This window comes from Brassica napus, chromosome C4 (assembly GCF_020379485.1).
Source record: "Brassica napus cultivar Da-Ae chromosome C4, Da-Ae, whole genome shotgun sequence".
Lineage (NCBI taxonomy): Eukaryota > Viridiplantae > Streptophyta > Magnoliopsida > Brassicales > Brassicaceae > Brassica > Brassica napus.
The window spans coordinates 2,356,493-2,427,156 of record NC_063447.1 but is presented as its reverse complement, the minus strand read 5'-3'; the positions used below and the strand labels follow the sequence as shown (position 1 = coordinate 2,427,156).

Sequence of the window (70,664 nt, the reverse complement as noted above, 5' to 3'; positions counted from 1 at the left end):
GTGAAGGATGCAAATATGCAATAAAATAGTATTTTCATATTTTTGAATTTTTCTCAAAATCTATGGGTTAACCCTAACCCCCCTACGAAAATATTGAATTTTCGGTAAATGCTCTATATACTAAAGCCTATGATCTTTAGTGCTGTTTTAAAATTTCTAAACACATTCTACATTTGTATTAATGTATATCAAACTCTCATTCATGGTAAATGGGCATTGTTTTAATTTTTGTCAATTAATTTACTAAAACTTCATAACAGTCCCTAAATTGGTGGACTAACCACTATGAAATCGTTATTTGCTAGAGAAACAGACACAACAAAATTTCCAAACCTCTTTGAACTTCATCATATGTTGGTGAAGGATGCAACTATGCATTAAAAGAATATTTTTGAATTTTTGAATTTTTCTCAAAATCTATGGGTTAACCAACTCCTACAAAAATATTAAATTTTAGGTAAATGCTCTATATACTGAAGCCTATGATCTTTAGTGTTGTTTTAAAATTTCTAAACACATTCTAAATTTGTATTAGTATATATCAAACTATAATTCATGGTACTTGGGCATCGTTTTATTTTTTTCAATTAATTTAGTAAAACTTCATAACAGTCCCTAAATTGGTAGACAAACCACTATAAAATCGTTATTTGCTAAAGAAAGGGAGACAACAAAAGTTCCAAACCTCTTTGAACTTCATCATATGTTGGTGAATGATGCAACTATGCATTAAAACAATATTTTTATATTTTTGAATTTTTCTCAAAATCTATGGGTTAACCCCTACGAAAATATTGAATTTTCGGTAAATGCACTATATACTGAAGCCTATGATCTTTAGTATTCTTTTAAAATTTCTAAACAAATTCTACATTTGTATTAATATATATTAAACTCTCATTCATGGTACATGGGCATCGTTTTAATTTTTTGTCAATTAATTTAGTAAATATTTCCCTAAATTGGTAGACCAACCACTATAAAATCGTTATTTCCTAGAGAAACGGAGACACCAAAAGTTTCAAACCTCTTTGAACTTCATCATATGTTGGTAAAGGATGCAACTATGGGTTAACCCTACGAAAATATTGAATTTTGGGTAAATGCTCTATATACTGAATCCTATGATCTTTGGTGTTGTTTTAAAATTTCTGAACATATTCTACATTTGTATTAATACATATTAAACATCATTCATGGTACATGGACATCATTTTTATTTTTTTGTCAATTAATTTAGTAAAACTTCATAACAGTCCCTAAATTGGTGGACTAACCACTATAAAATCATTATTTGCTAGAGAAGGGGAGACAAAAAAAGTTCAAAACCTCTTTGAATTTTGAACTTCATCGTATGTTGGTGAATGATGCAACTATGCATTAAAACATTATTTTCATATTTTTGAATTTTTCTCAAAATCTATGGGTTAACAACCCCTACGAAAATATAGAATTTTCGGTAAATGCTCTATATACTGAAGCCTATGATCTTTAGTGTTGTTTTAAAATTTCCAAACACATTCTACATTTGTATTAATATATATCAAACTCTCATTCACGGTACATGGGTATCGTTTTATTTTTTTGTCAATTAATTTAGTAAAACTTCATAACAGTCCCTAAATTGGTGGACTAACCACTATAAAATCGTTATTTGCTAGAGAAAGGAAGACAACAAGAGTTTCAAACCTCTTTGAACTTCTTCATATGTTAGTGAAGGATGCAATTATGCATTAAAACAGTATTTTCATATTTTTGAATTTTTTTCAATATGTATGGGTTAACCCCTACGAAAATATTGAGTTTTCGGTAAATGCTCTATATACTGAAGCCTAAGATCTTTAGTGTTGTTTTAAAATTTCTAAACACATTCTACATTTGTATTAATGTATATCAAACTTTCATTCATGGTACATGGGCATGGTTTTCTTTTTTTTGTCAATTTATTTAGTAAAACTTTCCCTAAATTGGTAGACCAACCACTATAAAATCTTAATTTGCTAGAGAAAGGGAGACAACAAAAGTTTCAAACCCCTTTGAACTTCATCATATGTTGGTGAAGGATACAACTATGCATTAAAAGAGTATTTTCATAATTTTGAATTTTTCTCAAAATCTACTAAAGCCTATGATCTTTAGTGTTGTTTTAAAATTTCTAAACACATTCTATATTTGTATTAATGTATATGAAACTTTCATTCATGGTACATGGGCATCGTTTTATTTTTTTGTCAATTAATTTAGTAAAACTTCATAACAGTCCCTAAATTGGTGGACTAACCACTATAAAATCGTTATTTGCAAGAGAAAGGGAGACAACAAAAGTTCAAAACATCTTTGAACTTCATCATATGCTGGTGAAGGATGCACATATGCATTAAAACAGTACTTTCATATTTTTGAATTTTTCTCAAAATCTATGGGTTTAACCCCTACGAAAATATTGAATTTTCGATAAATGCACTATATATTGAAGACTATGATCTTTAGTGTTGTTTTAAAATTTCTAAACATATTCAAACCTCTTTGAACTTCATCATACGTTGGTGAAGGATGCAAATATGCATTAAAACAGTATTTTCATATTTTTGATTTTTTCTCTAAATCTATGGGTTAACCCCTACGAAAATATTGAATTTTCGGTAAATGCTCTATATACTGTAGCCTATGATCTTTAGTGTTGTTTTAAAATTTCTAAACACATTCAATTTAGTAAAACTTCATAACAGTCCATAAATTGATGAACTAACCACTATAAAATCGTTATTTGCTAGAGAAGGGAAGACAACAAAAGTTCCAAACCTCATTGAACTTCATCATTTGTTGGTGAATTATGCAACTATGCATTAAAACAGTATTTTCATATTTTTGAATTTTTCTCAATATCAATGGGTTAACAACCCCTACAAAAATATTGAGTTTTCGGTAAAAAAAAGGCTCTATATACTGAAGCCTATGATCTTTAGTGTTGTTTTAAAATTTATAAACACATTCTACATTTGTATTAATGTAAATCAAACTCTCATTCATGGTAAATGGACATCGTTTTATTTTTTTGTCAATTAATTTACTAAAACTTCATAACAGTCCCTAAATTGGTGGACTAACCACTATAAAATCGTTATTTGCTAGAGAAACGGACACAACAAAATTTCCTAACCTCTTTGAACTTCATCATATGTTGGGAAAGGATGCAAATATGTATTAAAACAGTATTTTCATATTTTTGATTTTTTCTCTAAATCTATGGGTACCCCTACGAAAATATTAAATTTTCGGTAAATGCTCTATATACTGGATCATATGATCTTTAGTGTTGTTTTAAAATTTCTAAACACATTCTATTTAGTAAAACCTCATAACAGTCGCTAAATTGATGGAATAACCACTACAAAATCGTTATTTGCTAGAGAAGGGGAGACAACAAAAGTTCCAAACCTCATTGAACTTCATCATTTGTTGGTGCATGATGCAACTATGCATTAAAACAGTATTTTCATATTTTTGAATTTTTCTCAATATCTATGGGTTAACAACCCCTACGAAAATATTGAGTTTTCGGTAAAAAATGCTCTATATACTGAAGCCTATGATCTTTAGTGTTGTTTTAAAATTTCTAAACACATTCTACATTTGTATTAATATATATCAAACTCTCATTCATGGTAAATGGGCATCGTTTTATTTTTTTGTCAATTAATTTAGTAAAACTTCATAACAGACCCTAAATTGGTGGACTAACCACTATAAAATCGTTATTTGCTAGAGAAAGGGAGACAACAAAAGTTCCCAACCTCTTTGAACTTTATCATATGTTGTTGAAGGATGCAAATATGCATTAAAACAGTATTTTCATATTTTTGAATTTTTCTCAAACTCTATGGGTTAACCCCTACGAAAATATTGAATTTTCGGTAAATTCTCTATATACTGAAGCCTATGATCTTTAGTGTTGTTTTAAAATTTGTAAACACATTCTACATTTGTATTAATGTATATTAAACTCTCATTCATGGTACATGGGCATCGTTTTAATTTTTTGTCAATTAATTTATTAAAACTTCATAACAGTCCCAAAATTGGTGGACCAAACACTATAAAATCGCTATTTGCTAGAGAAACGGAGACACCAAAAGTTCCAAACCTCTTTGAATATCATATGTTGGTGAAGGATACAACTATGCATTAAAAGAGTATTTTCATATTTTTGAATTTTTCTCAAAATCTATGGCTTAACCCCTACGAAAATTAGGTGATCCCAGTTTTCCTGTTTGGGAATATGACAACTTCTTTGTCATTCTAATCAAACCAAGAAGAATCGCGATGTAAGAAGCTTGATTTTGATACATAAAGTAGTGGAGAATCATTAGGAAGTGGAATAAATCTCATAGGAGTTAGGATGAAGAAGCTATCCCACTTTCAAATCAGGTGATTCCAGCTTTCCTGTTTGGGAATAAGACAACTTCTTTGTCATTCTAATCAAACAATCGCGATGTAAGAAGCTTGATTTCGATACATAAAGTAGTGGAGAATCATTAGGAAGTGGAATAAATGCAAATATGTATTAAAACAGTATTTTCATATTTTTGATTTTTTCTCTAAATCTATGGGTACCCCTACGAAAATATTAAATTTTCGGTAAATGCTCTATATACTGAAGCATATGATCTTTAGTGTTGTTTTAAAATTTCTAAACACATTCTATGTAGTAAAACCTCATAACAGTCGCTAAATTGATGGACTAACCACTATAAAATCGTTATTTGCTAGAGAAGGGGAGACAACAAAAGTTCCAAACCTCATTGAAATTCATCATTTGTTGGTGAACGATGCAACTATGCATTAAAACAGTATTTTTGAATTTTTGAATTTTTCTCAATATCTATGGGTTAACAACCCCTACGAAAATATTGAGTTTTCGCTAAAAAATGCTCTATATACTGAAGCCTATGATCTTTAGTGTTGTTTTAAAATTTCTAAACACATTCTACATTTGTATTAATATATATCAAACTCCCAGTCATGGTAAATGGGCATCGTTTTATTTTTTTGTCAATTAATTTAGTAAAACTTCATAACAGTCCCTAAATTGGTGGACTAACCACTATAAAATCGTTATTTGCTAGAGAAAGGGAGACAACAAAACTTCCCAACCTCTTTGAACTTCATCATATGTTGTTGAAGGATGAAAATATGCATTAAAACAATATTTTCATATTTTTGAATTTTTCTCAAACTCTATGGGTTAACCCCTACGAAAATATTGAATTTTCGGTAAATGCCCTATATACTGAAGCCTATGATCTTTAGTGTTGTTTTAAAATTTGTAAACACATTCTACATTTGTATTAATATATATTAAACTATCATTCATGGTACATGGGAATCGTTTTAATTTTTTGTCAATTAATTTATTAAAACTTCATAACAGTCCCAAAATTGGTGGACCAAACACTATAAAATCGTTATTTGCTAGAGAAACGGAGACACCAAAAGTTCCAAACCTCTTTGAACTTCATCATATGTTGGTGAAGGATACAACTATGCATTAAAAGAGTATTTTCATATTTTTAAATTTTTCTCAAAATCTATGGCTTAACCCCTACGAAAATATTGAATTTTCAGTAAATGCTCTATATACTGAAGCCTATGATCTTTAGTGTTGTTTTACAATTTGTAAACACATTCTACATTTGTATTAATGTATATGAAACTTTCATTCATGGTACATGGGCATCGTTCTAATTTTTTTGTCAATTAATTTACTAAACTTCATAACAATCCCTAAATTGGTGGACTAACCACTATAAAATCGTTATTTGCTAGAGAAAGGGAGACAACAAAAGTTCCAAACCTCTTTGAACTTCATCATATGTTGGTGAAGGATGCAACAATGCATTAAAACAGTATTTTCATATTTTTGATTTTTTCTCAAAATCTATGGGTTGAGGTCACGTGTTCGAAGATAGTCTCCGGCATAATTTTGGGCTTTATCCTTAGAGGAGAGAGTGATTATTGGAAGGTTCTTAGAGTGGGGGTTCTTAGCGGAATATAAGAACTCATCTCTTAACTTTTAACTAAAAAAACTAAGAACCGTCTCTTAAAACTCCCTACGAAAATATTGAAACTTTCATTCATGGTACATGGGCATCGTTCTAATTTTTTTGTCAATTAATTTACTAAAACTTCATAACAATCCCTAAATTGGTGGACTAACCACTATAAAATCGTTATTTGCTAGAGAAAGGGAGACAACAAAATTTCCAAACCTCTTTGAACTTCATCATATGTTGGTGAAAGATGCAACTATGCATTAAAACAGTATTTTCATATTTTTGAATTTTTCTCAAAATCTATGGGTTGAGGTCACGTGTTCGAAGATAGCCTCCGGCATAATTTTGGGCTTTATCCTTAGAGCAGAGAGTGATTATTGGAAGGTTCTTAGAGTGGGGGTTCTTAGCGGAATATAAGAACTCATCTCTTAACTTTTAACTAAAAAAACTAAGAACCGTCTCTTAAAACTCCATACGAAAATATTGAATTTTCGGTAAATGCTCTATATACTGAAGCCTATGATCTTTAGTGTTGTTTTAAAATTTCTAAACACATTCTAAATTTGTATTAATGTATATCAAACTCTCATTCATGGTACATGGGCATCGTTTTATTTTTTTGTCAATTAATTTACCAAAACTTCATAACAGTCCCTAAATTGGTGGACTAACCACTATAAAATCGTTGTTTGCTAGAGAAACGGACATAACAAAATTTCTAAACCTCTTTTAACTTCATCATATGTTGGTGAAGGATCAACTATGCATTAAAAGATTATTTTCATAATTTTGAATTTTTCTCAAAATCTATGGGTTAACAACCCCTACGAAAATATTGAATTTTCGGTAAATGCTCTATATTCTGAAGCCTATGATCTTTAGTGTTGTTTTAAAATTTCTAAACACATTCTACATTTGTATTAATGTATATTAAACTCTCATTCATGGTACATGGGCATCGTTTTAATTTTTTGTCAATTAATTTAGTAAAACTTCATAACATTCCCTAAATTGTTGGACCAAACACTATAAAATCGTTATTTGCTAGAGAAACGGAGACACCAAAAGTTCCAAACCTCTTTGAACTTCGTCATATGTTGGTGAAGGATGCAACTATGCATTAAAAGAGTATTTTCATATTTTTGAATTTTTCTCAAAATCTATGGGTGAACCCCCTAGGAAAATATTGAATTTTCGGTAAATGCTCTATATACTGAAGCCTACGATCTTTAGTGTTGTTTTAAAATTTCTAAACACATTCTATATTTGTATTAATGTATATGAAACTTTCATTCATGGTACATGGGCATCGTTTTAATTTTATTGTCAATTAATTTACTAAAACTTCATAACAGTCCCTAAATTGGTGGACTAACCACTATAAAATCATTATTTGCTAGAGAAAGGGAGACAACAAAAGTTCAAAACCTCTTTGAACTTCATCATATGTTGGTGAAGGATGAAAATATACGTTAAAACAATATTTTCATATTTTTGAATTTTTCTCAAAATATATGGGTTAACAACCCCTACGAAAATATTGAATTTTCGATAAAAGCTCTATATACTGAAGCCTATGATCTTTAGTGTTGTTTTAAAATTTCTAAACACATTCTACATTTGTATTAATGTATATCAAACTCTCATCCATGATACATGGGCATCGTTTTATTTTTTTGTCAATTAATTTACTAAAACTTCATAATAGTCCCTAAATTGGTGGACTAACCACTATAAAATCGAATGACATAGTGAGATTGGCGATTTCTCTCTCAGGCACTACAATCTAGACAAGTCATTAACCGCAGGTCTATAACCCGCTCCCCTCTGTAGTAAGTTGACTTTACACCAACTTTAGCAAAAAGCAGAGGAACTTTCCAAAAACTTTCAAATTGTTTCCCACTTTTGGCTTAAACCGTTGAGTATTTCACCACACCTGAGCTTTACACTCCGGGTTCTTCCCCCGACATGGGTCAGAGGGACCGCCAACACCGCCTCTACCGTCTCTTCCCCACCGACATAGCTCCACCGGAGAGAGTGTAGAAGATGGCGAATGGTGCTCAAGATATCTGCACCCAATACGCCAATAGTCACCACTGAAAGTCCGCATCTGAAACCCTCTCAAGTCCAAGCTTGACAGAAGATGCAGAGGTGCAAGAGTTCGATCCAGTAACTAAAAAACAATTATGTTGGAAGCTAGAATACTGGGGATTCCTGGTATCAGCTTAGGCAACTCAAACAGCCAAACAAATCTGAGAAGTTAGTGGCAATATTCCACTCTCCTTAGTGTCTCGGAAGTAACAGGGAGGTGATATCGATTTAAGGGGTCTCCCTTAAGAGATAGGCCAAATCAATCTACGTATTGAAGGCTACTTCGCCACACAAAGAAAAAACAGAGAAAGTGAAGTATGTCACATAGAAGAATCTCGTCGGCCGAGAAAGGAAAAGGCCTGGAACTCGGTACACAGCAACCAACCCGCTCAGCTAGGGTTAAAGTGCCTCTACCTGATAACTCAGAGCTCATCCGCAAACACTCTATGACTTTGATTGGAAGAGTGACGAACAAATCAACTCAAAAAGTCTGGTCTTTGATTCCATTCTTCACGGAGCATTGGAAAACGGAATTCAAACCGGTGGGCTCGGACCTAGGAAACGGGATGTTCCAGTTTCAGTTTGAGCTTGAATCAGACCTTCTCTCGGTATTGGAACAAAGACCTTACCACTATGCAAGATGGATGATTATCCTACAGAGATGGGAGCCTACAATATCTCCATCTTTTCCCTCCTTGATTCCGTTTTGGATTAAGGTCCAGGGACTACCGGTGCACCTGTGGACGAAGGCTACCATCAAGTGCATTGGAGAAGACATAGGCTTATTTGAAAAAGCTGAAATAACCTCGCTGACTGCTAGAATGAGAGTTCACATCAATGGACTGCTTCCATTGATCAAGGAGTCAGTTGTTGAATACCCAAATGGGGATGAAGTCTCTACTACCTTGGTATATGAGAGACTTGATAAACACTGTACTAAATGCTTACGCCTAGATCACGATGTGAAGGAATGTCTGGTGGCTAGAGCAGAAGAAAAAGAGGTAAAAGCAGCACGCGACGAACCAAAGGGAAGGACTAACGTAAGCTCAGTCCAGGGTTCAGGGGTCAACAGGGTACTCTCTCACGATGCAGGCCTGGAATCCCGTAACACAAGAAATAAATTGCTTGGAGAACAAGTAGCGTTTCAGTTCTCTGCTGCACATCCTGAAGGAGGAAGAAACATAAGAAGTAATTATGAGAACAGGGGAAATCAACACCATTGAGATTATAAAAACCAGACCCAATCTTGGCGGGAGAAAAGTGACTATAGACGCTCATCTCAGTCTAGAGGAAGAGCTAGATATTCAAAGGACCGAACTTATTGGCCATCTCGAGAATCCTCATACCAGAGAAACCTAACAGTACCCCCGGAAGGAAGTTATTATCGGGAAGTTCAAAAGAAAAATCCAGAGGCAAAGGATACAGGGTCTAGTAACTCAAAAAGTCACCATGGGTGTGCCACTAGGGGGAATCGCCAAAGAGAAATTGCCCCGGAGCTGATACCACAAGAGACTCTCAATGAAGCCAGGGGAGAAGTGAGAGATGCAATGCTTCAATATACTAAAAGTGCTGATCCTTCTGAGAGAGAGGCTCGAAAAGAGAGATTGAGACAAGCAGAGGAGAGTGGGCAATTAGAATAAGCAGCAATCCAAGTAGCTCGATCCTCTCTAGCTAGGACGAACGAAGTGCAAGCTACAATCCCTACTTCGAACACTCCAGAGCGAATACCAGCTCCTCAAAGACTGGGAGATAATGAACAAAGTCAGCATGACATCTCTGAAAGAGTAACAGCAGAACTAAGTGCTAAATCTCGAGAAAGAATCCTAGTATCTCTCCGTCTGGGAGAGCACTCGAAATCACCTGAAAGCCAGAGCTGAAGACTAGGACCACCATTACTTGAAGAACTAGCGGAACCAAAGGTGAAAGGGGAAACGTCAAAGAGAAAGCCGGGCCGGCCTCCAGGAAAGAGAAAGATCCAAGCAAGCCCAACCTTAAAGAAGAGAAGGATAACGCTGACATCAAGAATCCCAAAATGTCGTAACACTACAAGAAAACATAATCTTAACGAGGGCGATTTTCCTCGTTATTTCGTCGTAAAAGAGGCTTTACGACGAATTAGCGAGGAAACGCGTTTGCTCGTTACACGTCCGTCGTAACACATATTTCCTCGCTAATTCGTCGTAACTTAGCGAGGAATATATTTCGTCGTAAAGACGAAGTAGAACGATTCGTCGTAAAGATGTCGCTACAATTCCTCGTAAGGGCGTCGCTACAATTCCTCGTAAATAACTCGAAAACAGTTCCTCGTAATCTACACGTAAATACCTTGAAAGATTTTCCTCGCAAAATACACGTAACAACCACGAAATGATTTCCTCGTAAAATGGTCGTAAACATTTCCTCGTTATTTCCTCGTAAATACTTCCTCGTAAAATACTCGTAAACTGTTTCTCGTCATTTCCTCGTAAGATTTCCACGTAAAGAGGTCGTACATTAGCTACGAATTTACTTCGTTTTTATTATTTTACAGAATTTTAAAATATAATAAAAAAATAATTAAAATTATTTAATTTAATAATAAATTAAAATTCAAAATAAAAATAAATTCATATGAAAATATTTTATAAATAAATAAGTTTTGAATTTATATAATACAACAACAAAAAAAAACTAAGGGTCGTTCATCGCCCGGTAGAATTCATCACTCCTCCTCGTAACATCCGCCTCGTTATGTACGTCGCCGGATGACTCGCCATGAATGGGATGTTGTTGTCGCATGTTCCTCAACATGGACTCCCATTCCGGATTTGTGGCCGCAATAACGTCTAAGAAGCCCTCGACTCCACCCATACGAGATTTTGTCGCGGTCAACTCGTTACGCAGCTGAGCGGACTCTCTACGCAGCTCCGTGACTTCATCATCCCGTCGCTGACCATAAGACGATGTCGCTCTCGGAACATCGTTGACGGAACCAATACCCAATGTCCGTCCCTTTTTTTTAGGGACAACCTTAAAAACAAAAAAATAAATATTGTAAGTAAATATTTAAAGTTAAATTAAATGAATAATTAAAAATTAATTTTTTTGAAAATTTACCTCCTCGTAAATCTTATCCACTTCAAGTGTGGATAAGGTGACGGGTAATCCGTCGGTAGACTGCTGGGTCAGCTGAGTCTGGCGGTCTTCAACCCGAGCAACTACGTCGTTGTAGATTTGCTCGGACTTGCCATCTACAAATACGCCCGCCTTGTTCTTGTGGGTCCTCTCGTAAAGTTCCATAAGAGACGGGAGATGTCCCGTCTCTTTGGCCTAAAAAACAGTTAAGAAAGTTAGAATAAATTAATATAATTATTAAAAAAATTATTTAATAAAATATTTAATTACCATTTCCAAACGGACACCGGCGTGGGGTTTTTGGCCCGTAGTGTGAAGCATCGGCCCGTTCCCGTGCTCATCGACCGTGTTACGGGAGTTAGAGCAAGCCTGGGCGATTCTAATCGAATCAGGAAGGCGCCAATAACGGATGAGGCCATCCCACACGTCCGTGGTGAGCTCAGCGGGTTTGCCACGCTCATACCCCTTCACGATCCAGTCACCCTTCCAGTTGGAGACCGTGTCCAACAAGCGAACTTTCGCTTTCGCGTTAAACTTCTTCCTCACCCTCTCAGTGATCCCCAAAGCCCAATTATATTTTTGCTGTTGGAAAAAATAAATTAACAATTAGTTTTTTAGAAAGTATATATATAAATCATGAAAAAATTAAAAAATATATAATTAATTAATAGAAACTTACAGCGTAAATTTTGAACCACGTCTTTCTGACGTAGTGAGGCGTCTTACTCCAGTTTGGATGTGCCATGGAGAAGTAACCCTTGATCGTGTCGGTTACGTCCGATGCAAGACATCCGTCAACCCCCCACCTGGAAAATACAAATTTAAAATATAAATTATTTTTTAATGTTATAAAAGATATTTAAACGAATTAAAAAAATTAATGCAACATACCACAACGTTCCGTCCGGTCGGTCTGGGTCGATGACTGGTAAACCTTCTCTGCCTGGCAGACTGAGAATGTCCTCTACCGTGTACTGCGAGTAAGGAGCACTCGGAGGCACCATCAGATCAGGATGAATATCAGCGACCATCGGAGGTGCCATCGGAGGAGGCACAGGAGGAGGCATCGGAGGAGGCACATGAGGAGCCGATGGTGCACTAGAAGAAGTAGACCCAGAGACTCTCTGAGTGTACTGAGTCTCGGGGACAGTCTCCTGGCCCGAAGAACTGGGAGCGGAAGAAGAGGCCGGGTCTAAACGACTACCCGGCTCACCGAAGATCTCTCTGTAATGGGCAGTAAGTCTTCCTTTTCGAACCTGGAAAAAAAAATGAAATTTTTAAAATTAACATCAACAATATATTTTCCAACATTATCCACCTAATCAACACTAAATAACATAAAATCCGCAAACCTATCTAAATTCCCTATACTAACCACCTAATATATCCTAAACTAACCAAATTAGAGAGGAATCAGAGAGGCTTACCATTGCTACGAAATGGAGAGGAAGTAGAGAGGAAGTAGAGAGGAAAGAAAGAGTGAGCGGTCGGGTGTATATATAAGATTACATATCGTCGCAAATTCGTCGTAAATTTACGACGAAATAGCGAGCAGTTACAAAGGCCCGTGTTTTTTTTTACGAGGAAATGGCGAGGAATCACAAAGGCCCGTGTTTTTCTTTTCGTGTACTTTACGACGATTTTGCTTACGTGGAATTAACGTGATATATGTTTAAATCTTTTTACGTGGTCTTTACGACGATTTCATCCTACGTGGAATTAACGAGGGTTATGTTTAAATCCCTATAACCCCAAACCCGAAACCCGAAACCCCAAACCCCAAACCCGAAACCCCAAACCCGAAACCCGAAACCCCAAACCCCGAAACCCGAAACCCCAAACCCGAAACCCGAAACCCCAAACCCGAAACCCCAAACCCCAAACCCGAAACCCGAAACCTGAAACACCAAACCCCATATTCCTTATTTTCTACTTCATATATTCCAAACCCCCATCTTAAATTTTCTACTTCATATATTCCAAACCCCAAACCCGAAACCCGAAACCCCAACCCCCCCGAAACCCGAAACCCAAACCCGAAACCCGAAACCCGAAACCCGAAACCCGAAACTCGAAACCCCAAACCCGAAACTCCAACCCCGAAACCCGAAACCCGAAACCCCTAACCCGAAACCCGAAACCCCAAACCCGAAACCCCAAACCCGAAACCCGAAACCCGAAACACCAAACCCCATATTCCTTATTTTCTACTTCATATATTCCAAACCCCCATCTTAAAATTTTCTACTTCATATATTCCAAACCCCAAACCCCAAACCCGAAACCCCAAACCCGAAACCCGAAACCCAAATCCCCATCTTTAATTTTCTACTTCATATATTCCAAACCCCCATCTTTAATTTTCTACTTCATATATCCCTAGAACCCCAAACCCGAAACCCGAAACCTGAAACCCGAAACCCGAAACCCCATATTCCTTATTTTCTACGTCATATATTCCAAACCCCCATCTTTAATTTTCTACTTCATATATTTCAAACCCCATATTTAATTTTAGGTTTCGTCGTTATTTCCTCGCTGTCTTACGTGGACTTTACGACGATTTCATCCTGCGTGGACTTTACGACGATTTCATCTGCGTGGACTTTACGACGTTTTCATCCTACGTGGACTTTACGACGATTTCATCCTGCGTGGACTTTACGACGATTTCATCCTGCGTGGACTTTACGACGATTTGTGCTTACGTGGAATTAACGAGTGTTATGTTTAAATCCCTAGAATCAGAAACCCGAAACCCGAAACCCCAACCCCCAAACCCCATACCCTAAACCCGAAACCCCAAACCCGAAACCCGAAACCCCAACCCCGAAACCAGAAACCCGAAACCCCAAACCCCAAACCCGAAACCCCAAACCCCATATTCCTTATTTTCTACTTCATATATTCCAAACCCCCATCTTTAATTTTCTACTTCATATATTCCAAACCCCAAACCCGAAACCCGAAACCCCAACCCCGAAACCCGAAACCCCAACCCCGAAACCCGAAACCCAAAACCCGAAACCCCAAACCCGAAACCCGAAACTCGAACCCCAAACCCGAAACCCCAACCCCGAAACCCGAAACCCGAAACCCGAAACCCAAAACCCCAACCCCGAAACCCCAACCCCATATTCCTTATTTTCTACTTCATATATTCCAAACCCCCATCTTTAATTTTCTACTTCATATATTCCAAACCCCATATTTAATTTTAGGTTTCGTCGTTATTTCCTCGTTGTCTTACGTGGACTTTACGACGATTTTATCCTGCGTGGACTTTACGACGATTTCATCCTACGTGGACTTTACGACGATTTCATCCTGCGTGGACTTTACGACGATTTCATCCTGCGTGGACTTTACGACGATTTGTGCTTACGTGGAATTAACGAGTGTTATGTTTAAATCCCTAGAATCAGAAACCCGAAACCCGAAACCCGAAATCCCAACCCCCAAACCCCATACCCTAAACCCGAAACCCCAAACCCGAAACCCGAAACCCCAAACCCGAAACCCCAAACCCGAAACCCGAAACCCAAACCCGAAACCAAAACCAAAAACCGAAACCCCATATTCCTTATTTTCTACTTCATATATTCCAAACTCCATCTTTATTTCCATTCCAAACCACAATATCCCACATTTGCTTATTCATAAAACAAACTCCCAGCATTACCTTATTCATAAAACAAACCCCACATTATCTTATTCATAAAACAAACTCCCTCATCTTATTCATAAAACAAATACATCAATCGGATACATCGACATTCTCGTCATCACTAGAAACATCATCATTTTCATTAAACTCGTCTTCAACAGCTTCGTCTGTGGCATCATCGGTAAGATCTTCGTACTCGTGATTATGCGGATCAATGAGAAGGATGTCATCAATTTCTTGTTCAGGTTCCTCGACTTCATTTATCTGTTCTTCTTGCAATGGTGGTTCTTCTCCACTGATGATTCGTCCTCGAGGTGTAACTTTGATCACTGCTAACCAATTTATACCTGAATCTCTCATCCGAGGGTATGGAAGGAAGCTAACTTGGTCTGCTTGTGAAGCTAAGATGAAAGGCTCGAATTTGTTGTACCTTCGTCCACCGTTGACATCAACTACACCGAATTTGTTAGACCGAACACCTCTGTTGACGACGGGGTCGAACCATTCACATTTGAAGAGGACGCATTTCAGCTTCAGTATCCCTGGAAATTCGACTTCAATAATCTCCGTCAAGATCCCGTAGAAATCTGTTTCCCCTTTCACACATATTCCATAGTTACTGGTCGCCCGCTGTCTACCATAGTCATATGTATGAAAAGTATAGCCTCGTGTGAAATACATCTGTGATGTGGTGACCTTTACAAGTGGAGATTGAATTACTTCGTGTAACCACTTAGGATAATCTGCATCGTCGTCGTCATAATCAACCTGCAAAAATAAAGAGAATGTTAATGAAATACAGATAATGTATGAAAAAAAAGTTTTAGTTAGTACCTGATTCCGCAACCACTTAATGAAGTGTTGATCTTTCCTTTTGTCTACGTCACTTGTGGATATACCAGGAAATGTTTCTTCGACTTGAGAAACAAATAGGCTGTAAAATCACATTTTATAGGAATGAATCTCTCGCAATTATACAATTAATTATACTTATATGTGTTTCGAAGTGTCAATATATGTTACCTTTCAAAATAACGCATCAATGGATCTTCGCAATTGAGTAGAATATAGGTGTGTGCACTATGAGCGTCTTCTTCACTCGACCACCAAACCTCTTTACACTTCCCACCGAGTCGCCCAATCTGGCTAAAGATGTCTGGAACACCAGCAACTGCATATGTTGGCGCAACACCACCATCATCATATCTTCTTGGAGCTCTTCTCCGTGTACGTACTTTTGACGCAAAGTAGTACGATGTGAAGTGAGAAACTTCTTCCGTCAAACTTCCAGCAATTATAGAACCTTCAACTTTGGCGAGGTTCTTTGCTTTTCCCTTCAAATATTTCATGGCTCGCTCATACTGATACATCCATCCGTAATGTACAGGTCCACGAAGCAATGCCTCATATGGGAGGTGGACAGCTAGATGCTCCATGACGTCAAAAAATCCGGGAGGAAATATCTTCTCCAAGTTGCACAATAAGATGGGAATGTTCTCCTGAAGCTGTTCCACAACTTCTTCTTTAAGAGTGCGTGTGCTCAGATCCCTGAAAAATGCTCCAATGCCTTTTATATTCAAAAAAAAATTAAACACATTGTTAGTCATATATTATTTTGTAAATTATTGTGATATAATACACTACGTACCTGCAAGTGCTTCATGTACGTTTGTTGGAAGTAGCTCCGCAAATGCAAAGGGCAGTAGTCGTTGCATAAATACATGACAATCATGACTCTTCATCCCGGAGAACTTTTGACCCTTTTCAACACATCTAGAGAGATTCGAAACATACCCATCGGGGAACTTCACTTCTGATGCCACCCAGTTGAACAACACCGACTTTTTTTCTGAAGATAATCTGAATATCGGAACGGGAACTTGTCCATTGCTTTTAATATGTAACTCGCTTCTTGAGCAAATATCCGGCAAGTCCAACCTCGATTTTATGTTGTCTTTTGTCTTCCCTGGGACATTCAATATTGTATTCATGATGTTCTCAAAGAAATTCTTCTCTATATGCATCACATCGAGGTTGTGGCGCAGAAGAAGATCCTTCCAATATGGCAACTCCCAAAATATACTCTTCTTGTGCCAGTTGTGATGAACACCGTAAGAATCTGGCATATTACGAGGGACATGCCAATTACCACCCCAACGAACTGTTTCGTTAGCTCCGTAGTAGTCGATTTGCGCTTCAATTTGTTCTCCAGTTAGATATGGAGGAGGAGTGTCTCTCACAACCCTTTTGTGCCTAAACAAATTCTTGTTTCTTCGGTAAGGATGGCCAATGGGAAGAAATCGACGGTGACAATCAAACCAACTTGTCTTCCTACCATTCTTCAGTTGAAACGCATCTGTCGTTCCATTACAATATGGACAAGCTAATCTCCCATGTGTAGTCCATCCAGACAACATCCCATAGGCAGGGAAATCACTTATGGTCCACAAAAGCATCGCTCGCATCGTAAAATTCGTCTTCGTTGAACAGTCATACGTCCTCACCCCTGTTGACCACAAATCCTTCAACTCTTTTATCAGTGGTTGTAGGAAAACATCCAGGGACCTTTTTGGATGGTTCGGACCAGGTATTAATATGGTCAAGAATAGTAACTCCCGTTGCATGCACATCTCCGGTGGCAGGTTGTATGGAGTAAGAAAGACTGGCCACAATGAATATTGTCTCCCTGACATTCCGAACGGACTAAATCCATCTGTGCATAATCCGAGATACACATTCCGGATATTGCTAGCGAAATCTGGATGTACTTTGTTGAAATGTTTCCAGGCTCTTGCATCTGATGGATGAGTCATCTCACCATCCGTCTGAGTATGCTCGGCATGCCATCTCATCTTTCCAGCAGTCTGCTCTGATTGATACAATCTTTTCAATCTGTCTGTAATTGGTAGGTACCACATCCTTTGGTACGGTACCCTATTACGTCCCCGTCCTTGCGGCTTGAATCGTGGCTTCTTGCAGAATCGACATTCTTCTAGCTTCTCATCATCTCCCCAATAGATCATGCAGTTGTCGATGCAAACATCTATCATCTCCGAAGGCAACCCAAGACTATAAACCAGTTTCTGAATCTCATAATAAGAATCAGCAGACACATTGTCTTCCGGCAAATACTCTTTAAACAAGTCCGCCCATTCGTTCATGCAACTTTCAGGTAGATTGTGATCAGTTTTAATATTCATCATTCTAGCAGCTAACGACAATTTAGAGAGACCTTCTCTACAACCACTGTAAAGTGGTTGATTCGCCGCGTTTAACATTTCGTAAAACTTTTTTGCATCTATATTAGGTTCTTCATCTCCATCATGAGCTACGAATGCATCAGCTACCATATCATGAACCCTATCATAATCTACCATCTCCTCTTGCTGGTAACTATGTTCATTATGCAAATGATGATCAACCGGTTCTTTTTCCTGAAAATTGCTATTACTACTACTAGCTTCATTCTGATCATAATTAAAACCTTCTCCATGTTGAAACCAGATATAGTAATTTGCCGTGAAACCTCTATTTATTAAATGCTTCCAAACATTTTCACGGTTTGCCAGTTTCGAATTGTTGCATTTCCGACAAGGACAGAACATCTTACCACTTTCTTGGGCGAGCGGTGTTGAATCTGCTTGATGCATAAATGTCTCCAGACCCGCAAGGTATTCTTTCGTCACTCTCCCGTTAGCATCTCTATGCATATACATCCACTTCCGCAACTCGTAAATATTCCCGGAGCCAGCCATTTTTTTTTCTTTCACGTTTTTTGTTGTTGGTGTGTTTAAAATGATGTTTAAACATCCATATTTATAGGAAAATTCGAATCAGGTAGTTGTAATTTTGCTATGAATTTACGACGAAAATTAATTAGGTGGGCAAAAAAAACGTGTAACACCTATAAAGTTGGTGGATTCAAACATTTCCTCGCTAAATACACGTAAACTATTCCCTCGTAAATACCACGCAAAGTTTACGTCGTATTTACGAGGAAATAGTTTTTCCTCGTAAAATACTCGTAAAGTTACATCCACTTTACGACGAAACAGTTTTGTCGTTACGTTACGAGGAAATAACGATGACTTTAGTTTTTCACGTAAATTCGTCGTAAGCTCGACGCAAATGTACGAGGATTGTTTTTCCTCGTTAATTTTCGTCGTTAAGCATGTGTTTTCTTGTAGTGTAAACAGCTAAACTCTGATGAGGTACGCATTGGAACAAAACAAATAAGAGAGAAGAAAAGAGGAGAAACTTCACGTCCTGTGGCCTCGGGAGGAAACTCCCAATCCTCAGATAACGTACCGCTGAGCAGAATGATCCCTAAAGTAACTCGGAGGAAGCCGGATTTTCAAGTTCCGGCCGCTCCCGCTCCTTAGCGATAGGAAGCTGGAACTGTCAGGGGTTGGGGAATCCCCGGACAGTTCAACGTCTCAAGGAAATTTCAAGAAAGTTCAGACCAGATATCATGTTCCTAATAGAGACAAAAAATCCCAATGACTTCGTACTAAGCAAATGTGAACAGCTAGGATACGAAGAGCATCACTTAGTCCCTCCTACTGGACATGGGGCTGGAGGACTTGCCTTGCTATGGAAACAAGAAGTGAAACTGACAGTGTTGTATTCTAATGCGCATGTAATTGAGACAAAAATTGAATATGAAGGAAAAATCTTCTACTCGAGTTTTGTGTATGGCAGCACGGATAGACAACAAAGAAACCTTCTTTGGGAGCAATTACTTGAATCTGCAGAGGCAAGAGGCGCCCCATGGTTTCTAACCGGGGACCTCAATGATCTACTCTGCAGTGAGGAAAAAGTCGGAGGACCGGAGAGAACGGAAGGATCTTTCTCTGATCTCCGAATCTTCTTCTCGGAAGGGGACCTGTATGATCTTCACCACTCTGGAGATCCATTATCATGGAGAGGAAAAAGAGGAACACATCTAGTGCGATGTCGGCTTGACAGAGCGGTTGCTAATAGTTCATGGGCAGAAAATTACCCAACAGCACGCTGTCAATACCTGGAGTACGAAGGATCTGACCATAAGCCCCTACTGTCGTTCTTGGATCCAATGATCATGAAACGGAGGAGCCTGTTTAGATACGATCGACACTTAAACGAAAATGAGGAGGCAAAGCAGGTTATCCGAGAAACTTGGGCTGCGGCAGAGGATTCTCTTGTAATGGAGAAATTAACAGTGACAAGAAGGGCAATTTCGGAGTGGAATAGACTCCAGCAGCACAACAGCAGAATCCTTATAGACCAACTGAAGCAGATCTAGAGAAAGCACTTACTAGCCCACTAAATGATACGGTATTGATCCAGGGAATCAACACCAAACTTAACGATGTGTATCTAGCGGAAGAAGCATTCTGGAAGCAGCGGAGTCGTCTGCTCTGGCTCAAGTTAGGAGATCGCAATTCAGGCTTCTTTCATGCTACAACAAACAACAGGAAAAGAGCAAATGCGTTTACTGTTCTAGAGGACACAGAAGGAAAAATGGTGTATAAGGAAGAGGATATAGCGATGATAGTGGTGGAGTATTTCAAAAACTTATACACCTCGGTGCAGGGAAACAGAGGAAATACAGTCCAGTATGCGTTGCAGCCAATAATTACCGAGGAAGAGAATGAAGCCCTGATCGCAATTCCGTCGGCAAAGGAAATAAATGAGGCTATGATGGCGGTAAAAGGAGAAAAAGCACCGGGGCCTGACGGTTTTTCGGCTATTCTATCACACCCATTGGAGCGATATAGGTTCGGATTTGGTGGAAGAAATTCAGAATGCATTCAGGACGGGCAAACTTCCACAGGGAGTTAACGCCACACACGTCTGTCTGATCCCAAAGATCAAAAGTCCCCAGCGCGTATCGGAATATCGGCCAATTGCTTTGTGCAATGTGTACTACAAAGTTTACGCCAAGATACTACAATTGCGACTTCAGCCACTCCTTGAGAAGATCATCTCCGAAAATCAGTCGGCTTTTGTCCCGGGAAGAGCGATTAGCGACAATGTGCTTATCACACATGAAGTACTACACACGTTGAAGACGTCGAAAGCAGAGAAAAGAGTGGCAATGGCGGTCAAGACAGACATGAGTAAAGCGTATGACAGACTTGAATGGGATTTTATAGCTTCTGTGCTTGAGAGACTCCGATTTCACCATCTTTGGATTGGTATGATCATGCAGTGTATCTCGACAGTTACATATTCCTTCCTCATCAACGGTTCACCTAGAGGAAAGGTTATACCGAGTAGAGGGATTCGCCAAGGCGACCCCCTCTCACCCTACATATTTATCCTATGTAGCGAAGTGCTCTCGGCTCTTTGTAACAAAGCACAGCAAGAGGGTTTCATCCAGGGAATTAGAGTGGCACGGGGGAGTCCCCGGATAAATCATCTCCTATTCGCGGATGACACGATGTTCTTCATACAAGCGAGTAAGGAATCAGCAGCGGCTCTCAAAGAGATACTGACCAGATATGAGGATGCATCGGGGCAAGCTATTAATAAGGAGAAATCTTCCATTACTTTCTCATGTAAAGCACCTGCAGAGTTGAAACAATGTATCCGTAATGAACTCCAAATTCAAAAGGAAGGGGTGTTGGTAAGTATCTTGGACTACCGGAACAGTTCGGGCGAAAAAAGAAAGACCTATTCGCAGCGGTGGTAGATAGAATCAAGCAAAAAGCACTGGGATGGTCGAATAGATACCTTTCCACAGCTGGGAAATTGGTAATGTTACAGAGTGTCCTTTCACCGATCCCATCATACTCTATGAGTTGCTTCAAGCTCCCGGTATCGTTATGTCAGCGGATACAGTCGGCACTCACTCGCTTTTGGTGGGATGACAGTAAAGGTACGCGGAAAATGGCCTGGATTGCTTGGACAAAAATGACGGTTTCCAAGAGGGATGGAGGATTAGGGATAAGGGATGTCCAAGCCTTCAATGATGCTTTCTTGGCTAAGATCAGCTGGCGCATCCTGGAAAATCCGGAAAGGTTGTTGGGCAGAATACTTTTGAGTAAATATTGCTCAGAAGGAAATTTCCTAAAATGCACGGCCACGAGCTTTGACTCTCACGGATGGCACAGCATACTAGTGGGAAGAGACCTATTGTTAAAAAACCTTGGTTGGGTGGTGGGGGACGGAGCGTCTATTAAGATCTGGGACGATCTCTGGCTGAGCTTAAAAAACCCGATTAGACCGATGGGACCAGCCACAAGAGACACAGCACCGCTAGTGGTGAGAGACCTCTTACAAGAAGACATGGGAGAATGGAACAGGAACCTAATCCAGCTGATATTGCCCAAGGAAGAGGAGTGCATATTATGCCTGAAACCGGGCAGTACAGGAGCGCCTGATAAGCTGAGATAGTTAGGAACAAAATCCGGGGAGTACTCAGTGAAAACGGGTTATCATGTAGCGATGGCGGGGGTGACGGACGAAATACTCGAAGATGAACCCACCATTGAATTTGATTGGAGGAAAACAGTTTGGAACATCGAGACAACACCTAAAGTGAAGATGTTTACATGGAAAAGCTTGAAAGGGATTCTACCGGTGGGAGAAAGACTCTTGGAACGACACATAAACGTGAATCCAAACTGTAAGCGTTGTGGGAACTCGGAATCTATCAATCATCTTTTGTTTCACTGTCCTTTTGCTCGAGAAGTGTGGAAGCTCTCCCCTCTCGATGGAAGCTTTGAAGTAAGAGGATTGACAGATTTAAGAGCGGATTGGAATGACATTCACAATCAAAAATGTCTACCTCCAACAGGAATCACCTCTACGCCACTGGTTCCGTGGATCATGTGGTCGCTGTGGAAAGCAAGGAACAAGTTTGTTTTTGAAAATTATGCTGGGAATCCAGCGGAGACACTGTCACAGGCCATAGTTGCAGCCAAGGAATGGGCTGAGGCACAGGAGAGAAAGGAAAAGAGACCCCAAGGAAGGCATTACGTGCCACCAATGCAGGTAAACACAGTGATAAGATCGGATGCATCTTGGTCTGAATTGAGCAAAGTTGCAGGGCTGAGCTGGGTGGTGACAACCCAAGAGAGAAAGACAGTGGGCCAGAGAGGAACAAACTATACCTCGTCGGCTTTAGTGGCTGAGGGCATGGCGTTAAGGGAGGCAGTGACTGCTTGCCGGAGCCTTGGGATAAAAGAAGTGAGATTTGAATCTGATTCAGCTCAGTTGATCCAAGCAGTTAACAGCAAACAGCCAACACTGGAGATTTACGGGATCGTGGAAGACATCCTTCGATTGTCGGGAGACTTTGAGGTTGTTGATTTTATTTGGATTCCTCGTTTGAGGAATGCAGAAGCAGATATGTATGCAAAACAGGCTCTGTCCTTGTTTGTAAGAGAGGTGGGTGAGGCTGTGTTTATGCCACCACCAAACTGAATCAAATGAATGAATCTTAGTTTGTGACAAAAAAAAAACCACTATAAAATCGTTATTTGCTAGAGAAAGGGAGACAACAAAAGTTTCAAACCTTTTTGAACTTCATCATATGTTGGTGAAGGATGCAACTATGCATTAAAACAGTATTTTCATATTTTTGAATTTTTCTCAAAATATATGGGTTAACCCTACAAAATATTCAACTTTTCGGTAAATGGTTAATATATTGAAGCCTATAATTTTTAATGTTGTTTTAAAATTTCTAACCACATTTTACATTTGTATTAATGTATTCTAAAATCTCTTACATGGTAAATGGGCATCGTTCTATTTTTTTATCAATTAATTTAGTAAAACTTCATATGCTCCATAAATCAGTGGACAGACCACAATAAAATCCATATTCTAGAGAAACGGAGACAATAAATGTTCTAAACTTCTCTGACTATCATCATATGTTATTTCATGATACAACTATGTATTAAAACAATATTATCATATATTTTAATATGTCTCAAAATCTATGTGTTAACGATCCCTACAAAATATTCTGTTTTTCGGTAAATGGTTAATATACTGAAGCCTATAATTTTTATTGTTATTTTATAATTTATAACCACATTATACATTTGTATTAATGTATTCTAAACTCTCTTACATGTTAAATGGGTGTCGTTCTATTTTTTATCAATTAATTTAGTAAAATTGTATATGCTCCCTAAATCAGTGGACAAACCACAATAAAATCCATATTCTAGAGAAACGGAGACAACAAAGGTTCCTAACCTCTCCGACCATCATCATATGTTAGTTCATGATACAACTATTCATTAAAACAATATTATCATATTTTTTGAATTTTTCTCAAAATCTATGTGTTTAACTTAACCCCTACAAAATATTCAGTTTTTCGGTAAATGGTTAATATCCATGTTCGAAATTTCGCTAGGCGCAACACGTGCGGTTGACCTGGGCCTTGCGCCGAATCAATTAAGCGGGGATTAATCGGCGCCTAGTTTTAACACTATTATACATTTAATGTTACCGATTGCCAATATATAGCGTGTGGTGTGGTGGTTGGGAACGTTTTATTACACCGAGAAGTCGCCGGTTCGAAGAACATGTATAGCATTTTTCATTTTTTTTAACACTTTGCTTTATTAAATAATAATTACATTATTGCCACTGTCTCTTTCCCCAATCTTTCTGCAACCCTAGCTGTGTTTCTTCTCCAAATACAGATTGTCCTTCATTTTTTTTTTAGTTTTCTTGATGTTTACAGCATAAATTAGTCAATTAATTTCGATTTTGGAGATCTGGGGTCAATATTATTAGATTCAAACAGTTTGGAATAGAGATTTTGTGCGCTGATTTCTTCAGTTCTACGTTGAACTCGGAGAAACGTCGGGTCACCGCCTGGTCACCCCGATCAGACCCTTTTCGCTACGGTGGCCACACCAGCAGCGCCTGTCCAGCCGAGAACTCAGTTAATGCGACGCGTTTTCGAACACGGGTTAATATACTGAAGTTTATAGGGTTGTTTTAAAATTTATAACCACATTCTACGTTTGTATTAATATATTCTAAACTCTTTTACATGGTAAATGGGCGTCGTTCTATTTTTTTTATCAATTAATTTAGGAAAATTTCATATGATTTTTATATTAGTGTATACAAGTTAACATGAGTTTTACTAAATTAATTGAGCTTATAATGCCCATTCGGCAAAACTCAACCGTTGCTGTTGCTGGGGGATTTATTCCTTCTCTTCAATCTTTGTCTTGAGAGTGTGGATAGTGTTGGATGATATAAGCTCGAGGCTTATTTTCTTTCCTCCTCTAAGCGGTTTCACAAACATCTGAACTGATGATTTGATAAAATAAAGTCGAGTAAACATTGATGACTCTAAATGTTACTTTTCTCTATGTTCTCTTATATTTAAACTGAAAATTTTAAATTGATAGTTTTTGAGACCAAAGTGTTTAAGTGCTTGAAAATAAAAATGTGAAAATTTGGTAGTGGGCGTATTGGTAAATTCTATAATATTTTACTATCATTTGGTTAGTCTTGTACATCTTATTTGGGTTTTATGTATGGAGTGGATTTGTTTAAATAATATTTTGAATGCAGATCTAATTTTGAGATCGGTTAATAATGTTTCAGATTTAAATATTTTTAAAATATGATATGATTTTTTTTTGTCAGCATATTATATGAAATTAATTAGTTGAATTATATATTTAGGTTTCAAGTATTATTTTGGTAATAATTCAGGTTTTTTTTTTGAAAAGATAATTCAGATATTTGAGTTTGATTATTTGGATATTAGATTGAATTTAATCGGATTTAGATAATATTATAACCTGAAATACTGTTATACAAAATTCATTCAGATATATTGTTATAAATTGGATTCAGTCACAAATGAGTAAAATGACTATGCTTGGCAAGTAGGCCACACTACTAAACCATTTGCGTATAATACATTTTTAGTAGTTTAGCGTTTGCTTCATGTGGTGGCTTGCCTGGTCTTACCGATTACAGCAAGAACTACTGTTCATTTGTCTCTTCGGCGATAACTAATAAGAAAGCCCCTCGACCTTCCAGCTCACGGACCATACTTCGCTTTCCAAGCTCTTTTGCATTCAAGCTTAAGCAACATCAAATCCCAACCACCGCCATTACATTCATACGCTTTCCGACAAGACACCAACCGTAGTATCTTTCTTTGTTCTGTCTGAAAAAAAAAAAATCACAAAATCTCAAAATTTGAACTCCTCCTGATTCAGACAAGGCTTAAAGTTCCTAAAGTTTCGACCTTTCTGATCCGATGTTGGTTCAAGATCGTGCGGCGAAGTCTCAGATGAGAGAGATCCGACGATTCAGCGAACCCAAAAGCCTAGACTTTTCCACTTGGGTCTCCGAGAATCTCTCCAGAATCGTCGTCATCTCTCTCTCCATCGTCACAATCTTAGCTTTCTTCTTCCTCTACAACACCACCGACACCGCTTCCCTCCTCTGTTTCCAGACCCAGTCAACTCAGTCTCTCCAGCCCCTCACTCGCCCCCAGATCAAATGGAACTCGATCCGAGTCCTCCCCGACAAGGCCTCCCCTTACTCCACCTTCGTCACCGAGAAGTGGATCGTGGTGTCGGTGACTAACTACCCCACCGAGGAGCTCAAGGGGTTGGTGAAGATCAAAGGATGGCAGGTTCTCGCGGTCGGAAACTCGATGACACCCAAGGATTGGAGTCTTAAAGGTGCGATCTTTCTATCTCTAGACGCTCAAGCTGAGCTTGGTTACCGTGTGTTGGATCACTTGCCTTATGACTCTTTCGTGAGGAAGAGCGTTGGTTACTTGTTCGCGATCCAGCACGGTGCTAACAAGATCTACGACGCGGATGATCGTGGGGAAGTGATTGGTGGTGATCTAGGCAAGTGTTTTGACGTTGAGTTAGTTAGTGAACCGATGTTACAGTATAGTCATGAGGATCCTAACAGGACTGTGGTGAATCCTTATATTCATTTTGGACAACGTTCTGTTTGGCCTAGAGGTTTGCCGTTAGAGAATGTAGGCGAGATCAATCACGAGGAGTTTTACACTGAGGTGTTCGGTGGTAAGCAGTTTATACAGCAAGGGATCTCCAACGGTTTACCTGATGTTGATTCGGTTTTTTACTTCACTAGGAAGACTACTTTAGAAGGGTTTGATGTTAAGTTCGACGAGCATGCTCCTAAAGTGGCTTTGCCTCAAGGTGTGATGTTGCCGGTTAACTCTTTCAACACTCTTTACCATTCGTCCGCGTTTTGGGGGTTGATGCTTCCCGTTTCGGTTAGTTCCATGGCTTCTGATGTGCTGAGAGGGTACTGGGGACAGAGGTTACTGTGGGAGCTTGGTGGTTACGTTGCTGTTTATCCACCTACGGCTCACCGGTTCGATAGAATCGAGGCGTATCCTTTTGCTGAGGAGAAGGATCTTCATGTCAACGTCGGTCGTTTGATCAAGTTCTTACTCGTTTGGAGATCGGAGAAGCATAGTTTGTTTGAGAAGATACTTGATCTGAGCTTTGCTATGGCTGAAGAAGGGTTTTGGACGGAACAGGATTTGAAATTCACGTCTGCTTGGCTTCAGGATTTGATCACCGTCGGGTACCAGCAGCCGAGGCTGATGTCGTTAGAGCTGGACCGTCCGCGAGCGAATATAGGTCATGGGGATAGGAAAGAGTTTGTTCCTAGGAAGCTGCCTTCGGTTCATCTCGGTGTTGAGGAGACGGGCACGGTGAGTACTGAGATAGGGAACTTGATAAGGTGGAGGAAGAACTTTGGGAACGTTGTCCTTGTTATGTTTTGTAATGGTCCTGTTGAACGCACTGCTCTTGAGTGGAGGTTGCTTTACGGTAGAGTGTTCAAGACCGTTGTGATATTGTCTTCTAGGAAGAACTCGGATCTTTATGTTGAAGAAGCCAAACTTGATCACATTTACAAGTAAGAATGTTCTTAAGATTAGTATATGTTGGTTCAAGTTCTAGCTTCTAATTAGGCTTGCGGGTTCGGTTTCCTCGGTTAGTTCGGAATTCGGTTAGTTCAGGTCGGTCGAAATCTCACCGAAGTGAACCGAAAAGAAATTTAGTTCGGTTTTCGGTTAGTTCGGCTTCAAAAATTTTACCGAAATTTTGTGGTTTCGCAGTTAGTTTGGTTAAATTTTTAGTTGAAATTGAATAAAATTTAAAAAAAATTCAGTTAGTTCGGTTCTGAATTTTTACCGAAGTTTTTTGGTTTTGCAGTTAGTTTGGTTAAATTTTTGGTTTAAATTGAATAAAAATAAAAAAAATCGGTTAATTTGGTTCACAATTTTGGTTAACCAATTACCGAACCGAAAACCGAAGTTTTTTTTAGTTGCCAAATTGAGCCGAACCTTCTAACTGAAATAACCGAAAATCTAACTTTTTGGTTCGGTTCGGTCAATAGTCGCAGGCCTACATCTAATGGTATGTTTATATGTATGTTTCAGGCATCTACCAAAGATATTCAATCGATACAGCAGCGCAGAAGGGTTCTTGTTTGTTGAAGACGACACAGTCCTCAACTACTGGAATCTACTTCAAGCTGACAAGACTAAGATTTGGACTACAGACAAGGTACGATAACATTCTCATCATATTGGAATCTACTTCTATATGGTTATCTTACAGTGACACACCTTGTTTAGGTATCCAAGTCATGGACATCAGTGAAACCGACCGGGAAGTCTGATTGGTTCTCTGTACAAGCAGAGCTAGTGAAGAGAACTGTAAGCACAATGCCGGCTCATTTCCAAGTTAACTACAAGGAAGCAGCCAAGAACAATCTCGACGCCTTAACGGTATGCAGCTCAGAGGTATTCTACGTGCCTAAACGACTTGTAACCGATTTTGTCGACCTTGTTGATCTCGTGGGAGATATGGATTTGCATTACAAAGTGGCTGTGCCGATGTTCTTCATGTCGATGGATTCGCCTCTTAACTTTGACCCGGTTCTTGGTTCAATGGTGTATAAGAAGAAGTCCTCTTCGTTTAATTCTTCTTTGAGTTTGTATTCTGCTCAAGCGCCTGCTGTTCATCCGTGGAGCATATCGAGCGAACAAGATTTTATTAAACTGGTTGGACAAATGGCTGAAGGCGACCCGTTGTTGATGGAGTTGGTATGATGGTGTAGAGGTTGCAGTAGAAACAGAGTTATACACAGATTGTGTCTTATTCTTTTTTCTTTTTGGTTCCCTTAAATTTTTTCTTCTTCTGGGGGTTGTGGAGAAAGTCTTGTAATGTTTTACTGTAAGCATACATTTTGTGAGTGTATAATGTTTCCCCCATATAAAAAACCAATCTCTTCTTCATCAACAAAGGCAAGAAAGTGGTAGTGGGAGAGAAACAAACAAAAGTCGTCGCTCTAACGACGTCGTATCATAAAAATAAGCGAAATAACGTCGTCGTATCGTGAATAATCCGAAATGACGTCGTATCATAAATAAGCGAAATAACGTCGTCGTATCGTGAATAATCCGAAATGACGTCGTATCGTAAATAGTAAGTTGAAATGACGTCGTTTCAAAGTTTATTCTTCATTTAAAACTCGAAACGCTCGCTCGCGTGGCAGAGTCAGTGACGATGGAGGAGGAGAAACGCCGTCAGATCTGCAGCAACTGCGACCGTCCAAAACCGATCTGCATCTGCCACGTCATACCATCGGAACCAATCGCGACGAGTACAGAGATACTCATCCTCCACCATCCGCACGAGTCACGCCACAAGCTCAACACCACGCCTCTCCTCGTCAAATCCCTAACCAACATCACCACAGTCCCCGGCCGCCGCCTCCGCCACTGCCACATCTCCGCCGCAGAATCCTCCCTCCCTAAACCGTCCCGCACGATCTACCTCTTCCCGTCTTCTCCTTCCTCCCCCGCCGTCACCATCTCCGACTTCAAATCCCAAAACCGGACCACCTCGGATCCTCCACCGCCGGTGAGGCTGATCGTGTTCGACGCGACGTGGAAGCACGCGAAGGAGATGGTGAAGGCTAGCGAGGAGGTTTTGAGAGAAGCGGGGGCCGTGAGGGTGTGTTTGGACGCGGGGATAGACGAGTCCGTGAGCGGGGGAAGCATCTACGATTCGGAGCTGTTTTTGAGGATGGAGCCGGTGGGTGGATGCGTGAGCACGGCGGAGGCGGTTGCACGGTGCCTGGGAGCTTTGGAGGCGGACGGCGAGGAGATAGAGAGGAGGCTGATTAGTGTGTTGAAAGAGATGGTGAGATTGCAATCTGAGTTCTTGAAGCCCATGAGACCAAGGCCCAAGTTGCTGAAGAAGAGATTACAGTATCAGCAACAAGAAGAAGAAGAATGAGTTTGGTCCTTTAGAGTAATTTTTACACTGGATTGTTGATTACATTAATCCATTGTTGTTGCATTAACTAAAAGACAACTTACATGAAAGGTTTTTTTTTTGTTCAACAAAACTCGTTACAAACTAAGTGAAGCTTAATTGTTATTACAAGTGTTTGGAAGAGTTACGATTTATATGGAATAACATGTTCTTTTTAGCAAAGATATCATTACATACATTTAGGAGACGAATGACATATATAAGTTGGAATAGAACAACATTTATAAACTGTGTGTAATCCTGTAATTCTGTTTTGAAGTTCGGTTGATCAAATAATCATTTTGATTTAGTTCGCAGAGCCCGTTTTCAAAAATGGCTGAATAAATATTTCTCTCATTTGAGCATGCCATGCGGAGAAGCTTCTGCGACATTCCTTTCAACCAGATTTATTCCTAATGTTGTTTTTTAGACACCATCCAAATCCACTCATTAGTCCATGATCAATCCAAGAAACATTGATTTGGCAAGTCGGAATTGGATGGATAGCTGGGGAAAGAGAGGTCTATGGTCTTCTTCCTGATCAGGAGACTTCACGTCTTCCTCCGCCTCTTTGACCTCAACACGTGTCCGGTTCCCGCTGGTTTTGACCCTAGTTGTGTCCGTCGGTATATATAAGAATTATCTTCTTTTTCAAAAAAAAATTATACTCCCGGAATGTTTCAGTGGCTTTAAACAGAAGCTTCTAGCCTTTATTGGTGAAAAGATGAGTAAGCCACTTAAAGGTTGGTTTGCTAAAAACACTATCTTTTGGTGGAAAAGAAATTCTTCTCTAGTCCATAGCTATGGCGTTACCTGTATATTGTCCGAGATCACTAAGGCAATGTTCTTTCATCATGCTAAAGATGCCATCACTTTTTCACCTAATAGGTTTAGGGCTGAACTTTGATGTTTGGTATGGGCTCTACGTAGCATGAAAGACCTAGGGTATCACGAAGTTGTGATTGGGTTTGACTTTAGAGAAGTTACTGAGGCAGTTAGGAGACCAAAAGACTGGCCTCGCTTTCGTATTATACTTCGAGAGATAGATGAGTTATGTAGTCTGTTTCGGTCGGTGGCTTTTGAAACAGAGTCTGTCTTCTCTAATCAGAAAGCGAGAGAGATTGCTCTGAGTGTCCTTCGTGATGGCCGGGGCGTTAGGAGGTCCATCCTGGCTGCATCAGAGAATTTAAGAGAATCTACTTTGAATTGCTCATAGATCTTTTTACGGTTGAGCCTTTTCTTTGTGTTTCTCTTTGGAGTTTTGTTTCATCTTGTTTGTGGATGATTGTTTCAGTTCATTTTCAATGAAGTCGTTACAAAAAAAATTCGTTATTATTTATATATAAAATTTTATTAATAACCCTAATTTTTAACGTTTGTTGTGAAAAACCACTTTGTAAATAATATTATAAATTATAATTTTTTTAAAAAAAGTTGAATAATTCTTTAAATAAATTATACTAGGTGGTAGCCCGCGATTTCGCGGGTATAAACATTATATAAAAATTATACATTATGTTTATAAATTTTTAATGTGAATAATAATCACAACTATTAAAAATAATTGATCAATTTTAAATAATTTGAAAATCAAAAGTTCTGGTATTATATAATTTAAGAAGAGTTTTGAGATATAGTGATATTCTATAAATTTTGAACTAACTTTCTAGAAGTCGTTTTATTACATAATTTGTGATTGGTAAAAAACAGAAGATTGATGAGAAATAAAATGTTTGTAACACTGCCTATTTTTCGCCTTATTTTGTCTATCACTTTATTTTACTTAAATGCAAAATAGTTATAAAGTTTCCATAATTTTGTCAAATCATTCTTTCTCATACATTTTTGATTTGGTGTTTAACATAAAACTCATAATTGGTTAACCAAAAACAAATTATCCTTAAATTCTCTAAAATCGACATTATCTTATCAAACTGATTCATTTGACCAAGATTTTCATTAAAATTAATTATAATTTAGATATCTTTTAAAGGTATTATTTTAATTTCTTACATTACTTTAATGCATACCTATTTTAATTAAATCTGATTAGCTAATTATATATCAAAAATAATATCTAAATCATGTGTCATTATTTTAGACATATATACTTAACATTAATGTGATATTCAATAATTTTATTACATCAAAATAATATGTTTCTATTCGAATAAATTTGTTAGAACTTTGTTATCATAAATTGTGAAAGTTTATTATACTCAAAAATACATATCATTATTTTGTAAATAATTTTTTTTCCATTCAATTTACGTTATATTTTCTAATTTTGATGCTATCTAAATTTAACTATATCTTAGAATATCTTCTGGTTTCCAATTTATCAGATCTAATTTTTTGTTCAATTATCAATTTCAGAGGAGAAGTTATATCAATCTTCTCTAGGGCCTTCGTGATATGCCATACAGCAACCTCAGTAGACTCCATTTTATACGGGATTGCACAGTTCTCGTACTCCCATATAACAGGATGTTCTTCTTGTTGATACCCAATAATGGGACTCAGGTTTCTATCACCACCACCACCACGGAGACGGAGAAGCAACTGAATAGTTAATTCATTCTGAATGTCGTAATCAGATACTAGGCGACTGTCTTGGAGTTTCTTTCCGAAAAAATTCAGCCGTTGATGTTGCTGGGGGATTCATTCATTCTCTTCCATCATTGTCTTGACACTCTTGATAGTGTTGGATGATACAAGCTTCATGCTTATTGTCTTTCCTGTGAGCCCAATATGAGATCGTATCAATCTTCCCCCATGAAAAACAAGCTTGTCCTCAAGGTTGAAGAAACCATAACAAGCTCTTAATCGGAACCAACAACAACAGACCCCTTCTCGATACAGCTGAGGTGGCCTTTGTGAATGGTATATTTCTTGAGTGAACAAGTTATGTCTCACATGGACTCATGATTTATCAAAAGCACATGAACACCGACTATTCTTTTTCTCTATGTAGAGTACACTGAGCTGATCAGCTGATAGAAATTTTTTGGTTAGGTTACAAGAAAAAAACTAGTACTAGTACTTCTACTTCTACATCAATAGCTGACTAGATAGATTATGTAATAATAACTTGAAAAGAAAACATGGGACATGGGACCTTCCACGTGAGGTGATAAACTGAGGCAAGTTCGTCGTGGACCATTTTGCGATGATATAACTTTGGGACACTTCTTTAATTGCACAATCACATGACATGTTTTCGGCTTTTTGATCCTCGATGTTATAATATATGCCTAACTCCTAAAGCACGTAATATTCTATTATCAAAAACAAAACCGTATTCTATAGATTGGTAGTCCATTTTTTGTGGTCCATCCATATTCAATTTGGAAGGAGATCAAACTTAGTCAATGTCATTTTTGTATGATGAGTCATTTCGTTGGTATATGGGTTCAACACAAACGACCTAATCCCATTACAGAACGAATAATAAAACGAGTCTGCATGGGGTAAATTTTCAACTGCTGACTTGATGACTACATGCAATCCATATATCTAAATCGAAACTCTCTTATATTCTCTTTGTACTGGTTTCTTGACATGTATTTATATTTTTGTACAAATCGTATAACACATGCATTCGTTATACTCGTTTTTTTTAAATAAAAATTCGTTACACTCTTTTTCTCAAAAAAAAAAATCGTTATACTCGTTGTCGACATCTTAAGTTGGTTGGTTGGTTGAAATTGTCAAATTTTGTTTTCCTCATACTTTTCTTTTGATGGAGTGACCTTTAATCCTAATTTTTATACAGTCTTGATGGTGATGAAACGTTTACTTTACTTAGTTTACATATCTTTGGTTTTGTGAAATTGACCCGGCAACACACAAAGATAATTTTAATCTTAAGTATCGTAACTTTTATTTACATATCTCTGGCTTTTGCTTCTAATAGATTATATATAAGTTTGTAGATAATCAAATGGATTTGAACAAGTAGATGTTGGAAAGGAACCAACGAGTGGATAATACTATTGTCAAATTCTAGAGTTTACGGGATTTTGTTTTCTCTAATTTTCCACCATCATATACCACATTTTACTATGGATATTTGCATGATGAGAACATCAGCTCTTCAATAATTACGTTTTGTAAGAACAAGCATAGTTTTAAAAAAGATGGGGATTTCTTAAAGAAAAAAAAGAAACAAAAATGTATTTGTATGTATTGTAATTTAAAGTATTCTCTAAAGTATAAACTTCAAAAAAATCAGATTACTTAATTAATATTTTTTAGTTGAGTAGTTTATGTATTTAACTTGATTAAAATAGATGAGCAACAAAACATAAAATACAAAAAACATTGATAATAGCTGATTCTAAAAATCTCTTTTTCAAAAGATCACAATTATTATGATTATATATTCCAAAGTACATTTCGCATATACCAAAAACATGAGAAAAAGAAGTAAGAGAGAACAAAAGGAGTACGATCCATGTTCATGGTCCATACCTCTGCTAAAAGTAGAAAATAAGGCTGTTCTATATTTATATCAGGATTATTGTATTATTAATTATGATCGTATTCTTTTATTATATCAATCGTGCAAATTCACATGCTACAACAAGACACCCTGTCATGCTGCAATGGTGAAATGATGAGACCAATCTCTCCATCAACAACATATACATGATATATCTTATTTATTCTCATAAGATTTTTTCTTTTTCCAACATTCTATGATATACTGATGTTCTAAAACTCCTTCTTGATGGTGTCTAGACGTCATATATGTGGCAAATTGACTATTAACGAAACAATTTTTTTAAAAAGATATATTTTTAAAAAAAAAATCAGTATAAACGCCATCTAGACAGTAATCCTTTTTGAATCATATAATTACCATTTGACGATTTTTTGAACAATATAATACTTAGGCCTAATAATACTCATTTAAATAGTGTTTAATTAAAAAATCTATCCAATCTTAACCTACATAGCCATGTATTAAAGGCCAATCCCAAGATATACACCTTCCGTTTCATTATAAGTGTCACTTACACATTTTTCACACATATTAAGAAAATGATTAAAATGTATTTATATTTTTATTAATTACGTCTAATTGACCAATAATATTTGAGATAAATAAGTTTGCTTAATAGATCAATACATTTTACAATTAATATTCAGCTAAAAAAAAAATTGCATTGAAAATCTAAAACGATATTTTTTATGTAATAAAAAAAAAGAAGCTAAAATGATACTCTTTAAAAACAGAGGGAATATAAAATTTAAAACATCTTAAGATAAATTCTAATTTTTTTTACAATATAAAATCTACAAGACATAAATATATTAACTCTTTAAATTTAGGAGTAAGACTAATGTTTAATTACTAATCCACCAATAGTATTTACTAAAAGATTTTTTTACCAGTTTAGAAATAAACATTAATGAAAATAGCTCCAAATAAGTCTATATACTCTCCCCAAAATTGAAAACATGGGTTAAATTCGGGTTTAATGTTTTAATTTGTGTCTTTGTGTGATATAAAATGAGAAAAAAAATGAAAAGCCAACATTGGTCGGTGTAATAACGACCGGATCTTATTCCTCTGCCTTAAATTTGACAGTCTCTTAACGTCTTTTCTCAAACCTCTCGTCTTCTCCTCCTTCTTTCTTCTTCTTCTTCGCCTCGTCGTCGGCAATATTATTCATCTCTCTCTCTACTGTAAATCTACGAGACAAAAACGTTCGGAAAAGAATTAAAAAAGGTAATAACACAGCTCACACATAATACACTTTCCAAATAATAATTCATTTCCCTTTCCTTTTCTTCTTCTTCTTCTTCTTCTTCTGTCTAATTCATTTTTTTCTTGTTCTGTTCTTCCTTTTATTTTTTGAAGCGCCGGTTCTCCTTCATCTCTTAGTGCCTGCCACACACAGATCTCTCTACAGGTACCGTCTTTCAATCCCGATCCATGTTTGACTAATGCGGATCATTTGAATCTTCGTCCCACGCTCTGTTTTTTTTTTGTGCCTTTGATTCTCGATCTGCTCAAATCGTTTCAAATTTTCTCTTCTGCATATCTAATTACGTAAAGTCTCGATTTTTCTTTGTGGGTATTATGAATCAACCTCTGTAAATCGCCAAAGTTTCGTTTTTTTTCTTTTTAAATCTATGATCGAGTTTTTTGATAATTTTCACTGATGATCGATCTATGCTAGACTTTTTACCCTTATTTAATGAATTAAACTTTTATTTAATGAATGTTGAGTGATGAGATACGCTTATTATTCACCATCCACATTTATATTGAGCCAATGACTTTGGTTGATGATCAGCTTCATTTTGCGTATGTAGATTTTGAGCGTTGTACGACATGTCTGGGTCAACGAAAGTACTGGATCCTGCCTTTCAAGGAGCTGGACAGAAACCGTATTTGCTTCTCTTCTATTGATTTTAATATTAGTATTAGATTCTGAATGTTTGCCACTGTATGAGGATGATGTTGAACACTTTTAAACATTTCTTTTTTTAATCTAGAGGAACTGAAATATGGAGAATCGAGAATTTTGAGGCTGTTCCAGTGCCAAAGTCTGAGCATGGGAAGTTCTATATGGGAGACACTTACATTGTCTTGCAGGTTTGTAATCTCTTCTTGACAAAACCAGAGTAACTATGATTGAGAAATGTGCTGTCCTTTTTGTTATATTCATTCAATCACTTTGTGTTATGTTTCAGACCACACAGAACAAAGGAGGTGCTTATCTGTTTGATATTCATTTCTGGATTGGGAAAGACACTAGTCAGGTACCTTTTGTTCAAGACTCTTGTTGTTTTTGGTTGATGTTGGTTATTAACTAACTTGTGGGTTGATGGATTCAGGATGAAGCTGGAACAGCAGCTGTTAAGACAGTTGAACTCGACGCGGTTCTCGGAGGCCGAGCTGTCCAACACAGGGAGATTCAAGGTCACGAGTCTGACAAATTCTTGTCTTACTTCAAGCCATGTATTATACCTTTAGAAGGTGGTGTTGCCTCTGGCTTCAAAACACCTGAAGAAGAGGTGTTCGAAACAAGGTTATACACCTGCAAAGGCAAACGTGCAATCCGTTTGAAGCAGGTTTAAAAACTAGTTCACTCTCTTTTGCATCACAAATACATTTACTTTTTTTTTTACCTTATGTTCTTTGTCTTTGTGTTTGTAGGTTCCTTTTGCCCGCTCATCGCTGAATCATGATGATGTGTTTATCTTGGATACCAAGGAAAAGATCTACCAGTTCAACGGTGCTAATTCAAACATCCAGGAGAGAGCCAAAGCTTTGGAAGTTGTTCAGTATTTGAAAGACAAGTATCATGAAGGAACTTGTGATGTTGCTATTGTTGGTAAGCTGCATTGCATCTTCTTCCTTTGTTTCCCCTTGATGTTGCTATCTAAAATAACTAATATATTAAAGTTATATGAATCCCATTCAGATATTTAATCAGTTTTGGTTCGGGTTCGGTACTACTTTTTGGATTAGATTCATTTCGGTTTTTCGGATCCGGATATTTTGCCCGGCCTATCGAAACTTAATGTTTATTTTATCTCATTGCTTAACAGATGATGGTAAGTTAGATACAGAATCAGATTCTGGTGAGTTTTGGGTCCTCTTTGGTGGTTTTGCTCCAATAGGAAGGAAAGTTGCTAATGATGATGATACTATCCCTGAGTCAACTCCACCTAAGCTTTACAGGTACTTATATCTTTTGCACTAGTGTCTATATTATGATAGATGTATTTGTCATGTTGTTACTCTTTTTTGTTTAGCATCATTGATGGTCAGATGGAAGCTATAGACGGTGATCTAACCAAATCTATGCTGGAGAACACTAAGTGTTACCTCTTGGACTGTGGTGCTGAGGTTTTTATCTGGGTTGGCCGAGTAACTCAAGTGGATGAGAGGAAAGCTGCTAGTCAATCTGTTGAGGTAAAAAAAAAAAGTGGAACATAATCATAATCTAATCTCAATCATGGCTTCTCACTTCTTTTTACCTTTCATCTCCAGGACTATCTTGCTAGTGAAAACAGGCCAAAGGCGACACGTGTCACACGTGTCATCCAAGGCTATGAGTCTCACTCTTTCAAGTCTAACTTTGACTCTTGGCCATCTGGCTCAGCCGCTCCTAGTAATGAAGAAGGACGAGGAAAAGTCGCTGGTAAAAATAAAACACTCTTCAAACTGAAAATTATTAAATAAAAACATTCAGACCTGACTTACTTATTGGTGAACTGCATTGCTTCTCTAGCATTGTTGAAGCAACAAGGTGTTGGGCTCAAGGGGATTGCGAAAAGTGCACCAGTGAATGAGGATATTCCACCTCTTCTTGAAGCTGGTGGAAAGTTGGAGGTCTGTTTTTGTCTTCTTGTCATTTTATTGTACGCATTCTTCTGTGTATTAACTCCATTTTTGATATTTTGTATTATGCTTATGTATTAGGTTTGGTATGTTAATGGCAAAGCCAAGACTCCGTTAGCTAAAGAAGATATTGGGAAGCTCTATTCTGGGGACTGCTATTTGGTCCTTTATACTTATCACTCTGGTGATAGGAAAGACGAGTTTTTCTTGTGCTGCTGGTTTGGAAAGAATAGTACTCAGGTAACTTAATGTACATCATGGCAGAAATATACAAAGCCAATGTTTATACTTCTATATATTGGATAAATTATCAGAATTAGATATACAAGACAGAAATTAGACAAATTTGGAGATTTGTACTAACATTATTACGTAATTTAACAGATTTAGATCGATTCTAACCAATTTAAATCGATTTAGAATGGTTTAAATTAATTTAGAATGGTTTAAACCGATTCGAGTCTTTTATATCGGATTTAAGAAAATCATTTCGGCTAGGACTGATTTAGAATCATGGTTTGGCATGTCTAAGTTTCTTTGTACTACATATGAGTACTGAGAGTAACCATTAAATTCTGCAGTTTTGCCTCAAAAGTTATTGGTTCCTGGTGTTAGTAGTTGTAGTGTTATCTCAGCTCTATGAACATAATGTTATTTGGCTTCTCCCTTATCCAGGAAGACCAAGAAACAGCACTTAGACTGGCGAGTACAATGTCAAACTCGTTGAAGGGAAGACCTGTGCAGGTACAATGTTTATTATTACTAACATTAATGATGATTATTACTAGAAAGATAGATAAATGACTGGTTCTTCTTGCAGGGACGTATCTACGAAGGTAAAGAGCCTCCACAGTTTGTTGCTCTGTTCCAGCCTATGATTATCCTAAAGGTAATTTGTAATGATGTTTACAAGATGATGAATGTCTAGGAAGAGAAAACACAGTGATTAATATGATTTGAGTGGAGTTTTAGGGTGGTTTGAGCTCTGGGTACAAGAACATGGTGGAAGAGAAAGGTTCAGCAGATGAAACCTACACACCAGACCTGATTGCACTGATTCAAGTATCTGGAACTGGAGTTCACAATCATAAGGCACTTCAAGTTGAACCGGTAACTTGAACTATATTCTTTTTCTAAGTTCTGTATTAACGCTTTAACTAATAATTTTGTTTTTGTGATACTTAATTTAGGTGGCAACATCTTTAAACTCTTATGAGTGCTTCCTACTGCAATCTGGTACTTCCATGTTCCTATGGCATGGAAACCAAAGTGCGCATGAACTGCTGGAACTGGCTGCTAAAGTTGCTGAGATCTTGAAGGTTAGTTTCATATCTTATTGTGGCCTCTATAGTTTTTTAATATATTAATCTTCTTCTCGTTTTGGTAAGCCAGCCTGGGATGACTCTTAAGCATGCCAAAGAAGGAACAGAGAGCTCAACCTTTTGGTTTGCACTTGGAGGAAAGCAGAACTTCACCAGCAAGAAGGCAGCATCTGAGACTGTCAGAGATCCTCACTTATACTCGTTTTCTATCAACAGAGGTAAAAATATAAATTAGGATGAAGATAGTTGTGATCTTTATTTTCACATTTCTGTATTCTAATTCTTTTCTTTAAAATGTGTCTGCATGTATCCCCCACAGGAAAGTTTCAGGTGAGTTATTAACGAAACTACACAACTTTCTTGATTCGAGATGTATATATTTTTTTATAACGAGATGATATCTGCAACAGGTTGAAGAGATCTACAACTTTGCTCAAGATGACCTCTTGACTGAGGATATATATTTGCTTGACACTCATGCTGAAGTTTTTGTCTGGGTTGGTCAATGTGTTGACCCCAAGGAGAAGCAAACTGTGTTTGAGATTGGCCAAGTAACTCTAACTCCTCCTTATCAACTTTGCTTCTCTCTGTCTCTCCTTTTTAGTACTGTTTGCTCAATGCTATATTTTATGTGTAGAAATACGTTGAACGTGCTGGATCCTTGGAAGGCTTGTCTCCTAAAGTTCCACTATACAAAGTCACCGAAGGGAACGAACCATGCTTCTTCACCACTTACTTTTCTTGGGACTCCACTAAAGCTATTGTAAGTTTAGTGTGATGAAGAGTGATTTGAGTAACTCTGATTTGTTCCTAGTGGCTTTTAGTTTACATTTTGCTCTTCTTCTCTCCTGTGACGTTAGGTTCAAGGAAACTCATTTCAGAAGAAAGCAGCCTTGTTATTTGGCACTCACCACGTTGTGGAGGTACTAGACTTTTTGCTTTTACTATTTCTCTGGTGCTTAAGGCAATGGAAAAGCGCTCTTGTTGCTTGCTCTGGCTTCTTGGTCATGATATGTTTTATTCTTGTGTTGTTGCAGGATAAGTCTAGCGGTGGGAACCAAGGACTAAGGCAAAGAGCTGAAGCACTAGCTGCCTTAAACTCTGCATTTAATTCTTCTGGTAGCAAGCCATCATATTCGGTAAATGTCTATCTAAAGATATTAGCATTTCAGTCTTGTACAAAGCAATCTATGACCATTTAGCTGATGAAGCATCTATCTGGTTAGAATCTAGACACAGTTCTAAACATTTAAGCCAAAAGACCCGTTTTAGATCTTACTAAATCTAGACAATGAGTTACAAGGCTGTTGGGGTCTAGACTAAGCTCTGCTTGAACACAACAATGAGGTTCATATTTGCCTGTTTTAGTCAAGCACTCAAGCCTAACTCGTCACAGAGTAATTTTAAGAACGTTTAGCTTTGATAAGTGAACTTATATAGTAATCCGTTTTAACTGCAGAGCCAGGACAGATCAAGCGGAAGTCAAGAGGGCCCAAGACAAAGAGCTGAAGCTTTAGCCGCCTTGACATCAGCGTTCAATTCTTCTGGACCATCATCTAAATCTCCTCCACCACCGAGGCCAGCGGGAACGAGTCAGGCTTCACAGAGAGCTGCAGCAGTGGCTGCTCTCTCGCAAGTCCTCGTTGCTGAGAATCCGAAATCAACTGATACCTCTCCTACAAGAAGATCCACTAGCTCCAACCCAGCAGATGAGAGTAAGTTTCTCTCCTTTCTTTCACGTTTTTAAAAACTCGATAACACAATTGACTAATCTATCTTCATCCACAGATGAAGAAGCAGATGCTTCAGAAGAAGCTGGTGATGAAACCAAGGTAGAAGAGGAAGTTTCACCTGCAGTAGAAGAGCCAGAAGCAAAGCAGGAGGAAACAGAGGAGCAAGATGATTCTGTTATAGACGCAAGTGGTGCAACTTTCACTTATGAACAGCTGAGAGCTAAATCTGAAAACCCTGTGACTGGAATCGATTTCAAGCAAAGAGAGGTGAGCTGGTTATATAGTTAGTATTATTATAAGCTGAATAACTCTCTTGTCTCCGAACTTACCGTTTTTTTTTTATCATTGCTGTGATCAAAGGCTTATCTATCTGAGGAAGAGTTCCAGAGTGTGTTTGGGATGGAGAAAGAAGCATTCAACAACTTACCTCGTTGGAAGCAAGATCTGCTCAAGAGGAAATTCGACTTGTTCTAGAGACACTCCTACACCAATGCAAAAGAAAAAAAACATCTCAAAGATCCTTTATTACACTCTCCTGAAATTCAGTTTATTACTGAATGGTTTTTTTTATGTGGTCAGTCAATTTGTTGTTGGTTGTTTGAAGAGTGTTTTTTTATTTGTTTCTCTTCAATATTATTTACTTTTGACTCATTTTACTTCTCTGTCATGTGGGTTTGGTTTTGGACTTGGTTCTTGATATTTTCTTACAGAACAATGAGGTGTCTTAATGGCAGATCATATATTGTTTTACCCGGGACAGATTTGTGACTGTGGGATATATCTTTTGATTTGGATATTCCATTGCTGGGATTATTTAAGAACATGTTTATTTGATGATGAAGCTTTGTACATGTTTAAAAGTGGTTTGGTTTGTGTATTATACATAGTTAGCTATGAATTTTCTTTTCTTTTGAAAAAAGGTTTCAATTTACTATGCTTTTTTATTTACCATATACGAATCTTCATACTTACTGATTTACGTTTTGCATGTGCATTACTATATACCAACGTAACTGTTGTAATCTGTCTTAGAGTTTTTTATGATTTTAGTTAGCAATTTTTTTTTTAATTTAGCAATTCCTTCATGGCCTTGTCTTCCTTTTTTTTTGTGTGTTAACTTTCCTTTATCGTGTAGAGAACAATTTATGTACATCCACATCAGTTTTTACTATGTAATCCTTTGCCCTTTATTCAAAAAATATATATATTTAACCGATGTAAAAAGAAGTAGTATTAAACCTTTTTTATCAAAACTAAAAATAACATTTGAAAAGAAACTTTAAAAAAAATGTAATCAGGGTTTATTAAGCAAGAAATAACAAGACTTATAAGAAAGAAACAGAAATAATTAGAAATATTATTCCTTTGAAAAAACCACTGAAAATAGTACACATTCCAGTGAATCAGATCTAAACCTAATTTTAATTATTTTGTTCCAAAGTAAAGTAATTGATAGTATTCAGATATTCACATCTGGACAATAAAACTTTGATCAAGAGTAATAGCTTTTGATTTTAGTTTCCATAATCTTCTCTGTAATGAACATTCCTAAATCACTCAGGAGGATATAAAGATGATTGTTGGATTAGTCTATTTATTATCACGTCAGAGAAATGAATACAATACTTCAGGTTTGGGTCCTTGCCCTTCATGTTTTATGTATTGTTGTACTTTTTTTTGACATCATGTATTGTTGTACTAAATAACTTAATGTTTTTTTTTTTTTTTTTTTGATAATCCAGGGGTTTCCCGTTTCACGGGTCATTCTCCTGGGCCCGGTCAGGCAGCGGTCCACTTCACCTGGGAGGGCTTTACCTGGGCTGTATCGAACCCAATACCGCTTTGGTGTCCAGAAGAGGCAGGGTAGTTTCCGCATGGGGGGGAATCGAACCCGGATGGTGGTTGCCACCACAGGCCCGTCCTGCCACTTGGACTACCTCGTCTGGAGAAAATAACTTAATGTTGCACATTATCATTCAAATCAATTTTTGCATTGACACGAAAATATCTTCTTCTTTTTTTCAATAGCTGTTTCATTTTTCTTTTCGTAACTGGTATTACACATGTTATCTAATTCAAGCATATAAGAAAAAATAACTTTCAAGTTTCTTGATGAAATGATTAACAATCATCGTCATCATCATAATCATGACCACCATAATCTTCACCACCTATTGTATCCAAAATATCTCTAGCTGAGGACGCACCCGACCCGGTGAGCCGGTCTAGCTGATCATCAACCCACCAATCTGTTGACTTTAACTTTTGGCGACCCTTGGATGTGTCAGCAGACTTCATAGCCGGCGACACATGGCAATTGGTATACTTGGAACGCTCATTTTTTCCTGTAAATTTAGAATGCTTGGTAGGTTTTGATGGCACTTTGGTAGATTCTCCTGAACCCGGTGGCGAATCAAGCCGGTTCACGAATTGGTTGGAGGGTCTTGGACTAAATCCTGGCGGATGAATCATCCCGGTCCGAACGAAGCCGTGTTGACGACCTTCCTTTTTCATTTTTGCTTATTTTGCTTTGAGACGTTGATGAATTGTAAAAGTACCAATGCATGTGTGGGTATATTTATAGAGGGACATATAATTGAGGATTATACCAAATATGTTTGGGACACAAGAAAATGCGAATAGTCAAATGCACTTGTTCGCCAAGAAATTAGTATTATATTCTTCTTTTTTCTCCACATTATCTGATAATTTAAAAGTCTTTTTTTTTTTGGTTATCTTTCTAAAGATGTCCACATCATGTTTTCTGTTCTATCCTAAAGCTCCAAATTTTGTTTCATTTACTGTCAAACACGTTTCGCAACATACTAAACCCCCAGCTAGAACTTTAGCCCCAAGAAACAAAGATCTAAGAAAGAAAGAACCCAATCAAAAGTTCTATGGTAACAAAAGAGATAATGAGGTCGAAAGTTATGGACATAGCAATCAGAAAGAAGGAAAACAAGGTTTACATCTTTGGTATGATGCAATATGATACTGAAAAACATTGTTCATCTTGGAGATTTTGGACCTCATTTTGTTTATAAGTGGCTGGTTTATGTAAACATGATACTGAAAAACATTATTATTCATCGTGAAAATGGTCAGTAAACTCTAAAAAGAAGATGTACATCTATCGTTTGATGCAACAACAATATCCATATTGTGGAGATTTTGGAACACATTCTCCTCCAATATACTTCTTCTTGTGCTTTCCCGTCTTTAGACACTTAACGAAGCATTCATGAGTTCCGGACTTTCCCACCTTACAAAAATCATCATAAATGCATTCTCCATATTTGGTTGTCTTACTCACTGCACATATAAACACAACTAAGGTTAAGGCAATAATCATATAGACCATGTCCATATAATATTTATTTTCTTTTGGTAAACTAAGGGGGTTATTCGTTTAAGAATTTTTATAGAATTATAAAATTTTAAGAATTCATGGTTATTGGTTTATGGATTTTAAAAATCTTTCCAAAATCCATTGTTATTGGTTTAAAAACTTCTAAATTCTATTCAAATCCTTTGTTATTCAAAAAGTTTAGTTTTTATTGATTTTGCTATTCTATTAAATTCTATGGTTATTGGGAACTAAATTCTTTATATTTTTACTCATAAGCTAGACTTTGAAAATAGCATGTCTACTCATAAGATTTCTGAAATCTGTGTACTAATAAATACATTCCCACACTTTATGATATTTTTTTTGTTTGACATGTGATTTTCAGAAGATCTTTTTGTCGGTAAGTTTCGTATTTGGTGTTTTCTAACATAATTTTTCGTTTGTATGAGTGGTGTCTCAAAAAAAATGTCAATGAAAACAAGACTGTTAAAAATATGTCATCTAGTATGAAGATAAAAAATGATTATTTTCACAACATAACTAAGAACAAACCATGCTTAACACAAATAACCAATATCATAAAACGCATTTGTCTATGTAAACACACCAAACGATAATATAATAGTGTCTCATCGAAATTCATTGTTGAAAATTTCAACAACTTTTTTTGTACCTTAGAAGAAAAAACTTTTTGAAAAACTATATTGTGCAAATTATTAATAATCAATAATAATCTATAGAAATCAATACAAAATATTTGATAGAAATTAGAAAACATTTGTGAAATCTACTAAACTTTTAAAAATCTGTCAACTTCTAAAATCACTCAACTCTTTCCAAATTATGGTTCCAATAACCCCTAAAGTTCTTACACATCCATATAAATGGCTATCACGGATTCTATCACATGTGTTTTTTTTTTACAAAAAAAGCAAGTTGTTCATATACTGCTTTCAAAATGTTCAAAGATAACTAAGATATAACAATTTAGTCAAAAAAAAAAAACTAAGATATAACAAAATAAATAAAGAAATATTCAGTAAGAATCATTATACCTGACTCGGCCAGAACGTTGTAGTTGGATGAAATTGCCAATGTTATTACCAAGAAAAGAGTGATTGAGATTTTGGTGATTTCCATTATAATTTTCGTAGTTTTTTTCTATTGAGAAGAAAAGTTTTTCTATGATTTTTTGTTGGTGAAGAGCTCTATTTATATGAATTTTTCATTCTCTTCTTAGTAACCGATAATTTATTTTATTTTAACCATCATGAATCTCCCATACATATATTTGTACCTTTTTTTGTTGGCATAAATATTTGTACGTTTTGCATGTATGGTTCTGTTTAAATGCGGATTACTGTAAATACAATAATGCGGTCAAAGATATGATTATGATACTATGACCCATTATCATTCTAATCAAAATTTGCATTGACTCGACTACTGTATATAACATTTTTCCCCGAAGCTATGACATTTGTTTTCTTTTTGTTTCCGTGACCAGTATTACAAATGTTCTCTAAGTCAAGCATATAAGAAAAATAACAACTTTCGAATTTCTTAATGAGATTATTAACAATCATCATCATTTTTCTTTTTGAACACTAATAATCATCATCATAATCATAAACATGACCACTATAATCTTCACCACATGATGTATCCAAAATATCACTAGCAGAGGAGGAGTCCGACCCGATCAGCTGGTTTAGCTTACCCTCAACCCACCAATCGGTCGACTTTAACTTTTGGCCACCCTTGGATGTATCGGCAGACTTCATAGCCGGTGACACGTGGCATTTACTGTACTTGGCACGGTCAAATTTTCTTGTGGATTTTGAATGATTGGTAGGCTTTGATGGTACTTTGGTAAATACTCCAAAAGCGGGTGGTGAATCAAGCCGATTCACAAATTTATTGGAGGGACTCGGATTAAATCCCGACTGGTGAATCATCCCGGTCCTAACGAAGCTGTGTTGACGACCTTCTCTCTTCATTTTTGCTTATTTTGCTTTGAGATTTTGATGAATTGTAAAACTACCAAGCATGTGTGGATATATAGAGGGACATATAATTTAGGATATGTTTGTGACACAGGAAAATGCGAATAGTCAAATGTCCTTGTCTGCTTTTTGTTTTTTTTTCTCGACATTATTGAGGATCAAATTAAGGTCTTTCTTTTGGTTGCTCTTCCTAATGTTGTCTACATCTTGTTTCGTGTTCTAGCCTAATAAGTTAAATGTCATAATATAGGGTAAGAATTGAGGAAAGCCACTAGCCTTTTATAATTCCAGTCCTGAGTTATCAAGTCTTTTATCAAAAATTATATATGTCTCATATCATTTTACTAATTTTTAAATGTTTTAAATTTCAAAACTATTTAAAATAATATTTTTAAAAAATATATATACAGTAACACTTTTAATAATAAAATTTAAATATACAAATAACACAAAATTATAATCTAACAACCTAAATTAACAAATCATACATAAACTACCAAATCCTAAATTAACAAATCCTAATTTAATATACAAATAACACAAAACTATAATCTAAATTTCTAATATAAAAACCTAAACTAAAAGTTTTAGATGTACAAATAACACAAAGTACAATCTAAAGACCTAAACTAACTAACAATATATTAAATCTCTTATGATGAAGCTACCAAGCTTTGCTTCATTTAACAAAGATCTAAGAAAGAACGAACCCAATAAATTTTGGGTGCCTCATGTAATAAATTTTATGTTAAATGGGTTTTTTTTTTAATTTTCACTGAATATATGAAAAACCCATTAAAGTTGAGAACCATCAATAAAGAAAAATATATATTTTTTAAACAACATGATACTAAAATAACATTATTTATATGGTGCAACAACAATATCCATATTCTGGATTTTTTGGAATACATTTTCCTCCTGTGTACTTCTTATTCTTCTTAGAACACTTAACGATGCATTCATGAGTTCCGGACTTTCCCATCTCACAAAGCTCCTCATAAATGCATTCTCCATAGTTTGTTGTCTTACTGACTTCACCTTTACACAACCAAGGTTAATTAAGATTATAATCATATATACCATATCCAAATAATAGTTGTACTTCTTTTGACAAATCAAAGTTCTTACACATCCATATACATGGTTATCGCAAATTCTATCACATATACATATATATATATATATACATATATAATAAGTTCTGCTTTCAAAATGTTCAAAGATTAAAAAAAAAAAACTAATAATGAAATTTTCTGGGAAGAATGATTATACTTGATGCGGCCAGAACTTCACAGTTGGATGAAATTGCCAATGTCATTACCAAGAAAAGGGTGATTGACATTTTTGTGATATCCATTGTAATTTTCGTAGTTTTATTTCTGTTGAGAAGAAAATATGTTATGTTTTTCTAGTTATTGATGAAGGGATCTATTTATATGATTTTTCATTCTTTTCTTTTAAAAAGTTTCAAATTACTCTCCAATTTTGTTTTATTTTTTATCATATACGAATCTTTCATATTAGCTGATAGTTGTTTTGGGGAAAAAAACTTTTGACTTTTATATATACAGTACATGTATTTTGTACATGCATGCTTATCTCTATTTTGTGTGGAGTCATGTAAGTAGAATATATACAGCATTTGACCCACCACCAAAAATAAAATAAATATAAATATATATTCAGTCAAAATTTGATGTTAGTGTTACTAATACATGCTTTTGATTGGCAACATGAGTTAATTTTCATTAAAATTTGGGTTAAGAGTGTAATTCAAAAATGTTATCATTCATGAATTAGTCTTAGTGTGAGTTAATGTTTGAATTATAATGTCTTACTAGATTTTGACCCGCGCTTAAAAGCGCGGATTTGTTTTTGAAATTAAATAAATACTTATATAAAATAATATATAAATTTAAACACAATTTATCCGAAACCACGAATCAAATAGAAAAAAAAAACAAAACTTAATTGAACTAAATTCCAGAAATAACCAACCAGATCAAATATATTTGGAACCGATAGTAGCAATGTTTTATTTAAGATATTAGTAACGTTTTCTATCCGGTTTGGATCCGCGGTGGAACCGATAAATTTGGTGGCAGTATATAATATGTACTGGTCTATATTATTCATGTAGCATTCTAAATTTGGTGGCCATTTTAACATTTTAGTTTGAATGCCTATACATTATTTTGTTTGTATAATACCATAAATACATATTTTCATTCAAAGTGTGTGAGTTGTTCTTTTGGTATAATCTAATATAAAAGAGATTTTAAAAATGATATGAGTATTTAGTTAGTATTGATATTATAAAGTAGATAACTTGTGTTTTCTTTAGTGAAATTTAATAAATATATGGATTGTTAGCTATAATGAAATTGAATTTTTCTTATCCTATATTTATATCTTAGTCACCTTATAATGATACACAAGATTTTGATTATAAGGTGTTGTTATGGTTGGTAACCAATAATAAATTGAATATGTGGCGAAAATATTAATTGGAATACATAATTTAGGTTCAAGGCTTTAAGTAGGTGGTCTAAGATAGTGTAGGTGGTCTAATTTGCATTACCCATTTTATATTTAAAGAATTTTTAATTGTTAGAAAAAATCATAACGACACAAAAAAAAATTCCTAAAAAAGATCTTGTTTTAATTGTATTGATTAGATGAAACAAATATAGTTATACCATTTAGTTTGTTAAGTATTGACAAAATTATTTTTAGAGAAATATAAGGTAACATATTATTAGTAAAAATTTAAGATAAGACCAAAATATTATTAGTTAATGAAATGGTCCAACAACCTTGCATAAGTAGATTTTTTAGGATTTTTTCTCTTTTAATAGTATTGATGTTTAAGTTATAATTTTGAGTTATCCCTTTAGAAAATTTAATAAATCAAGTGTTAACTCAAGATCAGGAGAAATGTAATGTGTTAAGGTTTGAGTTAGCTTTTTTTTTGGTTTTCTACTAATAAACCCACGTTCGTTTTTCATTATTTTAAACATATTATTTTAATACATCTTATAGTTGTGTACATATTAAAATTTTATATTAATTAGTAAAATATTCTTAATAATTTTATATAACTATCTACTTGGTAGTCAAATTTTTTAACAATTTTTTTTATTTCATTCTAATTATTTAAACAAAAAATTCATATATTTTTATTTATTAATTTTTTTAGGTGATTAAATTTTTATTAATAATAATTTTTTTTATATAATACACACTATAACATATACATCAAATTTGCTACCAGTCAATTTTCATATTTTTACACTAAACTCACTATCTACCACATAATTTTCGCTAGCTGTTTCATTTGTTTTTTTCGCGTAACTTGTTTTAAAAATATTATCTAACTCAAACATATATATAAGAAAACAACAACTTTCGAGTTTCTTGATGAATTGATTAACAATCATCGTCATTATCATAAACATGACCCCCATACTCTTCACCACATAATGTATCCAAAATATCTCTAGCAGAGGACGCATCCGACCCGGTGAACCGGTCTAGCTTACCCTCAACCCACCAATCTGTCGACTCTAACTTTTGGCGACCCTTAGATTTGTCCGCAGACTTTATAGCCGGCGACACATGGCAATTACTGTACTTGGAACGCTCACGTTTTCCTGCAGATTTTGAATGATTAGTAGGTTTTGATGGCACTTTGGTAAATACTCCAATAGCCGGTGGTGAATCAAGCCGGTTCACGAATTGGTTGGAGGGTCTTGGATTAAATCCCGACGGATGAATCATCCCGGTTCGAACGAAGCCATGTTGACGACCTTCTCTCTTCATTTTTGCTTAGATTGCTTTGAGACTGATGAATTTTAAAATAACCAACGCAGGATTATATATAGAGAGGGACATATACTACGGATCATATGTTTGGGACACAAGAAAAAGCGAATAGTCAAATGTACGGATCATATGTTTGGGACACAAGAAAAAGCGAATAGTCAAATGTACTTGTGCACCAAGATAATGATATTTTATCCTGGTCTGTTTTTTGTTTGTTCTCGACATTATCTAAGTATTACCAAGTCAGTTTTGATTGCTCTTCCTAATCTTGTCGACATCTTGTTTTTTCTTCTAGCCTTCCAAGTCAAATGTCATTCTATAGGTTAACATATGAGGAAACCCACTAGCCTTTTTATAAATTAAAGTATAGAGTTATCAAATCTTTTATGTAATGCAAGTTATGAAACTTAAATCATTTTTAGTATTTAGTTATTTACTATATATTTGAATATGAAGTTGAATAATAATGAAAATAGTATAAATTTTATATACCAACAAGGATATATCTAATTATATAAAGTATGGTTTGCTCTCTCATGAGGCATGCCACCTAGGATGTCACGTCAGAAAGTCTAGCTCAGTGAGATCGACATCTGTCCTCTCTCACCAAAACTCACCGTATCACCTATTACTCACAATTTTGCATTTGTAGCAAGCGTCTCTTCTAATTCTTCTTCCATTTCTCCACTCTTGATCATTTATTCCTCTTCTTTAATCCTACTAGTGATGTGTCCGCGCTTCACGCGGATTGTTTGATATTATTTGTTGTTAATTTTGTGGGTTTATTTAGTAGTTAAACATAAATGTAAACAATGAAGATTTTAACATGTAACATGCATTTAACAGTGAATAACTCCTAGGAGTGCTCAGAACAACAAAGCTGCAGGCGCAAAATATGCCAAGCACGGCCTGAATAAAATTAATGCCCGGTATTGACAACTAAACATCTGACTTTAACATAAACTGGATTTCAAGGTTATCAAGTGTGAAGAATTTAAATGTGAAAGGTTATCCAGGCTGCATGTTGGCAGAATTTTTTTTTTTTTTTTTTTGTAACACAAACTTCCTTAAATCATCAGAGTATGTGGTTAAACCACTTGATACAAAGCCAAAGCCTGTTTAGCCAAACCATCGGCAACAGAGTTTTTTGCTCTAGGAATCCAAGCAAAATAAACAGTTTCAAAGGCAAGACAGTTTATTCTAATGTCTGAGATGATCCCGTAGATCTCCGGAGGTTCCAACTTCGACCGTAGAGCTTTAATAAGTTGAGCAGAATCCGATTCCAGTCTGATGTGCCGGAGTCCCAGCTCTTTGCATTTCTTAACTGCCTCTCGCATGGCCAAACCCTCCGCGATGAGAGGGGAGCTTACAAAGCAGTTCACCGATTGGAAGTTCAGGGTTTCCCCTGTTTTCCTGATTGACCATCCCAGTCCTGTTGTCCTTGTGTCGATTTTCCAGGCTGCATCAGTTTGAATCACAGCTTCTCGGGGGGAGGTTGTTCGGCTTGCTTGGGGGTGTGGGCTATGTCGCTGTTCCTTGCTCTGCGCGTTGAGCCATTCACGAGCTGCCGCCACTGCGTGGGTGATCACTTCTTCTGCAGTGTACATTTTGTTGTTGAAAATCAATTTGTTACGTGCAGTCCAAAGCGCCCACACTATCCATGGTGCTAGCTGACCGTCTACAATCCCAACCGGTGGCAGGCATGTTGGCAGAATTTACAAAAGAAAAAAGGTGTATGATGATTGGTTTTTAAAAAGGCTTGCATTAATAGTTCAAACATCCACCACAACATCGTGTGTAAAAAACAATAGGGATAAAGGAAAAAAACGAAGTTGCATAGTAGTTTAAACATCAACCACTACATCGAGTCCCTAAACAAAAGGGATAAAGGGAAATACGAAATTGAAAAGAGGGTAAAGCAAAATTTCGAAAATGTTGTAGTTGTTGAAGCTATACAAAGGAGCTTATGCCAAACGTGCTTTCTTGCTTGCTTTCTCATCCAGACCAAGTGGATCTTTAGAAGTAGTTGGCACCGCCGCAACATCGGAATCTTACCATCAGCAGATTGATGGGTCTCCACTCCAGGCAGCTCAGCTACAGGGACATCTGCACCACCCTGTTTATAGCGCAATAAATAGAGCGATTGCATTTTTTTTTGTTAGGAATAGATACTAACATCTATAACAAAGGTTGGCAGAGGTGGGGGTTCTTGCTCAGTAAAAATACATGAAATGGTGAAGGTTTGGTGTTTTGAACTGAAATTGAAGTCTGTTAGCTTGAGCTGGAAATATATATGTAAAATCTTCTATAGCTGCTATGCGGTGATTATTAATCACATATATTTGCAAACGTAGTGAATTTTATAAATATCACATATACACCATTTAGCAATATTGTATATGTTCAAACCCTTAATGAGAAAATGATCCATATATTATATATATACATATATTACAACCATAATAAACTTTGATAAAAACACAGTTTGTTAAAAATCTTTAAAACTAACATCTATACAATACTAAAAGGAGCATATAAACTCCTCTGTTTTGTCGTCTTCTATAGGTTGGTACTAACCTTTCGAAGACTGTTATTCATCTTCTATTAATAATTGATGTTCGAGACATTTTTAAAGATAAGGTATGTAACCAGTTGGGCATAATCGTATAAAAAACTTGTTATCATTTAGACGTCATTGAATTCAGCTCCGCACAATATTGTTTACTGGGAGGCTTTTCTTTTAGTGTTTATCTTCATAATACTGTATTAATTGAAGAAACTACCTATGGAGTTGAATAACGCCACTTACTCCTAGTGATGTTAAATTATTACCAACCACACAGCGCACATAAACCAATAGCATTCGAAGGTTATGCTTCATCGGTGCGGTCATACAACATCAATGTCTTGTTCTCCTCAAGATCCGTTGAAGAGTTTTTTTTTTATGGTATAAGACCCACCCACAACCTTTGACCATCCGAAACAAAAGTCCCCGTTTTCCACCTTCCTAACTTTTCATAGGGTTTACAGCCCAGCTATAATGTACATTAATTATATATACTAGGTCCTCTCTCCGTGCGATGCGCGGAAAAGTGAATTGATAATTAGATTTTGATTATAAGTTTCAATTTTTTTTTTGAAATGAAAACATCGTATGTTCCAAAATGTCTGAAAAATTGGTGAATATCGAGTTTACCCAATTGTTTAAAATCTAAAAAAGTAGCTAAGTAAAATAGACAATGTAAGAAACAAATTAAGTCTTTCGCAGATCAGAAGTTGTTGAGGTTCATAAGAAACAAATGACCTGAAATTGGTTGAGAATAAGTTAGTTAACATAAGTTTAGGTAAATACAATAGTATTGCTATTTATATGAAAATGTTCCTACCTGGCTTAGCTGAGAGAAAACCTACGTGTAAGTCCCTTCTTTTTTGGCTTGTATTATCGCTTGGTTGATATGTCGGGCATTGCTAATCTGTGAATATAGTATTTTATCAGAAGACCTCGAAAAATGATGGGAGTGAAAACTATAAGTTATTTTAAATTACCTTTGGCAGGAGGAAGGCCTTTGAATATTTCTTTGTAGACTATGTTCTTCACTTTCAGATGTTGGGAATCTTCGGTTTTGATGATCTTTAATCCTGCTTTGCTTGTGACACGTGAGAGGGCCACATAAAGTTGACCATGAGAGAAGACCGGTTTAGGCAGATATAAGATGACCTCTTTTAAACTCTGGCCTTGGCTTTTGTTGATTGTCATTGCGTAGCACAATCTGATAGGAAATTGCCGCCGACGTAATGTGAACTGTAACTTTGTTTCATCATACAAAAGCACAATTCTTGGGATCAAGACCTCTTCTCCAATGTGGGAGCCAGTGATTATTTTGGCCTTCAGAACGCGATCGCCAACGTGTGTTAGGATCATTCGCGTACCATTGCACAATCCCTTTTTCTGATTTATGTTTCGCAGAAGCATAACTGGGTCACCAACTTTCAGAGTTAGTTTGTGCGAAGGCAAACCCGAGAATTCTAATGAGTTGAGATACTCAACAGAGTATAATGTATCATTTTGATCTGATGTAGTATTTGATAACTCAAAACTGTCTAAGCTGAAGTAATCTCTTGATACCTCGTCGGTCCGTGAGATGGTGTAAGCATTGATTTCATCGACGGTTTCATTACGGGGTGTGAGGATAGCTTTATCAGTATAGGAAGTCTGGGAATCCATCGGTTTGTTGATTTCCCCATATGCGGCATCAACAACTCCTTCCAATGGGTCAACAAAACCTTGACAAATCAAAGATTCATCGATATCTATGAATTGATCATGGTAGCCATCATCCTCATATTCTTGTCCTGTCTCAAGATGACCTTCCCCGACCTTGAGAAGCCACTCGGAAAACTCTTTCTCATCCTGATTGACTCGCATATTTGTTTTCAAAGAGAACTTTTGGCAGCTATTCCATAGATATGAATGGCTTATCGAAGCTAATACAGTATCAGCTCTACTACCTTGTGGAATGACCGGTAGGATCTGTCTGAAATCACCACCTAACATAACTGTTTTGCCGCCAAAAGGATGATTCTTTGCGGGTGGATTTTTCATAGACATTATGTCCTTCAAAGTCTTGTCTAATGCTTCAAAAGCATGCTTGTGTGTCATAGGTGCCTCATCCCAAATTATGAGGTCCGTTTCCTCAATTAGTTCAGCCAGCATTGTACCTGGTTTGATGTTGCAGAGCTTATCTTCGTCGAGCTTCAACGGAATATTGAAGCAAGAATGAGCTGTTCTCCCGTTTGGCAGTAGCAATGCGGCTATTCCCGAAGAAGCAACTGGTAGGACTATTTGTTTTCTTGAGCGAAGTCTGGATATAATAGTCTGGTATAGGAATGTTTTTCCTGTGCCCCCTGCGCCATATACAAAGAAAAGTTTTCCCTCTTTTTTATCAACAGACTCTAAGACTGATTCATAGATCGCACACTGCTCAGCATTAAGTAAGTTGTACTGCTTGTCATGTCTTAGTGTTTCCTCGGCAACATCGTAATCCATTTCTTGGTTCCACAAACTGTTACCCAATTCCTTGAGCAAAACAGGGTTGATCTTCGGCATATCTTTAATATCATTTAAGGAGCGATCTTGCATGTGCATCAACTTTTCTACTTCTATCAATGTGTATTGCTCCAGGGTCTTATCGTCCAGTTCCAGATTCGCGTGGCCTAAGATCCTTTGCCTCTTGTGAAGTATGTCCTCGCTCATTGATTTCCATGAGTGTTCCCATAGTCCTTTATGGCTTGCGACGAAGCAATTGTTTAGGAATGTGACGAACAAATCACGAAGCTGGTATGGGGTGGCCGTTCGAGCACCCTCTGACATACTCTCGAGCCATTCAACATCATTATCCAAATAGCCTCGTGCCTGGCAAACTGATTTGAAGTCAGGGTATTTCACGTCGTTGTAAGTTTTTAGCTCGTCATAACTTCTAGGACCCTTAATCTTATTAATGAGGATCCTCAGATAGTATCGATCGCCTGCTGAAGGATGAACAGCTACGACTCGGCCAATGGTTTTTCCTTTTTTACGTTCAGTCCACACCTTAGCACTGTTGTTCCATACAAAATATTCAGGAATCTGCACATATGTCAGTGTCTGCGCAAACGCTGACCTTCTGCATAAAACCATCCATTCAGTGAACATTGTCTTCTCGATACCTGGTTTGCGGATTACACGGCCGAGGTTATCTGTTGATTTAACCGTAATCGTAATATTATGTTCGCCTTCCAAGTGAATGATAAGCTTCTCAACTGATGACTTTCTTTTGTGTATGTGGAATGCGAAAGTCCGCCACATAGACTCACAAGCTGATAAATATCGGGCTTCGATGTAGTCTTGGATCTCATTGCGTTGCCTGACGACTTTTTCCTTTGATCCTCCAGATCCCGTGGCGTCAGATGTAGCTGATGTATTTCCGTTCTCAATAACAGTTGTTTCTCGGTCAACGCCCTTGGTTATGTACTTGAATAAGTATTTCACCGCGCTTGTACGATTACACCATTCAACATTAATATGAGCTTCGTACTTCTTCAGAAGCTTAATGTTATGAGGTACAACAAAAGTGTTGTCTAGTACAGCCCCAGCCTTTACTGTAGACGCATCGTCGTTTCGGCGTCGACGATATAACACATACCCGGATTTGTCAATCGAAGTGTTGTTGTTATACGGCCGAGGATACTTTTTCGTGCAAACATTATTTTCCATACACGGTGACTTCGGATCCAGAAGCCCACATGGACCATGGATCATGTGTTTTGTGACTAAGCTGTAAGCAACTGGGTCTTCCTCTTTGTTTGGGAGCTCGGCCGAAATTATTTTATCCACTTCTTCTGCACTGGGTGTTCTGGTAGAGTTTCCTATCCACAGTAATATATGTGCATGAGGGAGACCTCTCTTTTGGAATTCTATTTGGTGGAGAGCTGCTGTGTATGGCTTGAAGAAAGTTCCTACTTTGAAATCCTTGAGGAGTTGATCTAACTTCATCTTAAAGACTCGACATTCGATGTCTGGTCTATCATTCGGAGAATCTCCACCGTATTTCCCAAGATGTTCTTTAATCTCACTCCAGTTAGGATTGGCCGTCATCGTGATAAACAAATCTGGATTTCCATATTCTCTGCAAATAGCCATAGCATCGTGATATTTCTCAACTAAGTACCGGGCCCCCCCAATGAAACTCGGCGGCAGTATAAATCTCTGACCAATAATTTTAGCATCAGTGTCACCTTTGCTTACAGCATCAAGGACATTGCTATAGAGCTCGGCCCGCAAGATTTCTTGATTATTCCTCGCTCACCTCAATCGATCTTCCTCAATTGTTGTATAAACATCCACAATAAATTGATGGAGGAGACGACCTCCTTTAATCAACGTCATCCCTTGGTTAGGACGTGTTTGAATCTGAGAGGCGTAGTATTGCCGTATAGTTAGGAATTGCCTTGTTCTTGAAGTGCCTGTCTCAAGAAGTAGGGGGATCTCTGGGTGAAACCCATATTCACCATACGGAAACAAAAGAGGATATTGTAAGCTCATGTATAGAGGGTGATCGTCTCGTATCTTCTGCAAAGTGTCAGATTGAAACTGGACCACTATATCTCATTCTCCAATTGTTGATGTTATATCCCCCACGATGAGACCTGCCACCTCGCTTGTACTCGGAAGATTGTATTCTTTCCCCTTCCCTTTATCTGGGAGTAACCTAATAGCAAACTCTGATCCGACGTTTTCGTAGTGGTCTCGTGCACGTCGGAAAATCTTAGCTAAACAATTATGCTCGTCAATCATCTCGATGAGGAGCGCTAGTGTTGAGTCATCGAGATTACCTTCTGCCGAGGTTTGGCCCATCGCATTTAGGCGATTTCTGAGTTCGTTGCTTGTATCAAATATATAAAGCTGCAGATATTCTGGGAGACAGCCTTGTCACGGTATAAGCGAGCCTATTCTGTGGTAGGTTTGACCTTGGATCCGTATAGTATAAAGACCAGGTGCGTGGACCACACTATAATCCATTTTCATTCCAACGGATGTAAAGGCAAGTACAGAATTATAGACTCGGATAGTATCTCGAAACCATATAGTTTGAAGGAGTTTTTCTAAAAGGGCCGGGGGCTGATTGATAGGTGGAAGCCTGATTTGGCAATGGTTACAGCAAATGGTGAAAGTTGGTGCACCTGATTTGTGATCCGTACCGGTGCTTTCAGAAGTCCACATTAACGCACCACATTTTGAGCATGCTACGATTGGGTTTTCATCGAGTTGTGACGTCGAACCTTTTTCTGAAAAATATTTGTTATAAAATGTTAAATTATAGTTTATTTAACATCTTAGGAATTTATCAGAGGTCAAGGAATTATAAAATTAGTTTTTGTAAAAAATCTTATATAGGAGAAGTATGAAGGGGAGGTGGAACAAAACAGTGAAGATTCGCTTTAAAATCGCCATTGATGAGAAGGTAACGGGAAAAAGAAAAATAGAGATCGGAGAAGATGAAGCGGAAGAGTCGGGGGAGAAACTCTACGGTTGAAGACGAAGCAGCTTTGTTTAAATCCACCATTAGAGACGTGATGTAGGGTTCCACCACAATCGTCTAAATCGGCCATTAGAGAGACTGAGATGCAGAAGTCTGTGTGACGATTCCGTTGGTTGGGTTTCGATCAGTCCTTTCGCCTTCTTTCCTCCATCCATCACAGTAAACGAGATAGTAAAAATCAGTGTTTGTATGATTTTCTTAATCTCTAGATTATTTTAAGATTACAAGTTTATACTATGGGATGGATAATGTGAGGAAACCTGTTGTGAATCCTTTTAGCTCGGATTTACCCGGGGATGACGACTCACTAATGTGCCTCAACTAAAGACAAATGTAAGTCAAAACTCTCTCTTACCACATCTATTTGGCTCTAATGATTGGATCAAGATCTCACATTAAATTATCAAAGTTTTGTTGATGATTTAACCCGTGGCTTGGAAAAAGAAAAAAAAAACTAATTCTTTTTGGTGCTTTAGGTTCTTGAGTAATAACTACTTAACAAGTGAAGTTCCTCTATTTGTCCTCAACAGTAGAGCCATGCTGTAAGCAAATAACTACTTACATCCGGGTTCCTGTCTAAGACAAGACATAGTATGTATAATCAAGTGCTTATTGTGTCGTTTCATGATCTGTTTCAGGGTGATTGTTGCTACAAACATTAACCCAAAAATGGTTGGAGGTATTGAGTTGCTTCAGATTATTGAGTATTATCTGATCTTATATATAAAGATTGCTAGACCTCTTTAATACACTGCTCAAACTGTCATTATGTATAGGCCGTTTGTTCCTTAATTCCATGTCGGAAATACACATTTACTAAGACAACGAAACAAATGCAGGAGAACCTGTATTTACAGGTAAGTTAATCGGTTATTTTATATAGATGTGTCTTCATGCATGTAACCCGACTGAGCACTGTGTATATATATAATATAGGTTGGTCGCCAGAGACACTGGTCTTCCATTGGCCGCACCACTCCTGAGAGGGTATGCAAAGGTTGAGCTCCTGACAATAGCTGAGCTCAATAGTTTTGTCATCACTGCACCGTCTCGGGTAAAGTAGCTACCCGTGTTGTTTTAATATTTGGTTGGTGTGATTCTGTCTATAAACCTTATATATAACATGCAGAATATTGAGTTCATATGCACTGGGAGAGTTACTCGCGTCGACCTAGAGAAAGGATGGTGTTACGTCGCTTGCTCTGAATGCACCAAAAGCTGCAGCGCACTGACTCCTCATTTGCATGTGTGCGATGCGATAATGCTCATGCTGTTGGTGCTCTCCGGTATGCAACATCGTTTATTATACAATTTTGTTTCTCTTCGTATGTGTATTCATAAGAATCAATATTTTTATTTTGAGAAATGCTTATTTTCTCAGCTACCGATACTGCTGAAGGTTTTTTTGTTTGTTTTGATGATGTAATGACAAAATTACATAACCTCAAAGCAAGTCAAGCTGGTCAAATGTTGGTAAGTTTGAAGTTTGCCTCTTATTGTCTTTATCATCTACTATTTTCTAACACATTTACGATATTTCCTCCGACAAATAGGCTGAAAAAGGTGTGAACCCTGAGGACTCTCGGATGCCTCTGTTTATTACATACATGGAAGGAAAGACATACGGCGAGCCATCAGACATTCACCATCACACGCATTTTTGATGAACATGATCGTGTGCCCCTCCCTCACTTCGTTGACAATGTAAGTTTAATGGTGCTTATATGTTACACTCTTTGACTATGTGTTTATTTATAACCATCCGACTTAACAGGGAGGGTACGATGATGATGGTGGCGACATGCCAGGTGATAATCCAATTCCTGCTAAGATCGAATCTGGAGGGAGCAGTGGTGAAGCAGCTTTGAATGGTGGTACGGATACAAATGGTGATGTGTCAAACAAGGTGGCCAATCCAGCTTCGCAGGTTGTCAAGAAGGCGCGTATGGCGTAAGTTAAGATAACAAGATCTTTGAGCGAAGTACTCTCTATCTAGATAATGCTTATGCATGAGCTTTCCTTTTCACGTTTTCGTTTTCTCTACTTTTGACTTTCACCACTTACTACTTAGTGGGTTCTATGTTTGAGTCAAACAAACTTCTTATTTCCTATTAAAAATATATTTAAGCTTCATGATCTGATTCCAAACCATGTGCCTAAATTGACCTCGATGAATACTCTAGAGTTCGAGAAATGGCTTTAGGCTTTATGATCCGACTCCAAACCATGTGCCTAAATTTGACCACTATCAATACACGTAGGGTTTGAATTACGTAAACCCATTTTTCATTTGTTTGAATTAGCAAAACGTGTTTATATAATATATATATATATAGATTTTTATTTATTATTTACTGTGTACAATCTTATTATCGATTGGAGTTTGTATATTATGTTTAATTAACCAATTTCTGCTTAGCATTTAGGTAGTAGATGTGTACATTCTTTCATGTATTCTGAACAAGGTGTCATTTTTTAGGTCTCACCAATATGTTCACGTTTCATGAGAATTCAAACTATTTTCTGGTTAATATTAATGAAAACTCAACTGTAAGTATGGCAATTTGTTTTGGGGAAATAGAGCATTAGCAAAGCATCAAACAACGACAAGATTTCATATAGCCAAAAAGTCTATATGGCATAGAGCATTAGCATTAGGATTACGATTATGCTCTACATTATCCGATCAATATTTAGAGGTTGATTGTTTGTGGTTTTTAAAAGGGTTTTTTGCAAAAGTGACTCAAAACTTGGAGTCAAACAGAAAACTAACCTTTTCTTTTGACTCCTTTTTTTTTTGAGATTTTAACCCCACACCTGCACTTTATCTACGAAAATGCCATTAACATTTTTTTATTTTTTTTTCGAAAATGGCTTCTTTACTGTCTCAACCTCATCTTCTTCAAGTATTTACAATACTGCCACTGCAATGAATAGTGGCAACAACCTTGTACGAACTGTTTGGAGCTTTTAATGCCCTTTAATGCACGTAAATCTCTTTACACTCTCTCTGTTTCAATTGTTATGAACTAAAAACAACATTTCTTTCACTTTCTCTCTATATTCATCCAAAAAACTCAAGCTTTTGATTCAAAATATGGGCTATGGTTGCAGAGCCATATTTCTTTCGTTTTGACTTACGGTTGCTTTCGTTTGAGGTTCTGGGTGGTTGGAGAAGACCCTGTGTGCAAACGAAGTCATCTCACCTAGTTTAAGGTACGAATTTGAATTTTTTTTCAAGATCTGTTCGCGTAGAAGACTTACTAGTAAGTCATCTGTATGTAGAAGACTTACTGATGAGTCTTCTGGTCAAACGGACGACTTAAATTAAGTCGTCCAGCTTTGTTTGTTAAAAAAAAACACTTCAGACGACTTATATATACGTCGTCTACGAGAAACGGGCTAGTTTTGCATTTGACCGAATCGTGTCAGATCTTTGACTATTTCTGGACGACTTATAATTCAGTCGTCTCTGGGAAAGTTAAAATTTCAATATTTTATGAAAACTTGACGACTTACGTGTAAGTCGTCCTAGGTTAGTTTTGTAATTGAAAAATAAAACTTCATAATTTAACTTTAACCAGACGACTTAATATAAAGTCGTCCCTCCAGAAGACTTAATTTAAAGTCGTCCGGGGAAAGCAAAGTCGTCCAGAATTTTTCCCAATTTTCTGGTCAAACCTTGCTTATCCCGGACGACCTTAAATTAAGTCGTTTAGCTGGACGACTTTCATCTAAGTCGTCTGGAGAAAGTTAAATTTCAAGTTTTATTTTTCAATTACAAAACTAACCTAGGACGACTTACACGTAAGTCGTCAAGTTTTCATAAAATATTGAAATTTTAACTTTCCCAGAGACGACTGAATTATAAGTCGTCCAGAAATAGTCAAAGATCTGACACGATTCGGTCAAATGCAAAACTAGCCCGTTTCTCGTAGACGACTTATATATAAGTCGTCTGAAGTTTTTTTTTTAACAAACAAAGCCGGACGACTTAGAATTAAGTCGTCCCTTTTAATTTTCAATTGCAAAAGTGACCTCTTTAGACGACTTACCTTTAAGTCTTCTGGACGACTTAATGCTAAGTCGTCTGCGGCAATGTTTATTGAACTTCTTCATTTCCCTTTTCTCTATGTTTACTAATGTGTTTTATTTTGAATATTTGCAGATGATTTTTCAGTTACATGCAGTGTATGGAGAATGGTTGTTGAGAGATTTCCGTTGGGATTTTGTGGTTGATGATCTCAAAGGAGGAAGATTGTTTTTATTGAATGAAGATTCAACACATGCTGAACTTGTTGCAATGGCTCAAGAAGATTATAACCTGGACATGAGAACAGTGAGTGTGGAGATTAGCTACTCATTACCAGCAGAAATGATGATGGCTCCAGGCAGTCTTCCCATTCATGTTACAAGTGATAGACAAGTTCGAAACTTGCTGGAGATACTCAAAACCCATAGAGTATGTCTTTGTGTATCAAGCCGCAGCAAGGTCGAAACGGTTTCAGAGAAAAGGGATATTGATGAAGCTGGTGAATGGGAAAAAGATGTTGGTGATAATGATGAAGCTGGTGAATGGGAAGAAGATGTTGGTGATAATGATGAAGCTGGTGAATGGGAAGAAGATGGGGAGGAGGAAAATGGGGAGGAGGATGCTGATAATTCTATTGTTGGTGAAACGGATCAGAATGGTGGGGATTACAGTCTTTATGGAAAGGTTCCAGATGAGGACGAGGAAGATGATGATAATATTTGTTTTGAAGAAATCCAAAAGACATATGCTAAGACAAATGCTATTGAAGGAGGAAAATCGAATGGTACCAGTATCTATGTCAACCAGAGTTTTGTTAGCAAGGGTGCTCTGCTTTCAGAGCTGCGGTTGGCAGCAGTGAGGGGTAAGTTTTCTTTCAAATTATACAAATCAACGAAAACTCTCGTTGTGGCAACATGTCCGGTTAGCTATTGTGGATGGAAGGTCAGAGCGAGTGTCAAACATGGGACAAACACGTTTTGGGTAACAAAGTATGTGGAAAAACATTTATGCTCAGCGGGAGACCGAATCGCTCAGCGGAGACACTGTACTCCGAAGTATGTAGGTAGTCTTTTCATTGATCGTGTTGGAATCATTGATGGGATAACTCCGCAGCATATCACTGATGCAATGAGGAACATGTTTGGCATGGCGCTTGATTACACCACTTCATACAGAGCACTGTTATATGCACAAAGATTGGTGAGAGGATCAGCAGAAGAAGGGTATTCGCGTCTGGCATCATATCTCGAGCAAATCTCCATTGCAAATCCTGATTCTATCACGGCGATAGAACTTGATTCTATGAAAAGATTTAAGTATCTATTTCTCTCTTTTGGAGCTTCTATCAAAGGTTTTAAGTATCAGAGAAGGGTCATTGTGGTGGATGGAACTCACCTAAGTGGAAAGTATGGAGGAACTATGTTAGTTGCAGCCGCACAAGATGGCAATTTTCAGATATTCCCATTGGCTTTTGGGATCGTGGATGAGGAAGATATACCTTCTTGGGAATGGTTTTTCACAAAATTGGCTAGTTGTATATCTCATGACAAGCCTCTGGTGATAGTCTCCGACCGGCACAAGGCCATTAAAAGTGCGTGTGATAAGGTGTTTCCTTGGGCAACCCGAGGAATATGTTATTATCACCTTCAAGATAACATTGTCAAAAAGTTTAAAGGGAAACATCTCATGTACTTGGTGAAAGGGGCTGCTTATGCTCACACGGTTTACGATTTTGACCGGTACATGGCTGAGATACGGAGTGCAAACCCGGAACTTGCAACGTATTTGGAGAAAGCCGACGTCAGGCTATGGTCAAGGGTTTATTGTAAGGGGAACAGGTTCAACATAAAAACAAGCAACATTGCTGAATCTATTAATTCCGCACTGAAGCGAGCAAGAGGATTTCCGATTACGTTCCTGCTGGAGTTCATAAGGCAGAAGTTAGGAAAATGGTATTGGAAAAGGAGACAAGATGCTTTGAGTCTCACAACTGAACATAGCGGGGGTGTTGAATACTTGCTTGCTGTTCGAGAAGAGATAGCGGGTACGATGACGGTCGAACCAATTGATGGATGGCATTTCTTTGTCAAAGGTGGCAAAATGGACTGTGTGGTTGATTTGGAACATGCAAAGTGTGATTGTGGTGTCTATGGAGTGGAGAAAATACCTTGCTCTCATGCTATAGCTGCTGGAATACATGCTGGTTTGCATATCTCCACACTTGTATGTCCACTGTACTCAAAGAATTATCTGTATGCAGGATACTCAGAGAATATATATCCTATCGTGTCACAACATATTGAGGAACGAGAATGCTTTCCTCCAGAACTAAAGCGTGGTCGGGGGAGACCGAAGAAATCAAGATGGCAATCTTGGTTGGAGCTATCTAGGATGAGAGGACACAAACCCAGGAAGAAACACAGGGCACGGAGATGCTCAAACTGCAAGGAAACTGGCCATACGAAACCACAATGTACACAACCAGTTGACTAGTTGTCCAGACGACCTAAATTTAAGTCGTCCAGTCTTGATTACCCGTCCAGACGACTAAATTTTTAGTCGTCCAGTGTATTTTATTTTTAGACGACCTTCTACTAAGTCGTCCAGTGTATTTTATTTTTAGACGACCTTCTACTAAGTCGTCCAGTGTATTTTATTTTTAGACGACCTTCTACTATCCCTTCAAGTGTATTTTATTTTTAGACTACCTTCTACTATCCCTTCAAGTCGTCCAAACCTTCTAGACGACTTATTTGTAAGTCGTCCAGTTGGAAAACCTTCCAGACGACTTATAATAAGTCGTCCAAACCTTCTAGACGACTTATTTGTAAGTCGTCCAGTTGGAAAACCTTCCAGACGACTTATTTCTTCCAGACAACTTATATATTTACAAGTTCAAATACAAACACTAATCTTCCAGACAACTTATATATTTACAACTTATATATTTACAAGTTCAACTTATATATTCAAATACAAAGACAAGTTCAAATACAAACACTAATCTAATCATACAAGCCCACGAACTTATCACCATCCACATTTTCTTTTAGATGCTGATCAACAAGCTCCTTCCATATATCCACCGCCATATTATCCCTCATTTTCTTTGCGTTGCACCTAGCAAAGTCTTTAGGGTCAAAGGAGACACCGAGAGCATGACATTCAATGTACTTTACAGTGTACACGCCACAATCACCATTGTTGGCCGTGGGTACACCTTTCAGCGGTCTCTCATATGTGTATGGCTCCAACCCGTATTTGACCCGTATTTCGTCGGTGGCTGCGCACTCAACAAGCAGATAAGGGACCATCTGGAGAAAAGGCTCCATTATCGCATCCCATGCGTCTGGTACACTAGATGAAGGTATGCTGTCCCAGACGACTATGTGCCTCTTAGGGATCGATATCCAAATAGCAACCCAATGCTTGTCGTCCAAGTTCACTGGCGCATAGATATCATCAATGTCCTCCCCCCACTTCTTGTTTGATTGGCAAAATGAAGGTATTGATCCGTCATAAAAATACGACGCCCCACCAGGTAGAACTCTTCCTAAACCTTTGTGATCAGGTTCCGATGTTTTGAAGAGGTGATACTGCTCTCTCCAAGACTGGGAAAAGTTGTGATCCAGGAAGCACATTCGCTCGCTCCTGAAAGCTTGTGGGTTCTCCTGATACCTCTGCCTTAGCACATTAATCCAAGCATCTATATGCTGCATATTAAATATAACAAGTTAGAAGTTACCAGACGACTTAAATATAAGTCGTCTACGTGGTCGTCCAAGTAGACGACTTTCCAGACGATTTATCTTTAAGTCGTCTGGAAAGTAGTCTACTTGGACGACTTTGTAGACGACTTAAATCGTGTGCAGAAGACTTACGCAGTCTTCCAGCCATCCTCTGGCTGTCCGGAGGAAGTGGTACCACCTTGTTGGTGATGTACGTGGTTTGTCCTCGGTCTTAGTTAAATAATGACTGCAAACAAAAAAGCAATCAGTTTTGGACGACTAAATCAAGCTATTATGGGTAAAGCAATCACTTACGGATCAGTTTTCAACCAATCAGCGAGTTCCTTCAACCGATCTTTGTTTACTGGCGGAAATGGATTATAGGCTGCCACTTTATCTTTTTTTTTCTCTGCCGTATAAGGAGATCTCACAGTGGGAGCAGGTTTCTTCGCTCGTTTACTCTTTGCACGCTTGTCCAATACAACCAGGCTCGGTTCTGAAACTGGATCGCTTGGCTCGGTGGAAGCGAGGCTCGGTTGTTGATCGGTGGAAGCGAGGCTCGGTTGGTGATCGGTGGAAGTGACAGCAACAATCTCTTTGGAGGTCTTATTTACCGAGTTCGCCTCGGTTGCTGTATCCTCCGGCAACCATCTCTGCAATAAAAGTTGCACACAAGTTAACTCTGGACGACTTAAACAAAAGTTGTCTGGACGACTAGTTGGACCTGGACGACTTAAAATTAAGTCTTCCGTGGTCAACTAGTCGTCCAGACAACTTACGTTTAAGTCGTCCAGGGTCAACTAGTCGTCCAGACAACTTTTACAGTCGTCTGGACAACTAGTTAACCCTGGATTTGATACTAACCTCTTTGATTTGAGGAGGCTGTTTCTTTTGAGGAGGAGGCTGTTTCTTTTGAGGAGGAGGAGGCTGCTGCTGTTTCTTTTGAGGAGGAGGAGGCTGCTGTTTGGTTTGATGAGGAGGAGGCTGGTTACTAACCACGGTTTCATTGGCATGAGGGGTAGCCTGTTTGTTTCTACCCCCGGTTTCTTTGGCAAGAGGGGTAGGTTGTTTATCTTGAGGGGTAGCCTGTTTGTTTCTACCCCCGGTTTCTTTGGCAAGAGGGGTAGGCTGTTTATCTTGAGGGGTAGCCTGATTGGTTAGACGTGGAGGGGTAGCCTGATTGGTGACACCAACCTTCTTCTCCACAGCTTCCAATCTATCGGACAACTTCCTAAACTCCCTCATGCACTTATTAAACCCTTTTTTCATGCAGTCAGCTACGCCCTTGAACATAATTTCCAACTCCTCTCTGGTCACCCCTCTAGCCTCTTCTCTAGCCTCTTCACTAGCCACTTTAGGAGCCTCTTTACGAGCTTTCTTCCGAGGTCTTGGATTGTCTTCCTCCTCCTCCTCCTCCTCCTCCAACACAACCATCTCTTTGGCCTTCTTTGATGGAGTCACAACCTTAGGTTTTGTATTGACCTTAGTACCAGTGACTTCCCAGCAATCCATGGTCCACTTCCACGGTCTCCGCTCATACATGACTTTAATGATGTTCTCCGCGGGCAGGTCCTCAACCTCAGAGTCCCATTTTGGCCACATTTCACTAATGTCCTTCTCAACAAAGTTGATCACGCGGGTCTGCAGTAAATAGAAGAATCGAGTTAGATATTTGAAAAAAAATACTAAATAGACGACTTAATTATAAGTCGTCTACTAAGTCGTCCAGCTGGAAGACCTTCCAGACGACTTATAATAAGTCGTCTAATAAGTCGTCCAGATGGAAGACTTTCCAGACGACTTAATTAAGTCGTCCGATAAGTCGTCCAGCTGGACGACCTTCCAGACGACTTATAATAAGTCGTCTGCGCAGTCTTTTGGATTGAAGTAAATACCTGACTCAAGATAGCAGCTTTCATTGATCTGCGGCCTCTGCTGCCCTCGTAAGCCAGTATCGGTGGAGACGGACTGTCTGCTCTGGGACCACCAATACTAGCACCCAATTCCGGCATAGCTGTGTACGTCCAGACCTGAAGAACTTGTATAAACCCATCCACGGTGTAACAGCCAGCAATTTCTTTGTTCCACAAAGAGTCCATCAGCACCTTAAATGCGACTCTCCCCCATGGATAATTCTCAAACCGTTCTAAATCCATCACTAGCCTTGCCAGAGTAGATCGTGTAGCGGTTGAAAACTTTCTCCCTTCAATGAATCCAGTGAAGATGGAGAGGTACGCGAGCCGCTTGCGATCTTCCCTGGACCAATCCCCGCATCTCTGCAGTGCTGCTATTATCTGATCAGTAGTTGGCCCAGCTTCCAGATGAACTCCCAGCATCCCCCAGAAAGAAACCATCTCTGGGGTAACGTCACATTTTGGTGTCTCAAGGTCCTCGATGTACTCGCAGTTTAGACCAGTGAGGTTTTCAAACTCTAACAGTGAAAACCTCAAAGGTTCTGGACCAACGAGAGACCACATCTCATACTTCTTCTTAATGTCCAGCTTGAAACTGAGCATGTAGTGAACCAGCCTTGAAGCCCAACCAAATCCCTGCTCCTTGAACTTGATGAAAACTCCCAAACTCGACTCCTTGAGCTCTTCAAATTCGTCATCAGTAAGAGCTTTCCTAAGAGCAGTATGCAACTTGCTGTTATCCGTATGATACGAAATGCTATTGTGGGCTTCTGGTTCTTCCCCTGATGTGTATAACCTACGGGGGAGTTCTGGAATATCCATCCTTTTTGTCTGCAAAATAATCAAAGACAACAATATAAGTCCAGACGACTTAGTAGACGACTTATAATTAAGTCGTCTGGAAAGTCTTCCAAATGGACGACTTATATTTAAGTCATCTACTAAGTCGTCCAGTTGGAAGACTTTCCAGACGACTTAAATTACTTACAAGTCTTCCAGTCGCAGAAGGAGTTGGAGTACTCGTCATTGCGGTTATAGATCTGAAAAAATAAACGTGAAACGGTGAGAATGAGTAAATTGATAGAGACAACGTTTTATGTTCATCTTTTCCTCGAGATTGATGACTTAGCGGCGTTAGGGTTTACAGAGAAACGGCGCTAAGGTTTACAGAGAAGAAGCGGCGGCGCTAGGGTTTAGAAGAAGCGGCGGCGCTAGTGTTTAGAACGTTGGTGACCACGGTGGCGAGGGCGACGGTTTGTTCGGAAATAGTGGAAGCGGCGGCGCTAGGGTTTAGAGGAATCGGCGGCGCTAGGGTTTAGAGGAATCGGCGGCGCTAGGGTTAGAAGAAGCTGCGGCGACAACGGTGAGAATGAAGTGAGATAGATAGCCGATGTTGAGAACGATGGTTTGTTCGGAAATCGTGGGAATTCGAAATCGCCTTTGAGAGAGAACTGTTAGGGTTTCTGAATATCGCGAAAAATGAAACAAAAAAAAAAATCACCTTATATATTGGGTAAATAATCCGGTTAGCTTTAAAATTACATTGGTAAACTTTAAGGTTTGGTCCGGTTTAGACGACTTATTCTGGCTGATAATGTACAACAGACGACTTAATATTTAGTCGTCTGTTTTCAGACGACAAAATATTAAGTCGTCCTAGACCCTAAAATGAACCCCTAAACTAAAATGACTAGATTAACTAACTAACCACGTTATAAAATCAAATTATACTTAAATAGTGTTTACTATACACAGAAATGAACACGCATAAGTAATTTTAAAAATTTTCAAAAACGGTTTTAATGCTTTCCAAAATCTAACCCTAAGAACACATACAATACTACAACATATGTTGATGAAACATAAACTTAAGAATATCATGACTCACTACTTTCACTCATCTATGCTGAAAACAATTGAAATTTGTTATATCTTAATTTATACCTCCTAAGACATATGTTAATTACATAATTCCCATTTTTCACTTATCAAAATATTTTTTACAAAATTTTTAAATTATGTTTAAGACTAACTGTCCAGACGACTTTAAGTTAAGTCGTCTGGACGACTTATTTT

At 37.5% G+C, this 70,664-nt stretch overlaps 8 protein-coding genes and 1 long non-coding RNA gene across 10 annotated transcripts; 4 read left to right on the top strand and 5 right to left on the bottom strand.

Annotated features, from left to right (window-relative positions):
* The first annotated feature begins 25,781 nt into the window (after positions 1–25,781).
* On the top strand, positions 25,782–29,209 carry BNAC04G02130D (probable glycosyltransferase STELLO1). The gene is made up of 3 exons (XM_013836785.3): positions 25,782–27,822; positions 28,349–28,475; positions 28,547–29,209. Exons 1-3 carry the CDS (start codon positions 26,168–26,170, stop codon positions 29,021–29,023), a joined length of 2,259 nt encoding a protein of 752 aa, XP_013692239.1. The 5' UTR covers positions 25,782–26,167; the 3' UTR covers positions 29,024–29,209.
* Positions 29,210–29,377: 168 nt separating this feature from the next.
* On the top strand, positions 29,378–30,416 carry LOC106396404 (tRNA-uridine aminocarboxypropyltransferase 2). The gene has a single exon (XM_013836786.3). The coding sequence runs from the start codon at positions 29,481–29,483 to the stop codon at positions 30,213–30,215; it is 735 nt and encodes a 244-aa protein (XP_013692240.1). The 5' UTR covers positions 29,378–29,480; the 3' UTR covers positions 30,216–30,416.
* Positions 30,417–35,767: 5,351 nt separating this feature from the next.
* Positions 35,768–42,490, top strand: LOC106396172 (villin-2). Its single transcript, XM_013836495.3, has 25 exons — positions 35,768–35,970; positions 36,103–36,154; positions 36,561–36,635; positions 36,744–36,843; positions 36,942–37,010; positions 37,086–37,322; positions 37,408–37,585; positions 37,803–37,935; positions 38,010–38,169; positions 38,248–38,398; positions 38,489–38,589; positions 38,680–38,838; positions 39,274–39,342; positions 39,419–39,487; positions 39,571–39,708; positions 39,789–39,917; positions 39,991–40,138; positions 40,240–40,250; positions 40,331–40,471; positions 40,558–40,683; positions 40,781–40,843; positions 40,958–41,059; positions 41,380–41,635; positions 41,709–41,920; positions 42,014–42,490. The coding sequence occupies exons 3-25, from the start codon at positions 36,580–36,582 to the stop codon at positions 42,125–42,127; spliced, it is 2,922 nt and encodes a 973-aa protein (XP_013691949.1). The 5' UTR covers positions 35,768–35,970; positions 36,103–36,154; positions 36,561–36,579; the 3' UTR covers positions 42,128–42,490.
* BNAC04G02100D lies at positions 42,208–44,291 on the bottom strand. Its single transcript, XM_048756530.1, has one exon. It carries the CDS (start codon positions 44,165–44,167, stop codon positions 43,775–43,777), a length of 393 nt encoding a protein of 130 aa, XP_048612487.1. The 5' UTR covers positions 44,168–44,291; the 3' UTR covers positions 42,208–43,774.
* A 2,190-nt stretch (positions 44,292–46,481) lies between these two features.
* On the bottom strand, positions 46,482–47,528 carry BNAC04G02090D. The gene has a single exon (XM_013835911.3). It carries the CDS (start codon positions 47,000–47,002, stop codon positions 46,610–46,612), a length of 393 nt encoding a protein of 130 aa, XP_013691365.1. The 5' UTR covers positions 47,003–47,528; the 3' UTR covers positions 46,482–46,609.
* A 2,791-nt stretch (positions 47,529–50,319) lies between these two features.
* Positions 50,320–50,879, bottom strand: BNAC04G02080D. The gene has a single exon (XM_013835440.3). The coding sequence runs from the start codon at positions 50,831–50,833 to the stop codon at positions 50,441–50,443; it is 393 nt and encodes a 130-aa protein (XP_013690894.1). The 5' UTR covers positions 50,834–50,879; the 3' UTR covers positions 50,320–50,440.
* Positions 50,880–51,924: 1,045 nt separating this feature from the next.
* On the bottom strand, positions 51,925–57,470 carry LOC106392478. The gene is made up of 3 exons (XM_013833287.2): positions 54,383–57,470; positions 52,892–52,942; positions 51,925–52,514 (listed from the first exon to the last, which is right to left on the bottom strand). Exons 1-3 carry the CDS (start codon positions 57,468–57,470, stop codon positions 51,925–51,927), a joined length of 3,729 nt encoding a protein of 1,242 aa, XP_013688741.2.
* A 1,026-nt stretch (positions 57,471–58,496) lies between these two features.
* Positions 58,497–61,055, top strand: LOC106395182. Of its 2 annotated transcripts, XR_001279155.3 has the most exons (10): positions 58,497–59,101; positions 59,194–59,247; positions 59,391–59,456; positions 59,553–59,593; positions 59,691–59,771; positions 59,851–59,968; positions 60,044–60,200; positions 60,296–60,387; positions 60,468–60,618; positions 60,689–61,055. It is a non-coding gene; the product is annotated as an uncharacterized LOC106395182 (long non-coding RNA). The 2 variants fall into 2 exon arrangements; XR_002658292.2 differs by having other exon boundaries at positions 58,499–59,247.
* A 4,897-nt stretch (positions 61,056–65,952) lies between these two features.
* Positions 65,953–69,410, bottom strand: LOC125585351. Its single transcript, XM_048754270.1, has 6 exons — positions 68,571–69,410; positions 67,993–68,316; positions 67,540–67,824; positions 66,991–67,328; positions 66,829–66,922; positions 65,953–66,660 (listed from the first exon to the last, which is right to left on the bottom strand). Exons 1-6 carry the CDS (start codon positions 69,408–69,410, stop codon positions 65,953–65,955), a joined length of 2,589 nt encoding a protein of 862 aa, XP_048610227.1.
* Positions 69,411–70,664: the final 1,254 nt, after the last annotated feature.

Excerpts from the sequence above, each read along its gene's own strand:
- LOC106396172 (XM_013836495.3), top strand. The coding sequence starts at position 36,580 with ATGTCTGGGTCAACGAAAGTACTGGATCCTGCCTTTCAAGGAGCTGGA. Across the intron at positions 39,709-39,788 it reads AGGCACTTCAAGTTGAACCG|GTGGCAACATCTTTAAACTC; the intron begins GTAACTTGAACT and ends TACTTAATTTAG. Across the intron at positions 40,472-40,557 it reads CTGTGTTTGAGATTGGCCAA|AAATACGTTGAACGTGCTGG; the intron begins GTAACTCTAACT and ends TTTTATGTGTAG.
- BNAC04G02080D (XM_013835440.3), bottom strand. The coding sequence starts at position 50,833 with ATGAAGAGAGAAGGTCGTCAACATGGCTTCGTTCGAACCGGGATGATT.
- BNAC04G02100D (XM_048756530.1), bottom strand. The coding sequence starts at position 44,167 with ATGAAAAAGGAAGGTCGTCAACACGGCTTCGTTCGGACCGGGATGATT.
- LOC106392478 (XM_013833287.2), bottom strand. The coding sequence starts at position 57,470 with ATGACGGCCAATCCTAACTGGAGTGAGATTAAAGAACATCTTGGGAAA. Across the intron at positions 52,943-54,382 it reads AGGCCTTCCTCCTGCCAAAG|ATGTCCCTGTAGCTGAGCTG; the intron begins GTAATTTAAAAT and ends AGGGTGGTGCAG. Across the intron at positions 52,515-52,891 it reads GACCCATCAATCTGCTGATG|ACGGTCAGCTAGCACCATGG; the intron begins GTAAGATTCCGA and ends TTGGGATTGTAG.
- LOC106396404 (XM_013836786.3), top strand. The coding sequence starts at position 29,481 with ATGGAGGAGGAGAAACGCCGTCAGATCTGCAGCAACTGCGACCGTCCA.
- LOC125585351 (XM_048754270.1), bottom strand. The coding sequence starts at position 69,410 with ATGGATATTCCAGAACTCCCCCGTAGGTTATACACATCAGGGGAAGAA. Across the intron at positions 68,317-68,570 it reads AAGCTGCTATCTTGAGTCAG|ACCCGCGTGATCAACTTTGT; the intron begins GTATTTACTTCA and ends TATTTACTGCAG. Across the intron at positions 66,923-66,990 it reads GATTGGTTGAAAACTGATCC|TCATTATTTAACTAAGACCG; the intron begins GTAAGTGATTGC and ends TTTTGTTTGCAG.
- BNAC04G02130D (XM_013836785.3), top strand. The coding sequence starts at position 26,168 with ATGTTGGTTCAAGATCGTGCGGCGAAGTCTCAGATGAGAGAGATCCGA. Across the intron at positions 27,823-28,348 it reads AAACTTGATCACATTTACAA|GCATCTACCAAAGATATTCA; the intron begins GTAAGAATGTTC and ends TGTATGTTTCAG. Across the intron at positions 28,476-28,546 it reads AGATTTGGACTACAGACAAG|GTATCCAAGTCATGGACATC; the intron begins GTACGATAACAT and ends CACCTTGTTTAG.
- BNAC04G02090D (XM_013835911.3), bottom strand. The coding sequence starts at position 47,002 with ATGAAGAGAGAAGGTCGTCAACACAGCTTCGTTAGGACCGGGATGATT.